At 44.0% G+C, this 56,912-nt stretch overlaps 2 protein-coding genes across 2 annotated transcripts; both read right to left on the reverse strand.

The window, feature by feature from the left end:
- Positions 1-18,254: 18,254 nt before the first annotated feature.
- On the reverse strand, positions 18,255-20,040 carry LOC136576648 (hemoglobin subunit alpha-4-like). Its single transcript, XM_066576131.1, has 3 exons — positions 19,887-20,040; positions 18,785-18,989; positions 18,255-18,429 (listed from the first exon to the last, which is right to left on the reverse strand). Exons 1-3 carry the CDS (start codon positions 19,979-19,981, stop codon positions 18,301-18,303), a joined length of 429 nt encoding a protein of 142 aa, XP_066432228.1. The 5' UTR covers positions 19,982-20,040; the 3' UTR covers positions 18,255-18,300.
- A 25,936-nt stretch (positions 20,041-45,976) lies between these two features.
- LOC136576647 (hemoglobin subunit alpha-3-like) lies at positions 45,977-47,764 on the reverse strand. The gene is made up of 3 exons (XM_066576130.1): positions 47,608-47,764; positions 46,522-46,726; positions 45,977-46,152 (listed from the first exon to the last, which is right to left on the reverse strand). Exons 1-3 carry the CDS (start codon positions 47,700-47,702, stop codon positions 46,024-46,026), a joined length of 429 nt encoding a protein of 142 aa, XP_066432227.1. The 5' UTR covers positions 47,703-47,764; the 3' UTR covers positions 45,977-46,023.
- Positions 47,765-56,912: the final 9,148 nt, after the last annotated feature.

Consider the following 56,912-nt stretch of genomic DNA (forward strand, 5'->3'; position numbering starts at 1 on the left):
TCCAGAACCTCGGTATCACCTGTCTAGTTGCCATTATAAAATATCTTAATAGGCCTTTTTTGAGACATGGGGCATCGCCTGAGGGGATGGACAAGAGCGCCAACTCAGATGTTAAGGTAAGTGGTTCTCTGCATACTGCCTCATATAGCTGTTCCATATCTTGCCATATGTGTGTCACCATAGGGCATTCCCACCAGATGTGGGGCATCGAGCACGCTCCCACCCAGCAGCGCCAGCATACGTTCGGGGATGAAGGGAAGAACGTGTGTAGTCTCTCAGGTGTCAAGTACCATCGCAATAAGATCTTCAAGTTTAACTCCTGGAGCCTGCTAGAGATACATTTTATGGGTAAGTTGGAACGCCCTGCTGCAGAGCTCCCCGGGGACCACCCTTCCCAAGGCCTCCTCCCAAGCTCTTATCCATCTGGGCTGGTGATTTTCCAGACGTTCCTCATATAGAGACGTTGATTATAAAGCAATGAGACTGTATGTCTGGGAGTTTCAGAGGCACAACATAGTCTCTCGAAGGGAGTATGACTCATGTTCCATCCCTGATTGGGTTTTATCTTTTTTAGATAGTTACGTATCTGCAAGTACTGCATCCATGAACCCGGGGGAGCCTCCTGTGCTCCTCCCAGGGACACCAGGTCCCGTATGCCTCCGGGCTCCACTAACTTTCCTAACCTGGCCTCTGTGCCCGTCGGTGTGAACCCTAGACTACGCGTCATCAGTGTTCCCGGAAGGTGTGGGTTCCCGACCAGTGGGGTGAGGGGCCCCGGAATAGTGATCTTACAACCTCCCTTACATGCCCCTATCAGTGTGCGCATCATGGTAGAAGCGTCTGCTTTCTCCCAATTAGTATTTCCGGGGATCCAAAACACCCCCCTTGTCTCGAGGATGTTGTTTCTGTTTTCTATTTGCACCCAGAATTTGTCTGTCCTATGGTGAAATAGGTCTAGCACAAAAGTACCTATGGTCTCTTTGTGGTATGCACGAAAGTCCGGGAGTCGCATCCCCCCCTTTTTTTTGGGTTTGATGAGGCTCTTATAGCTAAGTCTTTTGGATCCTCCCTTCCATATGAACTTGAGCAGTTGGCTTCGTAGTCTGTCAAAGAAGATACCCGGGGGATTACACGGTGCAGTCTGAAAAATATATAGTAGTCTCGGCAGAATGTCCCTTTTAATCGCGGTAATTCTGCCAAACCATGATAATGGGGCCCCCGACCATCTTTCCAAGTCTCCCTTCAGGGTTGATAAGATAGGTTTATAATTTAGTTCGTATATCTGGGTTAGATCTGCTGGGATGTGGACCCCTAGGTATTTGAATGACTTGTATTCCCAGAGAAATGGAAACCCCGCAGCTAGGTCGTCGGCTTCCTTTCTGGGGATCGAGATGTTGAGAATCACTGACTTCTGCGCATTAATTTTATAGTTGCTAAGTTTACCAAAGGTTGTGAATTCTTGCATGATGTTGGGGAGGCCTATTCGGGGTTCAGCTATATACACTAATAGGTCGTCAGCTAAGAGTGAAGTTTTATGTTCCTCTTTACCCACCCGTACTCCTTTAATCGAGGGGTTGCTTCTGATGGCATTAGCTAAAGTTTCCATCACTAGTATATATAGGGTAGGAGACAGGGGGCAGCCCTGTCGCGTACCGTTCCTGATCTCAAATGGGGCTGAAAGGCTACCATTGACCCTGACCTGTGCCAAAGGGTTTCTATATAGTGCCATGATCCATGCTAGTGCCCTAGGTCCCACTCTGACCTTCTGAAGAGTCGCCTCCAGGAATCTCCAACTTATTCTGTCAAACGCTTTTTCTGCGTCAACAGAGAGCAAGCAGAGTGGCTACCATTGTATTTTCACATCACTGTTCGACATTCCTCTTTCCTGTTCCATAATGGGAGCATAAAAACAGAATGTCGGATCAGTCCTAGGAGAAAATGAAAAACGTTTGGTATCTCGTTAGCAAGTAGAGCAAAATGTAAGAAACCAAGTAATCTTGTAGATATGATACCTTTTAATGGCTAACAAAAATACATGATGTTATAGCGAGCTTTCAAACCTACTCAGGGTTCTTCCTCAGGCCTAATGCCTGAGGAAGAACCCTGAGTACGTTGGAAAGCTCACTATATCATCATGTATTTTTGTTAGGGCTCCTGTCCATGGACGATAGTGCATTGCGCTACTCGTGGCGATAATCTGGCCGCGGATGACGCAGTGCACGCTTTCCATAGAGTTGCTATGAAAAATGCAGCCCCCTGTCCACAAGTGGAGAATCATAGTGAAACTCCGCTCACGGGACTCAGATCGCGGCATGCTGCGATTTGCCACAATTCTTCACTGTCAGCCTATCTGTCAGATAGGCTCACCACAGAGAACTGTCAGTTCTCCCCCTTGCTCCCCGGTGGCAGCGATATTCCGCCTCGCCCGTGGACAGGGGGCCTTAGCCATTAAAAGGTATCATATCTACAAGATTACGTGGTTTCTCTTGTTGAGAACAATTACATTTTAGTCCTAGGACAGAAAAAACATCACCAGACAGACCCCATTGATTAAAATGGAGTTTATCTGGCTTCCGTCTAGCCCTTCAGCATTCCTCTGGACAAAATAGTGCAGTATGCACAGATATTTGGACAGATTTGCGATGGAGGCTCCGCACGGAGGTTCTGGGGAACATGTGACCATAGTCTAAGGGCCCTTTCACATTGAATTATTATTGTTCAGTTTATTGCTAGATCTTGCAAAATTGAACACTAATCCTTCAGCGTAATCGGTCTGTCCACACAGGCAATCTTGCATCTATGGTCAACTGCCTGCTAACTGTAAATGGAGGTGGCCGATCAGAAGCGATCACCAGCCAGCTCTGCCTCCATTCACTGAACGGTTATTGCTCCTGCGTGAAAGTACAGAAGCGATAATCGTAAAAAGACTCTAAGAACGTGAGCAATTAGTACTTTCACAAAACACTTTGCTCTTCGTGGCTTTGACACTGGTGGCCTTGTGGAGAAAACCGTGGCCCCCATTTGAAATATGAAACGCACTACAAAGAACAAGTGTTACACTACGAACCGTGTTTTGTTTTTTTCCATGTTTCTTTTTAGTTTTTGTGTGATTTTTGCATCCCTTACTTTTTTTTGCAAATTACAACATGCTCTAGATATGACATTTTTTCTTGCCTTTTCTCATAGGCTTCTCTAGAGGGAAACAAACATTAGAAATAATACACGCCTTAGGCTGGGTTCTCACAGGGTGGAATCCCGACGGCAATCTTGCAGTTTGGCCGCAGCAAAAAAAGATTTCTGCCGGGAAAGCGCTGCTTCAAAACCTGACGCACTTAACCGCAGGCTTTGGAGCCGCTTGGCTGCATACTTTTCTGTTGCGGCCGGCGCTCCCATAGAGGAGAACGTGGCCGCAACGGAGAAAAAAAAAAATTGACATGCTGCGGCCGGGGAATCTGTGTCGCAACACCGGGTTCTGCTGGCTTTGCCGCCACGTGTAGATGAGATTTTTGACAAATCTTGTCCACATGGCTGGCTAACTCTGGGATTAGCGGCCGCATGTGGATTTGCTGCAGCGAAATTCCGGACAGAATGTGTGAATCTAGCCTAATGTGTGTAAAAAAAATGCCACACAGAAAATCCCTGTTAAAAAACTCATGCAAATCTTGGTGCTTTTTACATGCCTAAGGGCTTATTTACGCAAGCGTATATCGGCCTGTGTTCTCCTTAACCCGCTCAGAGCACCCGGCTGTATAACAGCCGGGTGCTCCGTGCAGAGAACAGCTGGATGCAGAAGACAAGCGAGGATACCCCGCTTGTCTTCTGCATCCTCTGCTCGGAGCGCCCGGCTGTAAAACATCCAGGCGCTCTGAGCTGGGAACAGCTGAATAGAGAACACAAGTGTGGACACCCCGCTTGTCTTCTGCATCCTCCGCTCGGAGCGCCCGGCTGTTATACAGGCGGCCGCTCCTAGCAGAGAACAGCTGGATGCAGAAGACAAGCAGGGACACCCCGCTTGTCTTCTGCATTCTCCGTTCGGAGCGCAAGGTGATCGCTCATTGTTTGAGCGATCACCTTGCGCTGTAAAAAGAACACAAGGATTATCGCTCAAAAATCACTCAAAAGATTTTTTGAGCGATAATCGTTGTGTCTAAACCAGCCTTAAGTCAGATTAACTGGCATGTGTAATAGCAGGAATCCAACCCGTCCATGTGCAGGTGGTCTAACTCAGCATCGACTGTGCTTTGTAACCTTGTATGGAAACAATTTTTGCCAGTTGATACATATATAAAGTGTACAGCATCTTTCTGTCACATATGGCACGTTCAGAGGTCCGGTACATACTAGCATATATGTGAAATTGTAGCGTTTTGAAGGATTTGTCAAATATTAAATTTCAATCTTGTGTCTCTTTAGCACCTCTGTCACTGCTTTGTGGTTACCCTGGCCATTCATTACCCAGAGGACCTCAATGCAGCTGCCCATTGTGCATGGGATAAGTTCCTGCTTTGCGTCTCTAATACTCTGTGCTCCAAGTACAGATGAAGAGGAAGATCACTCCGATAAATCTTTGAATGCAAATCAGCATAAAGGGTCTGATGTTATAATAAAAATCTGAATTACGACTGAGGCTTAACTTTATCATTGTCTTTTTTCAAAATGTAAAACAATTGTGCTAAAATACCATGAAGGATCCAATAGAAAATGTTTGGAAAAAAGAGTAAAATATGCTAATAGCTAATTAAAAGTTTTACATTACAGCTTCTCCCATATTATAACTGGAGGGAAGTGGTAATCTGAATGTCATTGCAACATGACTACTGCCAGGATCATGCTGATGGCTTTTAGTCACTTAGCAAATCCTATAGAGGGTGAGCTATCAGGAGTGAATATAGTAGCACTGGAAATATGATGTAATGTACAAACACTTTAAATATAATCTCATGTGATTATTAGATTAGTACAAATGAATACACCTACTTCAACATTATCGCTTGTAATTCTAATATTTTATATTGTTTTCTTTTCTTTTTTTATGTCCTCCAAACTAATATAAAATTCTGGATTTTACATATGGGGGGGGGGGCATAATGCCATATTGATAAACTTTGGGGCCTTGAAGAGACATATGATCTTGCAGGGATAGTTGCCCTCTCGGTAAAGCCTTGAGCTCCCTAGGGTGCATACACTACCATAAGGACAAACATTGATAGTAACAAAAACTTACTCACTGCCATCTCAATTACAGAAAAGGGTATATGCTATGAGTGCTGGATGCCAACTAGACCCTTACATCACTGCAAGCTTGTAAAGTTAAAGGGGTTGTCCCGCGCCGAAATGTTTTTTTGTTTTTTTTTAAACCCCCCCCCCCCCGTTCGGCGCGAGACAACCCCGATGCAGGGGTTAAAAAAACAAACCGGAGAGTGCTTACCTGAATCCCGGCGGTCCGGCGTCTTCATACTCACCTGCTGAAGATGGCCGCCGGGGTCTGCTCCCTCCGTGGACCGCAGCTCTTCTGTGCGGTCCATTGCCGATTCCAGCCTCCTGATTGGCTGGAATCGGCACGTGACGGGGCGGAGCTACACGGAGCCGGCATTCTGCACAAGCGGCCCCATTGAAGACAGCAGAAGACCCGGACTGCGCAAGCGCGGCTAATTTGGCCATCGGAGGCCGAAAATTAGTCGGCACCATGGAGACGAGGACGCCAGCAACGGAGCAGGTAAGTATAAAACTTTTGATAACTTCTGTATGGCTTATAATTAATGCACAATGTACATTACAAAGTGCATTAATATGGCCATACAGAAGTGTATAGACCCACTTGCTGCCGCGGGACAACCCCTTTAAAGGAGTCAGGATGGTTTCACATCTGTGCTCTGGTTTCCACTTGCCGCCCAGCTGCCCGGCTTCTGGACGTGCATGCAGCACTTTTTCTTCCGGTATTTGCAGCCGGACCTGTGATAGAACCTATGGCTGGAGGTTCCAACACAGATGTGATACCGGCCCTCCAAAAACACTTATCACCAATCCACAGGATAGATGATAAACGTATGATCGCTGGGTGCCATGAATGCATGTCCACTGCTCCATTCTTTGACTATAGAGATAGTGGAACAAAACACTCTGCTACATCCTCCCTAAGTCTTATAGAAGGGATTGGAGCTTGGTTAGTATGTGCAATGTGCACCCCTGCTGCATTCACCAACGGGACTCGGAGTGAACCGTTCCTGTGATCCCTGCGGTTCCCAGAGCTTGGACCCCAGAAATTATATATTTATCAGCTATCCTGCGAATAGGTGATAGACAATTTTGTAGGACAAGATAAACTCTTTAGGCTGGGTGCACACGGGGCTGATTTCCAGTGGAATGTTCGCAATGGGCATTCCGCTGCAGATCAGTCACGGAAAGCCTGCCTCCAAGCCCGCCATATTTGGTGCGGGTTTTATCACAAATTCCTGTCCAGAATTCACCCCCTCATTGAGAGGGGGGATATGCCACAGTGAAGGCGACGATAAAGTTGATATACTGTGTAACTGAATTCTGCGCCGCAAGTCAATTTCTTTATGGGTTTTGTGTGGGTCATTTCTGCAGCTTGTGGACAAGATTTTGAAAATCTCGTCACTTTGCTGCTGCTGTAAATGCAGCAGAATTTCCTTGCAGAGGGTCCGCATGGAAGTTCCGTGGCAACTACACTACGTGTGAACCCAAACTTAATGTTCAGTATTTGTCTGCGGTTGTGGGGGTGGAGGCAATACTTCTTCCTAGGAGAAAGAGAGTCTACTTAGACTTTTGCATTTGTAATTGAAGAACTTAGATCCTGAGCACAAGGGCAGTTATACGCCTAAATGTTTGCTATCAACAACACCTATGTATAGAAGTTGGGAAATCTAGGTATGGTATTACACTCAGTTATTAAGCCATATCATCTGGCATCACATTATAATACCGCACTGCAATTTTGCTTGATTACAATTAGGCTGTATTCACACATCCGTATGTGACTCCTACTATTGGGCTTATAACAACCAATCCTGCGTGACAAACCAATAAGAATCACCAGCATAATACCAAACACATAGCAAAAATGTGTATGACAGAATGTATCTTTATATTGTCTGAGCAGCAGGGGCACTGGACATTGCATGACCTACTCTTGTCTGATTTTTTTTTACTAGACCGTGGGTCTGTTAAAAAATTACCATGTCTGAAAAAGCCCCATTAAAGTCAATAGGTCTGTGTGTACCTCGTTGCAAACATAAACTGCACACAGACAAAATATCGGATGTGTGAATTAGCCCTAAAATGGGTTATCCACGTTTTAAAATCTCAATAACTAATTGGTGGTGATGCAACTCCCAGCACCCACTGATCAGCTGTTTAAAGGGGTCAATGTACATGCATTAGTGTTTTCATTGGCGTAAGCCGTTTGTACTCAGAACATCATATATTTCATAGTAGCTGTTCTGAGTATGGTAAGTGATTGGAACAAGGCTGCAATACTCAGTCGGCTGCTATGAAAAGTACAGAATTGCGAGTATGAAGTGACTGAACATCAACTATTATCTGAAAGTCAGGAAATGATATAACAGAAGAGGACTGTACTCAGGTCTTCGCACGCGATGGCAAACTTATCTCATTATGCAGTAATAGGTTGTAGGCTAGCAGGGTTGACTAGAGTCCCTTCGAGTTCTTGGATTGGTAGTTTACCATTTCTCTCTGGGAGCTGGAATAGAAGTGGTATAGTCAGAAACATTCACAGCGCTCTGAAATTCTCATCTATTATGATGATTTCGTTTCAAAGGATTTTATTACATTTTCAAACATAAAACAGGTTTCCAAATAACATGTCCCCACTGAAGAGGTGAAATTGTAATTGATATATCCCAACCGGAAGAGATAATTACATATCAGACAATGGTGGAAAATGCAAAGGGCGGATAGAGAAAGATAAATTAAATATCAACAGGTCATCAACCTGAAGAGATAATTACATATCAGACAATGGTGGAAAATGCGAATAACTTGAGGATACGGGGCCTGCCAGAAGAAGTAGAGAGCCAGCACCTAGATTCGTGGACGCCGTCCTTTTTCCGATAACTACTGAACCGCAAAGCAGAGGATCCCATCGAAATTGACCGAATACACAGGGCTCTTGGACCCAGAGCCACTGACCCTAACAGACCTAGGGACGTCATATGCAGAGTTCACTTTTTTAAAGATAAGGATGCGATCCTACGGAAGGCCAGAGAGAAAGGGGACTTAAATTATAAAGGCAGATTGATAATCCTCCTACAAGACCTGGCCCACCATACGCTACGATTAAGAGGAGCACTCAGACCCCTGATGACAATCCTGAAGGCCAAGGGGATCCCTTACAGATGGGGGTTCCCCTTTTCCCTAACAGCTAGTAAAGAAGGAAAGTCGGCGGTGTTTCGGTCGGCCGGCGACCTGCCAAACTTCCTGGGCACCCTCCAGCTGCCAATAGGGGCATTACCCGACTGGCCTACGACACCTACAGTCCTGGCCCCTACAGCCCAGGAACAATGGCAAACTATGCGCCCCAGAGCCCAGCGGGAGAAACAAACGACAACATCCCAAAACACTTGAAACCTCTTCGGCCCGACACAAGAAGGTTTTCGTGCTCCAGTGGCCAGCGACATTCGTCATGGAGAATACATGGAACATGGAACTTTCCATCTACAACTTTATTTCCAGACACGACCCCCCCCCCCCCCAGGGAGAGTAGTGGTTGGGGGACTGACTGACGGCGGTGTTCGGTCGGTCATGCCCTGCCAGTTTCATCCGAGCTGGGAGTCGCCCTAATTCCACCCTAGTACAAAAGGTAGACTTTATATTTCTTGTTTCATTGAACGGTGCCTCAAGAGCTTTAATCCAAAGCCCCAGAAAAGGGACGGTAGCAACCCGAGAGGGGTCATGTTGTGGGGGGGACGTGGGGGCTCCACGTCTGTCCTGACCGGTGCTTCCGCGTTCCTCACACGGGGCGACCAAACGCATTTCGTGCGAATACTGGTACTTGCTGACCAGTAGTTCTCCCCGATTGCAAACGCAGTTGCTGTACACTGCGTAAGGTCCATCCTATGGGCCTTCATCCTTCAACTCTCTCTCTCTTTCAGGGCAATGCCCTATCTCTGCATACACCTTATGCGCCCTGCCCCTTGCCCAACACTGACCTGCGTGCCTTGTCCTCACCTGCCGCAAACGTATGCTTTCCACCCGATATAACTTGATGGCTAACAATACTTTTTGTACCTTTAATGCCAGGGGGATGAATGGGCCCTCCAAGAGGGGACAGATCGTGGACCACCTACACCGCAAGGGGACCATGATAGTCTTCTTTCAGGAGACACACTTCCAAGACACGAAGATACCCAAATGTAAATACCGCCACTACACGACATGGTACCACAGCCTGCACCCAGACAGAAAAGCTGGCGGCACATCCATAGCGATCCATAAACGTCTACCTCACAAATTACTGGCAAATTTTAGACGAAAACGGGAGATACATATTCCTAAAAATTCAAGTAGATATTGAAATTATAACATTGGCAAATGTTTATTTCCCAAATCAGGAGCAGAAGCGTTTTGGGATTCGAGTACTGGGGGCTTTGGCGACTTTTGCAGGCGGATCTTCCATCATCCTTGGAGGGGACTTCAACCTAACCATGGATCTGACCAGGGACACCTCTGGGGGTAAGTCGGGGATCTCCCCATCAGCACTACACAGAATACAACTAGAATTAGCGAATCTCAGACTAGTGGATCTGTGGAGGATATTACACCCAGGAGAGAGGGACTTTAGTTTCCACTCCCTGGCTCATAATAGCTACCACAGATTGGACTACCTCTTTGTTTCCCACAAATTGTTAGACAGAGAACCTACATAATCTATAGGCTCTTTTATTTGGTCCGACCATGCTCCGGTCTGGGGGTCACTGACACGGGGACATATACTTGATACGAACTCCACCTGGAGACTTAACAACAACTTACTAGAGGACGAGGTCTGCCTACAGGACATACAACAGTCAATAGACACATTCATGGACGTCCACGATACAGAAACCACTTCTGCCCCCATGAAGTGGGAGGCCATTATATGTGTCCTCAGGGGAATTTTTATCTCCCATGGGGCACGTCTTAAAAAACTGAGGACAGCCAAACTAGAAGGGCTATTATCCCAACTAAACAGACTAGAGACAACCAATAAGAACTCACCTGCAGATGACACAGCAGCGGAAATCTCGGCAACTAGAATAAAGATACTACGTGTTCTAGATCAGGCATCGTTATGCCAAAGGGACAAATTTCAAGGATGGCACTACGAGTTCGGAGATAAAAGCGGTAAAGGTCTGGCCAGAGCTCTTAACCCCAGAGCACCCCGGACTTACGTGTTTGAGGCGCCCAAACCTGGGAAGGGGATAGTTCATAGTAGCACAGAGATCTTGAAGAGTTTCCAAGTGTATTATCAGGAACTATATAATCTCAAGAACTTGCCCGGGGACCCTGAGGGAAATCTAGGGGCAGATAGGAACGCATATGTGGCAGAGCATACGCACACTCACATTACAAGTGACGAGGCACACACACTAGATAAGGACTTTACTCTCCAAGAGTTGAAGGAAGCTATAAAATCTTTGAAAATAGGAAAGAGTCCAGGCCCTGATGGCTTCTCGCCTCGCTTCTATAAGATCTGCATGGACCGCCTGGCCCCTCTGATGCTAGAAGCATTTAATAAGATCTCCAGGACATGTCCCTTCCCGGCACAGGCTCTACAAGCAATCATCACAGTCCTCCCCAAACCTGGTAAAGACCCAGGCTGTTGCGGAAACTACCGGCCGATTTCATTACTTAACATTGACACTAAACTATTTTCCAAATTAATAGCTGGCTGGCTACAAACCCACATCCCAAACCTGATACACGAGGACCAGGTGGGCTTTGTGCCGGGGAGGGAAGCGGCAGATAATACCATAAGAACTATAGCCCTGGTCTCGAGGGCCCCTAAGCTAAACGATCCACTGTGCCTGCTGTCGGTCGACGCCGAAAAAGCGTTCGACAGAGTAGAATGGGGATTTATGGAAGCAAGGTTAAAACAGATCGGGCTAGGCCCAAGATTTTTAGCATGGATAATGGCATTATACAACAACCAGTCGGCGAGAATTCGAGTAAACAGCAGACTCTCATAGCAGGTGCAGATAGGAAATGGCACGAGACAAGGCTGTCCTCTGTCTCCCTTTCTATATATCTTAGTGATGGAGACACTGGCAAATGCCCTTAGGGCCAATGCTAGCATCAGAGAGGCACTGGTAGTCAAAAACGAACAGAAAATTGCATTATATGCAGATGACCTTTTAAAATACCTAACAAACCCAAGAGTGGGCCTCCCATGTGTGCTAGAAGAGTATCGGAAATTCGCCCGACTCTCCAATTTTAAAGTAAATTTAACTAAATCAGAAATCCTAAACGTTAGTGTCCCAGAGGCAGAGGAGAGGGCCCTGAGGGCGTCCTTTCCATTTAAATGGAAAAAAGAAGGGATCACTTATCTAGGCATAAACATCACACCGAAATTGCAGGATCTATTCCCAAAAAATTATCAACCACTTCTACTAAAATTAAAGAAAGACCTGGACAGGTGGCGAACAGCACCCCTCTCCTGGTTTGGTAGGATCAGTTCAGTAAAGATGAATGTGCTCCCCAGATTATTGTACGTGTTACAGACCCTGCCAATATCACTTCCCGGGAAATTCCTAAACAAGGTCAGGAAAATGGTAATGCGATTTATCTGGGGCACGGGGAGGCCTAGACGAAACTGGAGAGCTCTCACCGGACCTAAGAAAGGAGGCATGGGGGTGCCGAATATTTCATTATATTATAGAGCAACGCTAACCCGACGGATACTGGAACTGACTTGGGGTGGGTCTCAAAAAAGATGGGTAATCATGGAACAGGATGCAGTCCCCCATAGCATAACGGGCCTAATCTGGATCCCGGGAAACGGGAAATATAAAGACATTGGACTAGCCCCATTTACAGAAGGGATATTCACGGCGTGGATGGGATGGGCCACAGGGTTAGGACTGGTAAGGAGGCCTGGCCCACCGACACCGCTAGTGGGCAACAAGGACATCCGGCATTAATTAAGGGCCCCCCTTTGGTCAATATGCTAATGAAGGGTCAAACAGAAGATATCCCCAGGGCTAGAGATATGATCAAGGAAGACAGTCCTAAAACATTAAGGGAAATTCTAAAGGGAGAGGGGCCCATGACCGGAGCATGGTATCAATACCTCCAGCTATGCCACTACATAAGATCGCTAGGAGGAGCTCAACTAACAGGGGCAGAGCTTACCCCCTTTGAGAGCCAATACGCCCTCAACCCAACAACGAAGGGAAGCACGTCCAATCTATACCACTTTCTGGTGGGAATGGACACACAGAGATGCGGGATAGCCTTAGAGAGGGAATGGGCAGCGGAATTGGGCCACTCGCCCTCGGAGAAGGACTGGAGGAAGGCATTCATCCTCACTCATAAATTAAGTATCTCTAGTAGAATGCTGGAACTGAATTACAAGATACTAACCAGACAGTACAAAACGCCAGAGAGAATCGCCAGAATCTACCCCCAGTACTCGGATTCATGCTGGAGATGCCAATTAGAGAGAGGCACATATATCCATATGTGGTCGTCGTGTCCATTGATCTGTCCCCTACGGCAGGAAATAGGAGCTCTGTACACCTGGATTAGCGGGGTGACCATCCAGATGACGCCGGAAGTGGCACCACTGTCGATGTTCCCCGGGTCCCTGTCAAGGGCCAAAAAATCGCTGTTAAGATTTTTCATATTAGCGACACGTCAAATGATCCCAAGGAGATGGAGGACCCCACTGGCCCCCTCCAGACTAATGTGGTTAGTAACGCTAGATCGGATAGGTTATCTGGAGGAGCTATGTGCAAGAGATAAAATGCGACATAACAAACACCAGGCGGTGTGGAGCGCATGGACAGCACGGCGGGAATCAGCGGAGTTGTCCAATTGGGTGCTGACTGGCTCAATCCCCCCCCCCCCCTCCTTGCGGAATCATGCCACGCTAACATAGCTCGACGCGGATGGGGCGAACGAGATTCACAGGACCAGGCAGGTCGGTCCCCCCCCCCCCCTTCTTCCACATTCCCTAACTCAATCCTTACCAGCTATCTATTCTAAGTTCTCTCTTCTTTCTTTCCTTTACATCTTGTGTCCATTCTTTGTTAATTGTTAGAAACGTTTCGTAAGATATAAGTTAGTTTACGACAGAAGATGGAGTCCAAGAACCAAATGCAAAGAAGTGCTAATCAGTTTATTGTTTGCAATTTTAAAACAACACATTATTATAAGACGGCCTGGATTGTAGGCCTTTGTTGTTATATGCGTTATATACATGTATGCAAAACAAATAAACACATTTTGAACCATAATGGCTATTGCAAAAGGTTCGACACCAATGGTAAATAATAAGAGGGTAAGAGGGCAGCCCTGTCTAGTTTCTAGTGTGATAGGGACAGGTATTTCTTTGTTGGTTAAAAGCTTCAGCAAGGCAGAAGGAGCAGAATATAATGCAGTTAAAGGGGTTGTCCCGCGGCAGCAAGTGGGTCTATACACTTCTGTATGGCCATATTAATGCACTTTGTAATGTACATTGTGCATTAATTATGAGCCATACAGAAGTTATAAAAAGTTTTATACTTACCTGCTCCGTTGCTGGCGTCCTCGTTCCCATGGAGCCGACTAATTTTCGCCCTCCGATGGCCAAATTAGCCGCGCTTGCGCAGTCCGGGTCTTCTGCTCTCTTCAATGGAGCCGCTCGTGCAGAATGCCGGCTCCGTGTAGCTCCGCCCCGTCACGTGCCGATTCCAGCCAATCAGGAGGCTGGAATCGGCAATGGACCGCACAGAAGAGCTGCGGTCCACGGAGGGAGCAGACCCCAGCGGCCATCTTCAGCAGGTAAGTATGAAGACGCCGGACCGCCGGGATTCAGGTAAGCGCTGTGCTGTTTGTTTTTTTAACCCCTGCATTGGGGTTGTCTCGCGCCGAACGGGGGGGGGGGGGGTTAAAAAAAAAAAAAAAACCCGTTTCGGCGCGGGACAACCCCTTTAAGACTGACAAAAAGGGTCTGCTAAGGCTGGCTGCACAGGGGCATATTTGCATTGCAGAACCCTAAGTGGGTGTCTGCCTCCAGATTCCACAGCAAATACCTTCCGTAGCATGCTATGGAAAAGCATTTTTTCCTGCACACAAGCGGAAATCAATTGCAAATTTCCATCTGCGGAGGAAAAATCGCAGCATGCTCTATTTTTAAGCGGATTCCGCACAGACAGCTTCCATAGAAGTCAATGGAAGCCATCTGACTCGCGGCCCTTCTGCAATTGACAAAGATCTGTACTGCGCATGTCCGATGGCGAGCCGTGCGGACCGTTTGTAGTACAGAAGAGGCTGCCGAATAAGAGGTATGCTTGGATCCAGAAATTCCTGACCCTTTCATTAAAGTATGGAACATATTTGTAAGGGGTAGAACAAGTATTTCCTTGAACCTTCTATAATAAAAGGGCTGTAATACCGTCGGGACTACGCACCTTACCCGGCTTAAAGTTTTTAATGGCGCGTGCCATCTTGTCGAAGGTTGTCTCTTAGTGACGTGCTTTGGGATTGTGTAAGGGTGGGGATATAAGAAGAATCTAATTGAGAACCCAGAGCTGAAATATTGCTACTGTATTCCTTATGCAAGGTATCATAAAAAGGTAACAAAGGTTTTACAGATTAGATCAGGGTTGGCTGTTTTAACATTTTGAGGAGTATTCATTTTGAAAATCATATAAATCTTTTACCTATCTAGGAGTCCACCTGCCAGTAGATGGTCTGGCTTGTTGGCATATTTAAAATAAGTTGACTTAGTCCATTGGAGCATTCTTTTGACCCTATAGGATAAAAGAGCATTAATCTGTAGTTTAATATCCATTATTTTCTCAGCAGTTGCTAAGGAGGGATGTTGCTGATCAAGAGACTCTAGCAGAAGTAGTCTTCTCTAAAGTTGTGAGGGCTTGACAGCTATGATGATTTATTGAAGCATGTGATGAAGTTCAAGACTTATAAAATCAAGTTAGTAAGGTTGGTGTCAACAACCTGTTAGTGTTAGACGTTTTGGTTCACATGACCTTTCTCAGTAACGATGGATGAAACCAAAGGTCATTTCGATTGAAGTGTCTAACACTAACAATCTGTTGGACACATACTTTGCTAACCTTATGTTAAAAGCCTTGGACTTCATCACATACTTCAATAAATCCTCATAATTGCTGAGAATTTTAGAGCGCTGTGAATTTTTTTGATTTGATCAAGAATCGTTTCCAAGTCTTTCACATCTTGCACAGTGGAGAATGGGTTAAATTGTTTAATCACAAATGGTATAGGTGACAGCTACTCCTGCAGGGAGATCAGAGGTAGTTCATAGAAAGTTCCCAAACCCTCTCTCCCCAATCTTACATGGCAAATAGATGAAACATCAAATCACAATGATAATAGATTTTCAGTAGCTTTTGTTATGTTTAGTGGCATATAGAAAACCCCTATCAGGATTTTATTATTGTTTTCCCCCGCATTTATCTCTACCCATAAAGATTCCACAAGTTCATCTCCCTCACATATGACCTCCCATAGTGTGAGCTTTAAACAAGATATTACATAAAGACTAATCTTTCCCCTTTTCTGATTTTTATGATCTCTTCTGAACAAACTGGAATCCTGTAAATTCACTGCCCAGTCACAGCCTTTGTCCAGTTAGGTCTCAGTTATTCCCACTATGTTATAGTTTACCTCAGACATTGTTATTTCCAGTGTGTTATCTTATTGGTTAGACTTCTAGTATTAGTCACCTTTGAGTTTAGAAGGTTTTGGTTATTTTTTTTTTATTGTAAGTGTACCCTATAAACTATTCTGCCAGTTCTAACTGTAATAACTCCTCCCACCGCTCCAACCCTATTTTGATTACTTAATCCCAAATCACTGTCTATACCAGTAATTCTCAATTGGGGTACCGTGGCACCCTGGTGTGCTGCGAGAACCCACCAATGGTGTCGTGGCTCCCAGGCTGGGAATCACTCAGCCGACATTAATTTGAAGGGGTTATCCAGGCAGCGCTGACAGGGATACACAGGGATTGCAGTGGAAGCTGCTGCTCTCATACCTCTGTAGTGGCTGGTGCTCATAATTGCAAGCAAAACTCTCCTTGAAATCAATAGGAGCTGTGCTTGTAATTGCAGGCACAGCTTCCATTGATTTCAATGAGAGCTTTGCCTGCAGTTTCAAGCACCGACCACCACACAGGGGTCAGAGCAGCGCTTCCGTTCCAACCCCAGTGTATACCAATGGACGCTGCCTCTACTAACCCCACCTGCAGCTGTGGTCCGGCAGCACAGTGTAGAGCCTGTGACTGCTGACATCTGTGTCGAGGTAAGACGTCAGCAGTCACAGACTCGGCAGTGGCTGCTACTGCTGGACAGGCGGTGTGAGTGTAGACCATGTAGGAATGCTACCTGACCAGAGGTCCATAGAGGGATTAGCCGAGCAGCATTCCTGGGACTACTATTGTGGTCACTATTACTACTGAGACCATTATGGGGTCACTTTTACTACTGGGACCACTATTACTACTGAAGCCACTATGGGGGCACTGTTACTACTGGGGCCACTGTGGGGGTCAATGTTGCTACTGAGGCCACTATGGGGAAAAACGTTATTACTGGGGCCACTATGGGGGTCACTATCAATACTAGGACCCCCAAAGTGCCATTATGGAGTTGGGAACAATTTTTTTTCCTCCAAATGAGCAAAATTGGCATCTGCCTTGTTGGGCTTATTTTGCCTTCCTCTGGATCAACAAGGGGGGGGGTAGAAACAGACTTAATTAGATGGAAATTGTCTTCATTCAGCCTGACATACTATGTTACTATGTTAGGACCACTATGGGGGGTAACTATTACTACTAGGACCACTATGAGAATTACTATTACTACTGGAGATTCTGTTGGGGACACTTACTACTGAGGTCACTTTCACTACTGGACCCAGTATGGAGGTCACTGTTACTACTGTGGCCACTATGGGGGTCACTGGTAAGGCAGTTTTACACTGCGTATTTGTGTGACCAAAAATCGCTTACGTCCAGTGTGTTATATGTGTGTAAATACACTGCATATTTGCACACAAAGAAGAAAGCAAAAAAACCAATGAAATGGTGAACAAATATTCATTGAATATGCAGGCTTCCTGCGTATTCACTGTGTATTTGCGCCCACCCATTCATTTTAATGGTCTACTGGTGTCTGTAATACACGCCAAAATGGGTCATGATGAAGCATATTTTTTCATGCTATTACACATCTTTGATCTGTAACATTAATATAGACATACCTCTGCCTTTACTGTGGTGACAGGAGTCATTTCCTGAGGTGAAAACAGGCAAACTCCAATACCTAGGACGAGTAGGAGAGGCTAACCTAGGCAAAGTTTCCCCCTCCCACAAGGTTACCATACCCGTCATCCTGGCTATTCCAGGAACCCAATTCAAGCTTTCTTAGATTCTAGCACACCTGGCAACTTCTTTTCTCAGTCCTTGGTCTATCCGTACCAGATTTCTGTTACCCACTTCTATTGCTTCTGTGAATGGCAGAATTCTGCCTGAGTTCGGCACAAATCAGACCATCATATTTCTAAAGGACACACTTTTGGCATACGCTGGGTGCATGGGGGCCTATGGATAGTTAAGGTGTATGTACCTGGAGCTTTCCCGGACTATACCCTGGACATTTTCATATAACGCAGTGAGCTTTCAGAGCCTTACAAAGAAGAGGGGTGTTGTGATGTGATGACCCCTATTAGACATGTGTCTTTAGGCTGCCTTCACATCTGCGATGGAACCTTCACAGCACTTGCTCTTTCAGTATAATGCCAGGCAGCTGAGCGGAAACCAAGTGGACCCAATTATAATCAATGGATCCATTTGGTGCTGTTTGGTTCTGTCATAAGACAGATAGATCTGTTCAGCCACGAGATTCTCCTTTCCTGCTCCCCGAACAGAGAAGGAAAACAGAATCCCTGCTGCAGATGTGAAAGCAGCCTTATTATGTGAAATCCATTGGTGGCTTTTAATAATAAATGCTACATTTTATAAAGTCAACAATAAATACAAGGACAAATGTCAATTTCATTCAAAGCTTTTATTTAGAAGCACATTGTTTAGTGATCCATTTATCTGTACTTGGAGGTGAGAATGGCAGACACTACTGCAAGGTACTTGTCAAAAGCAGCATGGGTGCAGGCATCAAACTCAGCGGGGAAGTGACAGGCCAGGACGACCAGGATACAATGAGACAGCAGCTGTAACAGAAAGACAGTCATTACAATCTTACAACTTGTACAATTACTGTACTCGCATTACATTATAATAAAACACTGTTCACACTGGAAATGATTTATGATGGAATAGTCTTATAACAGATCCTACTGGATCCCGTTGACATTTAGTGGGTTTGTGAGGTCACAATTTCTGTTTACTGTACTTTACTTCAGGGGCAACCAAAATCTGACAGAATGAAACTGTGAACAGTGCCTAACATCCAGCCAAGAAATACTGAAAGGAAAGTGATTGCTCGGCAATAAAACCATTCATTAATAATACGATTCTTTGTATCTTCACCGCCATTCTTTGCATTTCATTGATCATGAGTCTTACTTTGAAGTTTCCTGGATCCACCATCAGGTTGTAGGCATGCAAGTCACTTAGTTGGGACAAGGTTCCCTCCATGTCGTCCAGATGTTTGGCAGCTTCTACAAGGGCACCCAAGACTTTGCCTCCATGTGTGCGGACATCAGCAGATCCGTGGCTCACGTCAATGTGATTGAAGTAAGTCTTGGTCTGGGGGAATCCCAGGAAGAGCCTAAAAAAGAAAGAAAATACAATGTAATACTAAAATAGGATTAAGCCATTTGAAATAAAAAGTAGAGATAGAAGACATCTATTTACTTTCACTGAATACAGGTCTCCCAAGCTTCACCATATGGTGGCCGCGTGCAACAATTTAAAGGCATTTCCTGTTTTATAATGTTATGATAAAAATCCTTTTTTTTTTGGAAAAGCCATTTTAAAAAGTTTAATTTTTCTGTGCAGTTTTTTGGAGATTTTTCTAAAAATATTGGGAGTTCATTTTCACAGCAGTACATTTCTCCAAATTTTTGGAAAGAAAATGAATGTATAATTAAAGGGGCCTAAGGCTCATTGAAGTGCTTTTTTTCCTCAGGCCATTTCTATTGCCATATGTGTCACTAGCATTAAGGTCCATGAAGAATATGACCAATCAATTTTGATCTGTATTCTAATGATGGCTAAAGTATCCCGTTGACTTATAACGGGTCCATTTTTTCGTACTCGCATAGCACTCTAAGGGACCCTTCACACAAGACAGAATATTCTGTAACAATGGTGCAGAATATGCCCTCCTTTGGGATATTCAGTACCAAAATCCATACTGCTATCGTGTAGAATTGGGTGCGGAATTCTTGGATGGCATATTCCGCAACACTGTTGCGGAAAATTCTGACCCGTGTGAAAGATCCCTGAGCTATTTTGCCTGTTCAAAAGCAGTGAAGACATGACAGAAGAAAGCCTTTCATTACATGAGCACATTCTTAGCATTCCTAAAGCTAGTCATCGACATAAGAGTTATAACAATCTCACTTTAAATGATCATTTTTTGTCTATGATACAAAAAACAATTAGTTCTGACATGGAAATTTGCCCAATTTGGAGCAAATTGAGTTGCAAAAATAAATATTACCTTTCCAAAGCTTCAGAACCATATCCACCAGGGTTTGCAGCGACTTTGCCGATCATGGACACAATGGCAGCCTTCTCAGCATCAGAGAAACTCATCTTGCTTGTGGATAGTTGCAACGAGCTGCGAGTTCAGATCCAGGAGGTTTGTGGTGTGTCTCAGTTCCCTTGGATTCTTATAGAGGAAGGGTCAGCAGAAATTGACACTTGTTGACAACTATTGGTCACTTAGGAGAAACACCCAAATGTATCTTGTGTCATCGCCTTCAGAAAACTGCTGCTTTCGGACAATTATTTGCAGTGGTAAGCATTAGATATTGGAAGGGCCTATTCTGCACTTCACCAATGTGACAATCATACCTGTAAGAATACATGGGCTGCTAATAGTTTATTCCTGTAAAAGAATGTATAGATCATTGCAGATCCAACTATAATTATGTCTACAGAGCATAAAATACAGTTTGACATTTTTATTCAATACATTTGGGCTTTGTTTAAAATCGGCTAAAATGGAAAGTGACTGCTATGAAATGTATTATTGAGACCAACCCGACAAACCAAGATCAACCGGAATAAACCTAAGCTGCTCATGCACAGTACAATGCTGCCAATGGATCTGGGTTGCCGATTTTGTTAAAAATAGGATTATTTTGCATGGTTCACACCATTATGGGCTGGAGGCCTAAGTTTCTTGGGGGGGGGGTTCTTTCCTTTTTTACATTTTTACATACCGGACCTGCGGATCCAAAATACTGAAAAGTTGATATTGCCATTCTGACATTTTTTATGCCCAAATTTTCCTATTTTCTGTCTATATATATATATATATATATATATATATATATATATATATATATATCTTTCAATAAAGGAAATGTATTGAAAAAGTTGTTTTAAAAAAATAGGATTATCTTGAAAGCGGTTGTTTGAGATTGTATAAATGAATGGTAATTAGGTGAAATATTAGCTACGAACCATGGAAAATAGTGGTGTTATTTTTGAAAAAAATAATAAAAACAAGTATTTTATATCACATAATTTTTTTCAATTTGATTAATAATGCTCTTAAAGGTAAACAATAACTCTTTCTTCTACCACAGTTTTGATGGGCATGCCATTTTAAATAAAATCATACAGTACGTGAGTGTATAATTGATTGAAAGAAATCACAGGTGCTCCACAATTTTAAGTGATATTTAACCATCAAAATTGTGGTACAAGAAAAAGTTTTCTTTACCTTTTAATTAGAGATGAGCGAACGTACTTGGTAAGGGCGATTTCGCAATCAAGCACCGTGATTTTCGAGTACTTCACTACTCGGGTGAAAAGTACTCGGGGCGCTGTGGGTGAGCGGGGGGTTGCATATTTTGACGGATCGGTGAGTAGCAAGCGGTTTAAAAACCGCTTTAAATTGCTATTTTATGCCAGGGGGGTGACAGGGGGAATGGGGTAAAGTAAAATTTTGATGTTTGCCGCGAGACAACCCCTTTAAGGCACAAACAGGCTTGGTCACTAGGGGTTAAGTTAAAGTATTTTATCTGACTGGATCAATAATGTATTAAAAGTAGAGATGAGCGAACGTACTCGGTAAGGGTGATTTCACAATCGAGCACCGCGATTTTCGAGAACTTCACTACTCGGGTGAAAAGTACTCGGGTGCGCTGTGGGGCGGGGGGTTGCAGAGGGGAGTGGGGGGTAGCAGCGGGGAACAGGGGGGAGCCCTCTCTCTCTCCCTCTCCCCGCTGCAACCCCCCGCTCACCCACAGCGCACCCAAGTACTTTTCACCCGAGTAGTGAAGTACTCGAAAATCGCGGTGCTCGATTGCGAAATCGCCCTTACCGAGTACGTTCGCTCATCTCTAGCCACATGTTGTACTTCATTTAGGTGGTAAAAAAAATAGACTGATGGAATTTGTGCATATTTATTAAACGTGCCAATATTAGGAAAAATTTAAAAAATTGTGATTTTTTTTCACATTTTCAACTGCAATATCTCAAATATGTACAAACATACTGTACAAATTTTGGTTAAGATATACATTTCCATCTGTTTACTTTATTCTGGATGCTCATTTGAAAAACTAGGTTTTTTTTAACCATTTAGGAGACATACAAATTTAACATTAACCCCTTAGTGACGGCCCCGTTGCCTTTTTATGTCCTAGCTAAGTGGGCTTTAATCCTAGAGGACGTAAAAACATGCATCCTTTTTGGATTAAAGCCCTCTTGGCTGAGGACATGACAGCTCCATGCTGTCAGTGCCCGCATGTAGCCGACAGCATGGAGCTGTCATCCTGGGCTGCGGCCAGTCCCCCCCAGCAATGCGATCGGCGCTATCCAATGGATAGCGCCAATCACAATAAAGTTAAAAAAAGTTTAAGAAGTTAAAGATTCAGCTGCCCTGATGGATTGGATCCATCAGAGCAGCTGAGATTACTCACCCACCTTGTCCGTGGTGTCCTGCAGTAAAGGGGTCACTCTTCTGCGTATGCGCCCCAGACGAATGACGTCACATGCATGCGCAGAAGGCCGGGAGCCCCGGTCAATTTAAAATCTCCTGGCTCCCGACTCCTGAAGGCAGCCGGGAACCAGGACATGTCACCGGGGACCGTGGTGACCGGTCCTCGGGCCCGTGATGGCCGCTATCCAGTCTAAAAAAGTTTTTAAAAAGTTAGTTTTTACCTCCCCTCATGGATTGGATCCGTGAGGGGACGTGAAACTACTCACCCCTGGTCCTCCGTGATGTCATGATCTTTCGGGACCTGAATTCTCCTTCCGCGCATGTGCTCCCAACATCAATCATCGGGTGTGCGCACAGAGGGGCTCAGGCCCCGGGAAATTTAAAATCCCTCTGCTCCTGGCTACCATGTGTAGCTAGGAGCAGAGAGATGTCATCAGAGACGTGATCACTGTTATCCAATGGAGTTAAAAAAAAGGTGTAAAAAAGTTTAAAAAAGTAAGAAAAAAGTTTAAAAAGCTTGCAGATGAAATTACGTACCTGAGGCCCCTGGATTTATCCTTGGACCTTACCCAGCTTCTGCGCATGCGCCCGTCGCCCAAAAGGCAGACGCATGCGCAAAAGCCATGGATTGCCAGGTTAATTTAAAATCTCCCTGCTCTTGGCTACAAAACTTAGCCGAGAGCTTGGAGCTTTCACAGGCAGCCACGTTGAGCGATTCCTGGTCACGTGTTCACCGTTATCCAATGGATTATGGTGATCATGTAAAAGTTTAAAAAAAGTTGAAGTTTCATTTCCCCTCACCTATGCGATCGGTGAGAGGAGATAAAACTTTTTACCGGAGGCCTCTGTATTTGAACCCCGACGCGTTCCTCCTCTGTGCACCATCCCAAAATTCTGCGCATGCGAATGCCAGCAAAATGCTGGACACATGCGCAGGAGTCAGGGAGCCCAGGAAACTTAAAATCTCCTTGCTCCCGGCGACCAACAGTCGCCAAGAGCCTGGAGCAGTGACTGGTGGCCTGAGTGGTCCCTGGTCACATGATAAAAAGATAGTGATCTACCTTAAGCCGGTCTCCCATGACCAGATAGGAACTACGGATCCCGCATGCATCTGATCTGCGGTAATACGCAGATCAATCGCATTGGGTTACACATTTCCCCTCACATTAGCGGGTTGGAATTACGTAATCCAATCACAGAAAACAGAACGCAGCATGTTCTATTTTACCGCAGATATCCGCAGCATAGAGCCCGTTGTGCTCCATGGTCACAGATATACCCTGGTACCCGTGACATCACTAAGCGACGGCGCAGGAAATACAAACAAAAAAAAGGTGTACTGCGCATGACCGCTTGTGTGAGTAGGCAGTTATGTGCAGTACATTACGCGTCCATACGCAGGGCCACGGCTGGGCTCACAGGAGGGATCCGCTGCAGGCATCCGCAAGCAGATTCCACGTATGGCCCTGTGAACTCGGTGTTATTCAGATCACTACTTGTAATCCGTAATTTACAAGAAGCCCCGGGAACGCTCGCCTTCATGCAGTTCCAGAAGCAGTTTGTTGAGTGCCTTCTGTGTGAGACTGCATCACCTCAGCAAGCTTACAGAGACTCACAGAGCGCCACTTTTTACACCCCATACCTGCCGCTGAGGTCACGAAATACCCCCCAAAAAGGGTGAGAGATGGGGGGATACCAGATTTTATTGCCCCATGTACCCATCCCAACCAGGCCCCCATAATTACCCGTCTTTGAAAAAAAACACACAGTTTACATTATTACTTTTATCTAAGATTTGGGGAAGGCCAAAAAGTGAGCGGAGTGTGAAGGAAGGGGGGGTATTATTGTTAGTGAGTCAATTTTTTTACCCCACAAGTTAGCAATGGGGCCTGGAATTTATTCAGTTGTGCCCTGCAATCCAACGGGTGCTCTTTCCATTATAGGCCTTGCCATGGGCCCGGTAAGTAGATTAGGGCCACAACGGGAATGTTTCTGAACACAGGACAAATGGGGGTATCCATTTTGGGGTGAACGTTCTCATTCCTATGTACACTGTACAAAAAAACCCCATTTTTACATTGACACAATTACCAAAAAAATGAAAATCCTAATTTTTTCCTTCTGCTTTGCTTAGATTCACTCAAATACTGAGGGGTCAAAATATGCAGTACACCCCTGGATAAATTTGTTAAGGGGTCTAGTTTTCAAAGTGGGGTCATTTGTGGCTTTTTTTTATCGTTTTGGCCGCTCAATGGCTCTACAATTGGGCAATGGGGCCTGGAATTAATTCAGTTGTACCTGAAATCCAACGGGTTTTTTTCCATTACAGGCCTTGCCATGTGTCCTGTAAGTAGATTAGGGCCACAATGGGTATGTTTCTGAACACGGGACAAACAGGGCTATACCTTTTGGGGTGAACGTCTTCATTCCTATGTACACTGTACAAAAAAAAACTGTTTTTAAATTGACACAATTGCCAAACGAAGGAAAATTGTAATTTTTTCCTTCTGCTTTGCTTAAAATCATTTAAATACTGTGGGGTCAAAATATGCAGTACACCCCTATCTGAATTCTTTAGGGAGTCTAGTTTTCAAAGTGGGGTCATTTGTGGGGGTTCTTTATCGTTTTGGCCGCTCAATTGTACCCTGAAATCCAACAGGTGTTCCTTTCATTATAGGCCTAGCCATGTGTCCTGTAAGTAGATTAGGGCCACAAGGGGTATGTTTCTGAACACGGGACAAACAGGGGCGTCCATTTTGGAGTGAAAGTCTTCATTCATATGTGTGCTGTACAGAAAAACTGTTTTTAAATTGACACAATTGCCAAAAGAAATTTTTCTACTGCTTTGCATAGATTTATTCAAAACTTGTAGGATAAGAATTCTTGAATGCGTTAAGGGGTCTAGTTTTTAAAATGGGATCATTTGTTGGGGTTCTCCATCATTTTGGCCGCTCAAGGGCTCTACAAGTGTGCTATGGGGCCTAAATCACCTTAATGCAAAATTTCTTTTCTGAAAGCCACTGACTATTCCTTTCGTTTTGGGCCTCATTATGCATCCAGACATAAGATTTGGACCACAGTGGGTATGTCTCTAAACACAGGAGAAACAGGGGGATTCATTTTGGGGTGCAAGTCTTCATTCATGTGTGTGTTGTAAAAAAAAGCAGTTTTAAAAATGACAGAATTGCCAAAAAAAAACGAAACTCATAGTTTTTTTCCTTTTGCTTTGCTTAAATTTATTCACAAACTGTGGGGTCAAATGGGCAGTACAACCCTAGATAAATTCGATATGGGGTCTAGTTTTTAAAATGGGGTCATTTGTGGAGGTTTTCTATGGTTTTGGCCGCTCAAGAGCTCTACAAGTTGTCTATGGGGGATAAAAGACCTTCAAGTAAAATTTCTGTTCTGAAAGCCACCGACTACTCCTTTTATTTTGGGCCCCTTTGTGCATCCACACATAAGATTAGGGCCACAATGGGTATGTCTCTGAGCACAGGACAAACAGGGGTATCCATTTTATGGTGCAAGGCTTCATTCATGTGTGTGCTGTACAAAAAAAGCTGTTTTTAAAATGACAGAATTGCCAAAAAAACTAAACTCAATTTTTCCCCTTGCTTTGCTTTAATTCAATCAAAAAATGTGGGGTCAAAATGGGCAGTACACCCCTAGATAAATTCGTAAAGGGGCCTAGTTTTTAAAATGGGCTCATTTGTTGGGGTTCTCTATGGTTTTTGGCCACTCAAGGGCTCTACATGTGTGCTATGGAGCATAAAAGGCCTTCAAGCAAAATTTCTGTTTTGAAAGCCACCGAATCCTCCTTTCATTTTGGGCCCCATTGTGCATCCAGACATAAGATTAGGGCCACAATGGGTATATTTCTGAACACAGGACAAACAGGGGTATCTATTTTGGGGTGTCAATCCTCATTTTCATGTGTACTATAGAAAAAAATATGTCTTTAAAATGACATCTTTGCAAAAATATGAAATTTTATTTTTTCTCCTCTAAATTGCATGAATTCCTGAAAACAATAAGGGGGTTCAAAATACTCCTGACACCACTCAGTGAATATATTAAGGGGTGTAGTTTTTAAAATGTGGTCATTTGTTGGGTTATCTATCATTCTGACACCTATCAGCCTTTGTAATTTTGGCTTGATGTAGGAAAACAAAATGTTCCTCAAAATGCTGAAAAGTAATGTTAAATTTGTACGTCTCCTAAATGGTTAAAAATAAACCGAAAGTTTTTTAAACATGCACCCAGAATAAAGCAAACAGATGGAAATATATATCTTAGCACAGGTTTGTACCTTTTGTTTGCACATATTTGAGATATTGCAGTTAAAAATATGAAAAAATGACAATTTTTTCAACATTTTCCCAATATCAAAACTTTTATTAAATAAACACAAATTCTATGGGTCTATTTTTACCACCTAAATGAAGTACAATATGTGGCGAAAAAACAATGTCAAAATCACTTGGATATACAAAACCTTTACAGAGTTATAATATGTTAAGTGACACATGTCAGATTTCCAAAATTTAGCTCCGTCACTAAGTCGCAAACAGGCTTGGTCACTAAGGGGTTAATTATCAATATTTTGGGGAACATTTTTTTTCCCTACACCAAGCCAAGATTGCGAAGACTCATAGGTGTCAGAATGATAGATACCCCCGCGAATGACACCACTTTAAAAACGACACTTCTTAATGTATTCACTGAGGGGGGTCAGGAGTATTTTGACCCCACAGTTTTTTTTTTCAGGAGTTAATGCAGTTTAGAGGAGAAAAAATAAATTTTCATATTTTTTGCAAATATCTCATTTTAAAGAAATATATTTTTCTTGTAGTGCACATGAAAACGAGGATTTACAGCCCAGACTGGATACCCCTTTTTGTCATGTGTTCAGAAACATACCCATTGTTGCCTTAATGTTATGTCCGTATACACAACGAGCCCAAACTGAAAGGAGCATTAAACTTCAACTGTTTTTTAACTTTTACGTGATCGCCATTATCCATTGGATAATGGCAATCACATGACCAGGGACCGCTCATCTTTAATAGCCAGGAGCAAGGAGATTTTAATAGGGATGCGCAAATGCGTGCACAATACGGTAGGAGATACGTGTAACACTGCATAATTGTGCAGGAAAAAAGATCACATCTTGAAGTCATTAGACTAATTAGCCATTTCAGGTTTGGGAGCATTGATGCATATTTTTCTGCACATGCAATTGCACCTGACTCGCACTTACAAATAGTGCAGTAAAATACACCAATGCAAAGCGCAAAAAGGAAGGTTCATTCCGCAAATACGCGGCACTCATGTGCACAAAAATATGCATATGCTCATGTAAAGCCAGCCGAAAGCAGGCATGGCAAGCTTCTCCTTATCTCTGACACCTCTATAAAGCATTACAGCAAGAAAGTGTCGGGGAAACAGTGGTGCTACCAAAACCTGATCAAAGTTGGTGTAAATGAAGAGGCTTTTGTCGCACACTCGTTTTGGCGCATGTATTGTTTTTTTTTCTTAATTTTGCCCCCTTTTTTGTTTTATCATCATTTTGACTAGTATTGAATAATTATTTAATATTAGTAGATTATGCAAAATAAAATTTTCGGAGCAAAATATTTCTGCATGCAAACTGGTGCAACTTGCAACTTTAGTGCACAATGTAGTGTTATGCGGAAGTTGGCACATTTTGTGGTCCAAAATAAACTACATGGATCGGGTAGTTTTTCATGTTTCTGCATCATTTTATGCGTTAGACTATTTTTTTTAGTACATAAGCAGAATTTAATTTGTGGTGCAAAATATATATCAAAATACATATTGGCACATTTTTGGCATTGCTGCACTGCTATGTTTTTTGGTGCAGTTTATTTTTGGTGCAGTTTATTTTTGGTGTAGCATATATTGTGCCAAATTTAAGCCTGTGCGCCACTTTTGTAAACTTGGCAAAATTTAAGATGGTGAGTTCTAAAAAAAATTGACACAATCTACGTGAATATTCAAAAATAAGGGTCTATATCTCTCATTAGTAGTTTCCTGTCAGTGGTGACATACCAGTGAGTAGGGACAGGTACCTGCCAGATGGTATGAGTTGTTGAGGCATTTACTAGATGGGCTGCTGCTTATCTCTCAAACACATTTGCATGTTATCCTGTAGCTTGACAGCTTCATCAGGTTGCAGCACTTTGTAGCGTAGCAGGGCTTACGAGTGTTGAGGAATACTGTTTTTCTTGAGTTGTTGCATAAGTTGAGATAATGTGTCACCTGATCAGGGTTTCAGTATATTCAATGAAAATTACTGAAATATTGTATTGTCATCAATACCGAATATGTATGCAAAGAGAATCGGTTTGGCAGAAGTGAGAGAAAAGTTAGTCGCAAGACCTAACCCAGAGTGAAGAAGTGAAATGAAGGCATCTAATAAAAAGCACATATTCCTGCCTCTCAATCCAACAATTGAAACAGAGGATGCAGGCAAGCTTCCAGTTGCTCATCTCTACTGTTGGTAACTTGGACCCGCCACTTACCCTCACACATGTGAGCCACACACTGTCACATAGTAACATAGTTTGTAAGGCCGAATGAAGACAATGTCCATCTAGTCCAGCCTGTCTACCCTCCTGTGTTGTTGATCCAGAGGAAGGCAAAAACCCCAAGAGGCAGGAGCCAATTAGCCCATTTGGGGGAAAATTCCTTCCCGACTCCCTAATGGCAATCAGACTATCGCTGGATCAACCCCTAATAGTTCCTACCTGCCTGTATACCCGGATTAACAATTAACCTAAGATTTATATCCTGTAATATCCTTCCTCTCCAGAAAGACATCAAGTCCCCTTTTAAACTCCTCTATAGATTTTGCCATCACTACATCAGGAATTAGGCCGGCTGCACACGGCCGTGACGGGCTCCGCCGCGGAATATTCTTTGACGAAGCCGGCACGGCGCCCCCAGAGACCCCATACTTACCAGCGGATCCCGCATGACGCATCCTCGCCCACCGCCGCCGCGTCATATGACACGTCGGCCACGTCACATGACACGTCCACCGCATCATATGACGCGGCGGCGGTAAGCAGGGAAGCGTTTTCACGCTATCTTCCGCTGTGCTACAGCGGGAGATAGCGTGAATGGACGGCTTCCATTGACTGCAATGGAAGCCGTCTGCGCATACACCCGCGGCAAATAGAGCATGCCGCGGGTGAGGACGGGAGATTTCACGGTGTGCGGAATTCCGCACCGTGTGCCCTGAGCTATTAGGTTCAATAGGACCTAATAGCTGCAGGCAACGCAGCGGATTTTCGCCGCGAATTACGCGGCGGAAATCCATTCGTGGGAAGGAGGCCTTAATGAGGAATTTATTTGGTTTTTACGTTTTTTTAATTATTTGATATTACATTACTCACAAAATGTCATCTACACAATTAGTATAGGCGTATCACATAATGACATCCGAATAAAAAGAGAAGTCTATCTAGCTTACATATATACTAAACAGCAAAGTGTCCAGTATGTGAGATCCTAATTATCACACCCATATGTGCTCGTTGGACATTTCATTAGTATGGTTGGTGTCCACCCTTTTACCTCTTTGGATGCTTTAGTTGTTTTTCTCCGCCCATGTGACTTTTATGTTCAGCCACAAGAGCAATAGTAGGTTCAGGTGGTGCAGCAGTAAGGCTTCACCGAGGGCCGCAACAGCCTGAGGGCTTCTGCAGACAACCATGTTTGTATGCGTTTTTGTGAAATATACGCCCGCAGAGAATAGAACCTATTGATGTTAATGGGTTTGTTCTTATTAACGTGTTTTGTGCACGCATCTCTTGTGCACACATAAAAATAGGTCCTGCGTGCACAAAAAGTTCAGTACTATGTGCCGATACACACGCAAATATACCTCACGCACAGTGCAAATGCGTTGCACTAAAGCATACGCAGTTGCTCATACAGTTGTCTGAAGAGGCCCGTAATCTGCCTTCACATGGGTGTATTTGCCCGTGCATAATTTGTCTGCGTAATACGCAGAGAATACTACCTATTGGTATCAATAGGCTTATCCACATTTCCGTATTTTGCGTGAGCATTTTGGTTGCACACCAAAGAACAGGCTCTATTTTTCTGCGTATTTGCGCACCAAAGGTCCCCATAGAAGTCAATGGGGGGTGCACAAATGTACGTGCAATACGCAAGGTGATTCGTGAAACACTGCGTAATTCTGCTGGAAAACGAACACATCTAGAACTAATTAGCGATTTTAATTTGCGCTTCTTTGCTTGCCGCGCGCAAATGAGCATTTCAATGAGCCTGCCTGCATTCCTTTTTGGGCGTGGAATTATGCTGTGTATTTGCGCACATAAAAACTTGCTGGAGAGGCCAAAAAATGTGGGCGCAAACAATTTTTTGGTGTCGTATATACACAGTGTAATTGCATGACCGAAGTGCGGTAAAGCCCATGTGAAGGAGTCCTCATAGTTACCCCATAGTGACCCTAAGGCCTAAACAGATGGGTGTGTATTAGTACCATTATGCAGCCGTGAAAATCATGTCTGCATATGGGATGAAACGGAACCATTGATTTCAATGGTTTCGTTTCCACTACTGGGATTCTTGCATGTTAATACTATGTGCGAGAAAATATAGGATTTGCCCTATCTTTCTCGTATGTAGTTTATACTACAAGCGAGAAAGGTCGGGCAGGACCTATCTTTCAGATTTTTTTTTCAATCTTGCATGCATTAGCACAGTTTGAATAGTCAATTGTATTTGCACTAGCATGAGCACATCATTTTTGCAAAACAAATGTTGCTTTTTTGCACGTGCATTGACGTATTTTACTGTACTTTTTGCACACTCAAGTCATGCGCATCTGCGTGTACAAAATATGTACTGATGCTCCCAGTCATAATTAGTCTAATGACTTCAAGATGTCTTCTTTTTCCTGTGCAATTACGCAATGTTTCACGCATATTGCATGCACAATTTTTTTGCGTAACTGAAATGCGCAAGTGATGGGACCCATTGAAACCAATAGGCTTTATTTGCTGAGTATTGCTTGCGCAAATTTTGTGTGTGCAAAAAAGCCCATGTGAATTCAGCATAAAGGTACCTTTACATGGCGCGATTATCACCCAAATTCTCGAAGGAAACAGTGAATTCAGGCATAAAACCTCTTGTGCTTATGTTATTTGGGCTGCTTTCACATCTACGTTTGGGGATTCAGTTTTCTCCTCCGTTAGGGGAGCAGGAAAGGGGAATCCCCTGGCTGAACAGATCCGTCTTATCACAGAACCGAACAGGATCTCATTTATTTTAATGGTGTCCATTTGGTCTCCATTCAGCTGTCTTGCATTTTTCCGTATGAAAAAGTCCTTCATACAGAACATTTTCCTCCGACATTTTGTGCCTGATCTGCGACAGAACCCCTGAACAGAGGTTCCTAATGCCGATGTGAAAGCAGCCTTCCTCAGCTAGTTTGAAACTTTGTAGTGACTTTTGCAACTGAGGAAAAATGTAATGTGCTATGTATGCATTTCAGCAATCTGCGGTCTCTTTCTATGGGCTTGTGTGGGGCCAGATGGCTAACCTGATGCTGCCAAGAGACCAGCACGAAGGCTGATAAGATCCCAGTGACACAGCAGAATCTGTAGTGGTACGTCTATACGATATGTCCAAGCGCTCTTGTCTTCTTTCAGACTGTTTAGATTTAAAACAATTAATGCAAATGTTTTGGGGTGAGGTAATGAGGCATCAGAGAAGACATAGATATGGAATTTCTAATTTGATAATATTGTATAGAACAGCTACACTGACGGGAATATGTATGTCAAATAAATACTATGAGCCACAAATTGCTGTGCATTAATAGTACTTTAGAAAATAATTAGGGTGAATTTGCGCACGGTATGCATTTTTAAAGCGTTTTCAGACAAGCATATATAGGCTCTATATTTGTTCCATGTTTTGCATATCCCCTTTTAATGGTTGCCAGCACAAAACTACTCTCCTGTGCGGTCTGCTACAACTATGCCTGCCTCTCTGTGCTGGGCTACTGGTCTAACCAGTAACACAGCTCTAATATTTTTTTTGTGTGCCTGCAGGCACCAAAATCTTCCTGGTTTAATCCATAGGAGGAGAGCCTTAGCCCTCACACTTTCCCTATCACAAGGGGCTGCTCTTCTGGGTGGTGACGTGCTATTCGCATCACCACTGCGCCTCCTTCAGCCTCACATGAGGCTTCTCCAATGTGGCGCTATTCTAGGTACCTGCTCCCTGACACTGGTCTGCTTGACAGGGGAGTGGGGCCTGTCCTGAGTGCCTCTCCTGCTTATCTCTCCCTGATTGCCCTGATAGGGATGGCCCCACATCTTCAACCTCGGTTACCTTGAACCTAGCTTGTCCCTAGAAGAAGATTAGGGAAGAAAAAATAATAGATGGAGACATTAACAGAGCTAGGCAAAGGTAGATAGCAGACAGAAGTCCACTGCCACACTAAACACCACCGACAGCACATGGTTCAAGCGTCCTGCAACCATTCGGACAAAGGGAACAAACTAGAGAGGAAAAAAGCATCTGACAACTTTGGAGGGGAAAGACAGGACATGACACAGGCATCCAACCACCATCAGGTGAATGGAACAAACAGAACTAGAATCAGGCATCTGACCACTACCAGGTGGAACAAACAAGAGAGGACTTAGGCATCCGATTACCAGGGCTCAGCGCATGTAGCTGGGTCTTCTCCCTGCACTGCTTTAAAATTCTTTCATCAGGCGGGGATTTAAAATCCCCACCTGCTGAAAGAGCTGTATCTGATTGGCTAAGCACTCAACCAATCATAGGCAGCGCTCAGCCATTCAATGAATGATAGCTGGACTGCTGTGTTCTTCATACTCCGGCTGTGTTGACGAAATGGGATACCAGCAAAACAATAGTATAAGGGGTATCCCACTGTGAACTCAGCACACGGTCCTGATTAGGCTGACCGTTCTCTTTCAGCATGCTGAAAAAAAAAGATCAGCGACTCGTTAATGAAAACTGCTCAATGTCCATGCAGTTAGACCCAACGTTTCTCGCTCAAAGACGGCTTTGAGCAATTTTTGAGTGAGAATCATTGTGTCTAAACCAGCCTTATCTGGTGGTCTTGGTCTCCCAAAGAGCAGGGATTACCACACTACAGTACTATTAGATCAAGCTAGACACTGGTAAGTGGAGAGGCCAGAGAAGCAGTGACTATATACTGCAAAATGTTTGGTGGCAGTTGTGAGTTTGAGAGTTTAATTAATCTTTACAAATTAGTCAACCAAAATTAAAGCCATTGTACTAGCTTTATTTATGAATGACTTATTGATTTATTAATGACCTGCTAGGAGCATTTGCAGTTAAACAGCAGCATTTGCAGATGATACAAAACTATGTAAATTAATTAACTGATGAGAGGGTAGAATGTGGTTGCAAATGGATCTGGATAAGCTGGAGGCTTGGACAGAAAAGTGGCAAATGAGGTTTAACACTGATAAATGTAAGGTTATGCACATGGGCAGAGGAAATACACGTCACCATTACATACCAAATGGGAAATCATTGGGCAAAACCAAGAATTTGGGGATTTTAGTTAACTGTAAGTGCAGCATCCGAGAAGCGGGCCCACAGTCGAGGAGATAGTGGGGTATATAGAAGGCCTTGTCACAAGGCTCTACCATCTCCTCCCCTGGTGGTAGCACGGGACCCGACCAAGTTACTGCTGGGGGAGTTTCACAGGGAAAATCCAGTCCGCAGTTTACCTTAAAGTCCTTGTCACTCGTGACGCCTCCGTCACGAGTGACAAGGACTTTAAGGTGAACATACTCTGTGGTGAATCCAGAAGTTGGAATAAATAGTCCACATGCACAGCGATAACTTTCTGAGCAAACCCGGAAACACTCGGTAGAGCTCGTTTACTTGAATAAATTTGAATACAGTCCAAACTTTACAACATCAGGCTGACACATGTGCAACAAGAGATTATTGTGTGGCAAGGAGGATACTCAGGATGTCAGAAGAAGCCACAGTCCCAGTTATCTGTGGGGTTCTGTTCCCGGTGACTCAATTCTCTTTTTCACTCTCTTTTTCTCTCTACTGGTCTACACTCACGATTAGCGTTGCACTCTGTGGTACCCGGTGGTTCCTCTTTCTCTCTCTTCTCTCTCTTAGTACTCCATACTAGCACCAAGGGGGCCTGGGTGAATTGAGCCCAGGGCAGACATCAGGCCATCACTCAGCCTCTTCCATCTTGGGGATCCTAGTAAGATGAGGCACACTTTCTCCTACTCAGTGAAAGCTTTTCGTCTCCCAAGACTCCTCTCAGACTAACTCCAAACTCTCCTGGACTGCTTTTGGCAAGTAAGACCTTTGCTAACTAACCACTTGCATAGACTCTCCCACATAGCATCCTTGCAAACACACACACACACATATATATGTATATATATATATATATATATATATATATATATAAACATGGTCACATGACATACAACAATATACACTGTATTCACATACAAGGCAGCATCATACAGTGCATATTCAAAAGAGTAAAATACCTTTATTCTCCGTAGTCATCTCAGCAACATTTTAACTCTCAATGGGTCTTTGTCAAGCAAAGACCCATTCAGGGTTGAAACGTTGCTCAGATGACCACAGGAAAAAAAGTTCTTTCACTCTTTTGAATATGCACTGTATGATGCTGCCTTGTATGTGAATACATTGGACTGATTTTGGAGACCAAGGATCCGGTCTCAGCTGGGCGTGCATCCCATACAAATCCATTCCACCAGACTGGTCATATTGGTGAGTGCTGTTGGTTTCTACCTATTACAACAAAATACACTTCCCAGACATAACCCAGATGTTAACCTATTCAGTGCTGCAGAGGTGCAATACACATCACAAATGCATACACATAGAAGACACTGACAATACAATTGCACAAGACAAACACATTCACACTTATGGAGGGGTCACATTAACTCTGGGCAACTAAGTGAGCTTAACTGGAACAACCAATGTCAAGCAGCTGCTGCCAAGGCAAATAGAATGATGGGGTGCATCACAAGAAGTTTACCAACACATGACGTTTACCGGCACATGACGCAAGAAGTTTACCGGCACATGACAAGAACATTGTTCTTCCTCTTTACAAATCACTGGTCAGACTACACATAGAATATTGTGTACAGTTTTGGGCACCAGTACTCAAAAAGGACATATCAGAGCTTGAGGTGGTATAAAAGCAGGCAACTAAAGTAATAAATGAAATGGGAGGACTACAATACCCAGAGAGATCTCTCCCATCATCTGTTTATACCAAAGACTATGACTGTAACAAGGGGCGCCCTCTACGTCCAAAGGAAAGAAGGTTTTGGAATTGCCAACCTTCCAGACCATTTATCCTGAACGATTCTCATGTATCAAATGAGTCACTACTAAAATTAATCTATTCGAGAGAAGCTTCGCCAAGATTTTAATATCAGTTGTCAACAGAGATACTGGGTAATAGGAGTCAGGAAGAGACAAATCCTTTTCCAGTTTAGATATTGAGACAATAGCATTTCTCATTAATGGTGAACACCGTCAATAAATATGCAGGACGCATATCCTCGTTGCGCTTAAAAAATTAATTTGGGTGACCATCTAACTCAAGCGGCTTTTCATTAGGAAGTGCTGCTACTGCATCCTTTACCTCATTCAATGTTAAAGGAACCTCTAATATCACAATCTGATTATCATACAAAGTTGGCAATTGCACCCGAGCCAAATATTCATAAAAGTCTTCACAATCCAGACTTAGCTTAGAAGCATACAGGTTTTTAAAATAGAGAAAAAATGTCCCTAAAATCTCCTCCTCCTTTATAACCAGAGAATTATCAGGCCTTCTCAATGCTGCAACATAAGAGGATGATTCCTGCACATTAGGAGTCAAAAAATGACCCCTTCTTCTCCTATCTCACAGATCTTCTGATACATAAAGATGCTTATTTTTTGCAACACCTCTTAGATGATCTGCAAGTTGGGAGAATATATATATATATATATATATATATATGTATTAGAGATGAGCGAACGTACTCGTCCGAGCTTGATGCTCGCTCGAGTATTAGGGTACTCGAGATGCTCGTTACTCGAGACGAGCACCACACGGTACTCGAGTCAATTCCATTTCCTTCCCTGCATGTTTTGCGCAATTTTTTGGCCAATAGACATGCGAGGAAGGCATTACCACTTCCTCCTGTGATGTTCCAGCCCTATCCCACCCCCCTGCAGTGAGTGGCTGGTGAGATCAAGTGACCGCTGAGTATTTAAAGCGGCCCCGCCCACTGCTTGCCTCAGACACACGCTGGCAGAGATTAGGGAGAGTGCTGCTGCTGCTATAGGGAGAGTGTTAGCGTTGTCAAGAACCCCAACGGTTCTTCTTAGGGCCACATCTGGCCATGTGCATTACTGTTGTGGCTCCTGGGAGCAGTTTTGCACAATTTTTTGGTTTTCATCTTGCTATGCAGACTATTGCGCTCTCAGTCTGCAGCCAATTATACAGAGTATAGGGGCAGTACTGGTCAGGCAGGGACAGTGGTAGTGTTGAATCCTGTCAACAAGTACCCCAAAAAAGTTCCTCCTTAGGGCTACCTGTGAGCGTGTGCATTACTGTTATAGTGGCTCACTATTAGCCAGCTAGGCCTTTCTGCAGCCCAGCGTATAATTTTTTCGGCCTACAGTGTGCGTTACATAACCACTGTGATCCTCCAAGTGCAGGCCAATAATTGCCTAATTTTTTACACCACTCTGTGCGTCCCATCAACTTCATGCGCAGCATTCGCCCACAGCCGCTGATAGAGGAAAAGACATATACACGCTATCTAGGCTGTTTACTTTTTCAAAAAAATTGGAAAAAAAGCTCCTTCTTAGGGCTACCTGTGACCGTGTGCATTTTACTGCGTGACCGCTGGGAGTTGTAGTGGCTCACTATTACCCAGCTACGCCTTTTTCCAGCCTAGCGTATAATTTTTTGTGGACTGCAGTGTGCGTAACATAACCGCTGTCAGCCTCCAACTGCACGCCACTAATTGCATAATTATTCAGACCGCTCTGTGTCTGCTCTATTGGTAATACACCATGCTGAGGGGTAGGGGTAGGCCTAGAGGACATGGCCGTGGACGCGGGCGAGGACGCGGAGGTTCAAGTGAGGGTGTGGGCACAGGCCGAGTCCCGGGTCCAGGAGAATCACAGCCGGCTGATGCAGGATTAGGAGAGAGGCAAGTTTCTGGGTTCCCCAGCTTCATATCACAATTTTTGGGTCCACGTGGTAGACCTTTATTACAAAATGAGCACTGTGAGCAGGTCCTGTCGTAGATGGCAGAAAATGCATCCAGCAATGTATCGACCAGTCTTCTACGCCGTCCACTGCTGCAACTCTGAATCCTCTGGCTGTTGCTCCTCCTTCCTCCCAGCCTCCTCACTCCATGAAAATGACACATTCTGATTGGGAAAAAATGGTTCCTCTCCCACCTGAGGAGTTTGTTGTGACTGATGCCCAACCTTTGGAAAGTTCCTGAGGTCCGGGTGATGAGACTGGGGACTTCCGGCAACTGTCTCAAGAGCTTGCAGTGGGTGAGGAGGTCGATGATGATTAGACACAGTTGTCTATCTGTGAGGTAGTAGTAAGGGCAGTAAGTCCGGGGGAGGAACACACAAAGGATTCGGAGGAAGAGCAGCTGGACGATGAGGTGACTGACCCCACCTGGTTCGCTAAGCCAACTGAGGAGAGGTCTTCAGAGGGGGAGGCAAGTGCAGCAGCAGAACAGGTTGGAAAAGGCAGTGGGGTGGGCAGGGGTAGAGGCAGGGCCAGAGCAAAGACTCCCCCAACTGTTTCCCAAAGCAGCCCCTCACGCCAAGCCACCCTGCAGAGGCCTAGGTCTTCAAAGGTGTGGATGTTTTTCAGTGAGAGCGCGGACGACCGAGGAACAGTGGTGTGCAACCTGAGTCGCGCCAAGATCAGCCGGGGAGCCACCAGTACCTGCCTCACCACCACCAGCACATGCAGGCATATGAGGAGCAAGCACCCCACGAGGTGGGACAAAGGCCAATCACCGCCTCCAGGTCGCACCACTGCCTCTCCCCCTGTGCCCCAACCTGCCACTCAGATCCAACCCCCCTCTCAGGGCACAGGCACGAGCGCCTCCCGGCCTGCACCTACACCCTCACCTCCGCTGCCCTTGGCCCCATCCAGCAATTTCAGCGCAGCATCCAGCTGTCGCTAGCGCAAGCCTTGGAGCGCAAAAGCAAATACGCCTCCACGCACCTGCACGCTCAAGCTCTAAACGTGCACATTGCGAAATTGATCAGCCTGGAGATGCTGCTGTACAGGCTTGTGGAAACGGAGGCTTTCAAAAACATGATGGCGGCGGCGGTCCCACGCTACTTGGTCCCCAGTCGCCACTATTTTTCCTGGTGTGCCGTCCCAGCCCTACACCAGCACGTCTTCCGCAACATAAATCGTACCCTCACCAACGCGGTTACTGGTAAGGTCCACTTAACCACGGATATGTGGACAAGTACTGGTGGGCAGGGCCACTATATCTCCCTGACGGCACATTGGGTGAATTTGGTGGAGGCTGGGACCGCACACGTCGTACCCACACCCAGAATTGTGGGTACTTCCTCGGTTCTGGTATCTGCGGCGGTCTATGCCACCTCCTCTAAACCCTCGCCCTCCTCCTACGCAACCTTTACCTCTCAATTAAGAAATGTGAGCAGCATGTCGCCAGCAGTCGGTGTGGCGCGGCGCGGCAGCACAGCGGTGGGCAAGCGTCAGCAGGCCGTGCTGAAAGTACTCAGCCTAGGTGACAAGAGGCACACGGCCTCCGAGCTGTTGCAGGGTCTGACTGAGCAGACAGACATCTGGCTTTCGCCGCTGAGCCTCCAACCGAGAATGGTCGTGTGTGACAACGGCCATAACCTGGTGGCAGCCTCACACGTCCCATGCCTGTCCCACGTCTTCAATCTGGTGGTTCAGCGGTTTCAGATAAACTACCCGCACTTGTCAGACCTGCTCGGCAAGGTGCGCCGCGCCTGCGCACATTTCCGCAAGTCCACCACGGACGCTGCCACCCTGTGGACCCTGCAACATCGGTTTAATCTGCCAGAGCACTGGCTGCTGTGCGACGTGCCCACACGGTGGAATTCTACGCTCCACATGTTGGCCAGGCTCTATGAGCAGCATAGAGCAATAGTGGAATACCAACTCCAACATGGGCGGTGTAGTGGGAGTCAGCCTCCCCAATTCTTTACCGAGGAGTGGGCCTGGATGGCAGACATCTGCCAGATCCTCGGAAACTTTGAGGAGTCTACCCAGATGGGTAGCGATGCTGCAATCATTAGCGTCACCATTCCTCTGCTATGCCTGCTGAGAAGTTCGCTGCAAAGCATAAAGGCTGACACTTTGTGGTCGGAACAGGAGACGGGGGAAGAGACAGCTGGGACCACTGCAGAGGGTAGCCATGCTGCTTGCCTCCCATCTGTTCATCGTGTATGGCCTGTGGACGAGGAGGAGGAGGAGGATCCTGAAAGTGATCTTCCTAGTGAGGACAGCCATGTCTTGCGTACTGGCACCCTGGCACACATGGCTGACTTCATGTTATGCTTCCTTTCTCGTGACCCTCGCGTTAGACGCATTCTGGCGACTACGGATTACTGGGTGTTAGAGATGAGCGAACGTGCTCGGCCACGCCCCTTTTTCGCCCGAATACCACGATTTCCGAGTACTTCACTACTCGGGTGAAAAGTACTTGGGTGCGCCGGGGGGCAGGGAGAGGCGTGGCGGCATGGGGGGTAGCAGCGGGGAACAGGGGGGAGCCCTCTCTCTCTCCCTCTCCCCCCCACTCCCCGCTGCAACCCCCCGCGCCGCCACGGCGACCCCCGAATTTTTTCGCCCGAGTATGGAAGTACTCGAAAATCGTGGTATTCGGGCGAAAAAGGGGCGTGGCCGAGCACGTTCGCTCATCTCTACTGGGTGTACACCCTTCTCGACCCCCGGTATAAGGAGAACCTTTCCACTCTCATTCCCGAAGAGGAAAGGGGTTCGAGAGTGGTGCAATACCACAGGTCCCTGGTGGACAAACTGATGGTAAACTTCCCATCTGACAGCGCTAGCGGCAGAAGGCGCAGTTCCGAGGGCCAAGTAGCAGGGGAGGCGCGGAGATCAGGCAGCATGTACAGCGCAGGCAGGGGAACACTCTCCAAGGCCTTTGCCAGCTTTATGGCTCCCCAGCAAGACTGCGTCACCACTCCCCAGTCAAGGCTGAGTTGGAGGGAGCACTGTAAAAGATGGTGAGGGAGTACGTAGCCGATCGTACCACCGTCCTCCGTGATGCCTCAGCTCCATACAACTATTGGGTGTCAAAGATGGACACGTGGCACGAACTTGCGCTGTATGCCGTGGAGCTGCTGGCTTTCCCTGCCGCTAGCGTCTTGTCAGAGAGGGTGTTTAGTGCAGGTGGGGGAATCATCACGGACAAGCGTACCTGTCAACTGCCAATGCTGACATGCTTACACTCATAAAGACGAACAAAGCCTGGATTTCCCCAGACTTCTCTTCTCCACCGGCGGAGAGCAGCGGAACTTAAAGATTCTTTTCGCTGCAACTGCAGATAAAACCACTCCTCTCTATCACCGGGAAAACGGGCATTTATCTTTGTCAATCTGTCTCTGACATTAGTCCTCCTCCTGCTACTCCTCCTCCAGAAACAACATGTCATCGCGCTGAACTGCCAATTTTTCTGCGGCCCAAAAGGCTGATCTACATCTACCAATGTTTTTACAATGTTTCTACGTTTCAAAAGTATTGAGACTGTTACATGAACCAATTTTTTAAACAGCGCTGCCTCCAGGCTCAGTTACAAATTAAGGAACAGTGAGCTGTATCTTTAAAAAAATGTTTATGGGTTTCACCTGCCCTCTCGGTTGATAAATTTTTCAGAGGTACACTTGTACTCTTGGTACACTAATTTTTCGGGCCCACTCCTACACTCTTATCCAGCTAATTTTTCCGGCCTTCGCCTACGCTCATGGTATCCCAATGTTTCAGAGGTTGGCCTATACTATTACTACAGAAATTTTACTGGGGTCTGCCTGCCTGCCTATACTTCTGCTACAAGAAAGTTACAGGAGTCTGCCTATACTGCTGCCACTTACATGTTACACTGGTCTGCCTATACCGCTGCCACTTGAATGTTACAGGGGTCTGCCTATACTTCTGCTACAGAAATGTTACTGGGATCTGTCTATAGTGTTACTACTGAAATGATACAGGAGTCTGCGTATACTTCTGCTACAAAAATGTTACTGGGGTCTGCCTATACTTCAACAACAGAAATGATACTGGGATCTGCCTATACTGCTGCTACATAACTGTTACTGGGGTCTGCCTATACTTCTGCCACATAAATGCTACAGGGGTCTGCCTATACTGCTGCTACAGAAATGATACTGGGGTCTGCCGATACTGCTGCTACATAAATGTTACAGGGGTCTGCCTATACTGCTGCCACTTAAATGTCACAGGAGTCTGCCTATACTTCTGCCACGTAAATGTTACAGGGGGTCTGCGTATACTTCTGCTACAAAAATGGTACTGGGGTCTGTCTATACTTCTACTACAGACATGTTTCAGGGGTCTGACTATGCTTCTTCTATATAAATGTTTTAGGGGTCTGCTTATACTGCTGCTACAGAAAGGCTACAGGGTTCTGCCTATACTGCTGCTACATAACTGTTACTGGGGTCTGCCTATACTGCTGCTACATAACTGTTACTGGGGTCTGTCTATACTTCTGCCACATAAATGTTACTGGGGTCTGCCTATACTGCTGCCACTTAAATGTCACAGGAGTCTGCCTATACTTCTGCTACAAGAATGTTACAAGAATGTTACTGGGGTCTGCCTATACTTCTGCCACGTAAATGTTACAGGGGTCTGCGTATACTTCTGCTACAAAAATGGTACTGCGGTCTGCCTATGCTTCTGCTACAGAAATGTTACAGGGGTCTGCTTATACTGCGGTGACAGAAATGTTACTGGGGTCTGCCTTTACTTCTACAGAAATGGTACTGGGGTCTGCCTATACTGCTGCTACAAAAATGTTACAGGGGTCTGCCTATGCTTCTGCTACATTAATGTTTCTGGGGTCTGCTTATACTGCTGCTACATAAATGTTACAGGGGTCTGCCCATACTGCTGCTACAGAAACGTTACTGGGATCTGCCTATACTGTTACTACAAAAATGTTACTCGGCTCTGTCTATGCTGTTATAACAGAAATGTTACTGGGGTCTGTCTATACTGTTACTACTGAAATGTTACAAATACTGGGCTCTGCCTGTACTGCTGCTACTGAAATGTTACAGGGGTCTGCATATACTGCTGCTACTGAAATGTTACAGGGGTCTGCCTATACTTCTGTTAATGAAATGTTACTGGGGTCTGTCTATACTGTTACTACAGAAAAGTTACTGGGGTCTCCCTAGACTCGGCTCTGTCTATACTGTTACAACAGAAATGTTACAGGGGTCTGCCTATACTTCTGTTAATGAAATGTTACTGGGGTCTGTCTATACTGTTACTACAGAAATGTTACTTGGGTCTCCCTAGACGTCTGCAACATAACTGTTACTAGGGTCAGCTTATACCTTTGCTACTGGAATATTACAGGGGTCTGTGTATACTAGGGGTGCACTAAGTCTTCCCATCGCGGTGTTCTATCTATCTGGCCCGAATAAAAAAAAAAAAAACAGACGGCGTGTGGGCCACAGCCAACATGTATTTTCTCTCATGTTATCTCAGCTATCCGGGGCACTGCAATGGGATTTCTTTCTGTACCGTCTGTGTGTTCCTGCTAGCCACCCATGCTGCGGGTGCACACAGACTTGCCATAGCGGAGTTGTACCTGCCTGGCACTTTAAAAAAAAAACAGAATGTTTAGGGCATGGCGTGTGGGCCTCAGCCAACATGTTTTTCTTCTCTCACGTAACCTCAGCTATCCGGGGCACTGCAATGGGATTTCTTTCTGTACCGTCTGTGTGTTCCTGCTAGCCACCCATGCTGCAGGTGCACACAGACTTGCCATAGCGGAGTTGTACCTGCCTGGCAGTTTTAAAAAAAACCAGAATGTCTAGGGCATGGCATGTGGGCCGCAGCCAACATGTATTCCCTCTCACCTAACCTCAGCTATCCGGGGCACTGCAATGGGATTTCTCTATGTACCGTCTGTGTGTTCCTGATAGCCACCCATGCTGTGGGTGCACACAGACTTGCCATAGCGAAGTTGTACCTGTCTGTCCCCAAAACACTGACAGACTTGGGTAGGGTGCAGAGTGCAGATGGTTTACCCCTTGCGTTGTCGATGAGGTATCCGACACCCAAACAGAATGAATAGTGTGTGGACACATGGAGTCCCCATTGGACGCAGCGTTGTGCAGGGGGTTGGGCAGCATGTGACCCGGGAGAAGAGGCAGCGGTGTGTCCCGCAGGCAGTGATTGTGCTTGGTTGGAGGTAGTGTGATGCTTAGCTAAGGTGTGCCTTGCTAATCAGGGTTTATCCGAAGTAAAAATTTTTGAGGGGGGGGGGCTACTCTTGCCGCTATTGTGGCTTAATAGTGGGACCTGGGAACCTGAGATGCAGCCCTGCATGTTGCCCCTCGCCTGCCCTATCCGTATCTGTGTCGTTTCCATCACTTTCGTAGGTTTTGCAGATTTGCACAAATGAAAACCTTAGCGAGCATCGGTCATATACAAAAATGCTCAAGTCGACCATTGACTTCAATGGGGTTCGTTACTCGAAACGAACTCTTGAGCATCGTGGAAAGCTCGACTTGAGCAACGAGCACCCGAGCATTTTGGTGCTCGCTCATCTCTAATATATATATATATATATATATGTTTGCTCTGCATCTAAAGCTTGTTACTGAAGGGCCCTAATGACATCCTGACATTTAGACTTATGTAAGCTAATCTTCTGTATATAATGCCTTCATAGCATCCCACAGTACAGTCACTGAGGAAGAGCTAATACTAATCTGAAAAAATTCTAATGGAGCCTCCTCCGTTCTAGCATTACCAATATGCAGGTTCAACCAAAAGGGGTTTAACTTCCAAACTCTACCCAAACCAAATCCCCATTCCTAATCAACAACAAATAGAGAGGAGAGAGATTAGACACAGTTCGTAGTAGATATTTCACTCTACGAACATAAGATGGAGTACCTATCGAGAGATCTATTTTAGAAAGTGTATTATGTGAACTGAAAAACCTGCCTCATAGATCACGTAGCAACTGGTTGGTCTGCCTTTCTTGCAGGTATGCCATTTATTGAGGGAACAGACCCAAGTGTCAAGCCACATACTGCTCCTTTAAAGGGAACCTGTTACTATAAAAATGCAGTCTACTCTAGAACACCTGAGCAGATTGATATATAGTTTTATGGGGAAAGATTCAGTACAACTTGTATTTTATTCATTTAATCCTCTACTCATTCTGAGCTTAGAGGTCCAGTGGGCGGTCCTATGAGTGACGGACAGCTATTTCTGTATTAAAAGTTATACACAGATAGCTGTCAATCACTGACTGGACCGCCCACTGGACCTCTAAACTCAGAATAAGCAGAGGCTGACATTAAAAAATGACAAGTTATACTGAATCTTTTCCAATACAACTATAGATCAACCTGCTCAGCTCTTCCTGCTCTATAGCAGTTTGGACAGCAGTTTCAAGCTGACAGTCTACCTTTAATGATTATTTAATTCTTATTTTGCTATTGTGCACTTCTATGTAAACTCATGGACTAAGTTCTTGAATGCATTGTTCTCAATAATAAATAATCCTAAGAATTAATAAAATAATACAAATACAGAACTTAATTTGAGTTGGTTTCACTTAGTTTCAATAGTAAAGTGTATTAGTGATCCATTTATTTGTTTTGTAGGTGAGAATGCAAGACACCACTGCTAGGTCTCTCCGTACAAGATTTCTCTTACCCAGCTAGAGAAATCACTTTCTATTGCTTCTGTGAATGGCAGAGTTCTGCACAAACCAGCCCATCATATTTCTAAAGGACACACTTTTGGCATACACTCGTTGCATGGGGGCCTATGGATAGTTTAGGTGTATGTACCAGGAGCTTTCCCGGACTATACTCTGGATATTTTCACATAACGAAGTAAGCTTTCAGAGCCTTACAAAGAAGGATGGTGTTGTGATGTGATGACCCCTATTAGACATGTGTCTTTTAGGCTGCCTTCCCATCTGCAATGGAACCCCAGCAGCACCTTGTCTTCCAAGTATAATGCCGGGCAGCTGAGCAGAAACCGAACGGACCCCATTTTAGTCAATGGTGTCCATTTGGTGCTGTTCGTTTCTGTCATAAGACGGATCCGTTCAGCCAGGAGATTTCCCTTTCTTGCTCCCCGAATGGAGCAGTAAAACAGAACCCTCTCCACAGATGTGAAAACAGCCTAATTAAAAATCCATTGGTGGCTTTTAATAATAAATGCTACATTTTATAAAGTCAACAATAAATACAAGGCCAAATATCAATTTTCATTCAAAGATTTTATTTAGAAGCACATTGTTTAGTGATCCATTTATCTGTACTTGGAGGTGAGAATGGCAGAGACTACTGCAAGGTACTTGTCAAAAGCAGCATGGGTGCAGGCATCAAACTCAGCGGGGAAGTGACAGGCCAGGACGACTTGGATGCAATGAGACAGCAGCTGTAACAGAAAGACAGCACAATCAGCATTACTGATATTTTGCTATACTTATATGCATACCCCCCACTCCCACGCACTTATTTACCTATTTTACTACTTCCACTGCTAAGGTGCATAATCATTTATACTAGTATAGCTGAACCTTGAGCAAGAATAAACTAGAAATAAATAGTGAAATATGGAATCTTTGCTTCAGATCACATATAGCTAATATAGTATCTGCCAACTTGGCTATAAAACATTTCGGGCAGGTCAGTAAAACATCTTCAGACATCTCTAGAGTAGAGTAGTAGAGCAGACCATTGTCTAAATCAGACTGTTCATAAGCATGATAGCATTCTAAAATTGTAGAAGTTGTTTGAGCCTTACTTTGAAGTTTCCTGGGTCAACTCTCAGGTTGTAGGCATGCAGGTCACTCAGTTGGGACAAGTATCCCTCCAAGTTGTCCAGATGTTTGGCAGCTTCTGTAAGGACACCCAAGACCTTGCCTCCGTGTGTGCGCATATCATTAGATCCAGAGCTCAGGTCAAAGTGGCTGAAGTAAGTCTTGGTCTGGGGGAATCCCAGGAACAGCCTAAGATTACAGAGAAATCAAATCAAATCAAACTACACATTTTTTATTAGTTGTAAGTAGTGTTGAGTGAACCAAATGAGTAGATCCCTGCTTTGGGCAAAGTTTGCTAAAAGTTCAGTTTGGCACAAAGCCAAACCGAGTTTTTGACATAGTTCTAGCTAAAATAGAGTTTTACTGGTTCAGCTCTTCAGTATTAGCCCTGAGCACTGGCGAATAGCATGGTCTACAAGCCAAAAAAAGCACTATATAAGGCTGTGTTACACTGGGCTTTAATGGCTATTAGACAGTGTTATACACCAGTTTTAGGTGTTATAGTGAACTTCTATTCATGTCTTGCAAAAGTTCAGCGAACTGGCCAAACTGAACTTTTCAAATGTTCGTTCATTGCTAGTTATAAGCATAGCCAATACTATTATTTGATTCTTAGAACTACATAATTTTGTGAACTGTAAGCTTAAATATTTCTACTTGTTATTGCTATGCTAATTTTTGAAGGTAAATTACATTTCATATATATTTAAAGCTAAATCAAAAATTCTCTTAGTTCCTGTTACAAGAGATCAGTGCATTGTGGGAACTGAACTAAATCACTGTCTATTTTAAGGGTAACCAGCAAAATATTATGAAAGCAGTTATATCTACGGATGCAGAAAACGACATGAACTAACTTAAAATTTGCCTTAAAACAGGAAAGCAAATTAGTTATATTTAATTAATTTTTTTATGTAGATTTAAATTGGTAATTGCTATTGAAAGCAGAACTACCCTCTAAAGCACTGCAATTATAAGTGTGCACTAGGCATAGCAGATTACAGTAATGCATTTATGTAATTAATTTTAGGATAAACTATTTACAATTAGAAAAATAATATCATCATTACCTTTCCAAAGCTTCACCACCACAAACGTTCACATTTTTGGAGAGCTTGCCCAAGATGCCCACAAGAGCAGCCTTCTCAGCATCAGAGAACGTCATCTTGCCTGTGTATAGTTGCAGTGAGGTGCAATTTAAGACCTGGGAGGTTTGTGCTTTGTCTCAGTTTACTTGGATTTTATAGAGGAAGAGTCAGCATACATGGACACTTGTCAATGACCATTGGTTGTCTTGGACCTACACCCAAACACATATGTTTTGCATATCTTTTTCAGAAAACTGCTGCTTATGTATAATTAAGTGCAAGGTCTGTAGTTTGTTCATTAGATGTACTATGAAATGTGTATATACATACTTTAGTTATGTCTGAGCTATAGCTAAAGAGCCTTTCCTCTTGACATAAAGAAAATAACTTTGAGTTCGTTGTCTTCTTCTATCAAGCTGCTTTAAGCTGTATATTCTTTGTTCCTATTCTATTACAACTCTATTGTGGATGACATCCAAATTTCCATTGCTTAGAGTATGTGGACTGCTGTGGTGGCCTAAAGTTCCCCAATAGCCGTTGGCCAACAGATATTTCTCTCGAATACTCCATACATATGAACAGTTGGTTCAGCATTTTACGTGGGCATAGTGGAAAAAGCCGCAGCTAAACGGCTCTGGCATAGGCTTGTCTCCAAGAGGGACAAAGGGAAAAAAATTCAATGTGCTCAATCTTTCTTTCTCTCAGCATCATTTATTGGGGGTAAGTCGGAAAGCTTCCATGCACATTTGGCCAAAATTGGCAGGTTTGGGCAATTGTTGTCTAGTGTGAATGAGTGTCTTAAGTTAGTATGGAGTATATTAGTTTATACAGTTGAAATCTAAAATGTAAGTTCCTTCCTATGCTCTAAAAAAAGTCATTTAGATTATAGCACAATATTTGGGTGTCTGTAGTTTGGCTTTTAAACACGAAAAATTCAGATACCCATATCTATCCTCTACTAATGACCAATACCTCTAAATACAAAAACATAAAACTACGGTATGAACTATTCAATTACCTGGGAATATTTCCTAGCATTTTTTTTACAGCAGACCATGGTATCCAAATTTGTATAAATCGTTCACAATTAGCGGCATTATCACATAAACCCCCTCAGAAATAATATATATGTCGCTCTTTTCAAATCCACAGCATTTATAACTAGCTCCAGTTTTTGAAAATTCTTTTGAAAGTTTCCGATTGTAATATTGTTTGTAATACCCAAAAGACACCTAAAAGAGTCCCTTAACCCCTAAAGGACCGGGGTGTTTCAGTCCTAAAGGACCAGACATTTTTTTAGGGGTTTTACCCATGTGGTGGTTTTACTACCCAATTTTTTCTTCTTCAGCTACCAAAATTATTTTTGCGTTTTTTTCCTGTTACATATTTTTATATATATATTTTATTTACCATAGGTAAAAAGCTAAAAAAAAGGGTGTTTTTTTATTTATCGTTGTGTATTTTTAAAATTTGCATATTTATGCTAAAATAAAGTACAGAAATGGGTGTCCTTACTTTTGTAAGCATTTGTTTTAACATCTATGTTCCCCATGACATCATATAAGACCTTTGGGGGCCATTCACATTTTTTTTTTCAATTTCAAATTTCATAGTAGCCCCAATTACAGGGGAAAACATCCCTTGTAGTGACAGTAGTCTGACAGAGCTGATTTGGATCTGCTAGGACTTTGCTGCTCTGCAGTGGCAGGGGGCACCTGGTGGTTACGTGGTCACCCCGTCAAATAGCGGCAGTAATACTTCCGCTTCCTCCCTTCACTACATAGCGCTCATTGAGCACTATGTAGCCTGGAAAAGAGAAGGCAGAAGCAGTTAAAAATCACTTCTGCTTACTCCTCCGGATCCTCTCCTCTGCATAATAGGCAAATACTGAGGGCTCAGTCACACGGGCGCATCGGCGCCTGTGTACGGGTGCCGATGCGCCCGTGTGACTGAGCCCTCAAACTGCTCTTACTATATTGCAAGAGCAGGAGCTTTAATCCCACGCTGTATTTTTAACTATTGACCAGGATTAAAACCCAGGACCAAGCGCCGTGAATTTACAGTGCTTGGTCCTTAAGAGGTGATTAAAGACATTTACACCACTTGCTATGGAGCCTATGGTGCAGATGTGAACAGAGCCTAGAATGTTCTCTCTTGATTAATTCGCCCACCTAACCCTCTTCCAGGGAGCTTGAGGGGACATTATTATTATAGTTTTCCCTTTTCACAATCACAAGTTAATGCTGGATTGTTGTACTGACATCTTCATTAGACTTATGCGTATTTTCATTTCTCATCATTGTAATATCTGTTTGTTTCCGGCACGTGCATTGTTCCCCGTTATTACATTCAGTATTTGGGATGCTATTGTTCCTTTATTAAAATTTTATAAAACAGACAGTGTAAAAGAAACAAAATGTGATACTGGATGCACATCTAGTTGTGGTTTGCAAGAGACTGCCCCGTGATATGATATTAACCCCTTAAGGACTGTACCAATTTTGAGCTTAAGGACGCATTGATTTTTGGTGGATTTTCATCTCCATTTTTCAAAAGCCATAACTCTTTTATTTCTCCATCAACGCGGCCGTATAAGGGCTTGTTTTTTGCGTGGTGAACTGTAATTTTAATGGTGCCATTTTTGGGTACATTGACTATATTGTAAAACTTTTCAAATTTTTTTACGATAGCAGGGAGAGAAACGCATCAATTCTGCCATGGATTTTTGTGTTTTTTCACAGCATTAATCATGCAGCATAAATGATACAATACATTTTTTTTTCTGCAGGTCGGTATAATTACAACGATACCAAAATTCTTATATTTTTTTAGGTTTTTCCACTTTTCTGCAAGAAAACTCTTTTTTTTGGAAATCATTTTTTTTTCTAAATCGCTGCATTCAAAGTCCTGTAACTTTTTTTTATTTTTCTATGTACGGAGCTCTGTGAGGGCTTATTTTTTGCAACACGAGCTGTAGTTTTTATTGGTTCAAATTTTAGGTACATACAACTTTTTAAAATCACTTTTATTGCATTTTTTGGGAGGCAAAATTCTAATTTTTTTACGTGTTTTGTCGTGCAGGATAAAAAGCATGTTCAACTTATTGAACGCATTGTTACGAATACGATGATCCCAAATATGCGGGATTTTGATTTTTTAAAACTTTTTTTTACATTATTTTTATCTTTTTTTTTTTACACATTTTACACATGTTTCTGTAAGGGACTTGCACCATAGTACCTATGATCGCTATGATAAGACATTGCAGAACTTCTTATCGCTTGTTACAGAGATCATAGGCACTGGTAATACAGGACATCTCGCATCCTGTTGCCATGGTAACCTGCGGGCTCTCCGCGATTATATCCCAAGAGTCCGATGATGTTACAGAGGGAGCGTGCTACCTCTGTGAAACCTTCACATGCCGCGACTTACATAGATCGCGGCAGGGGAGGGGTTAACAGCGGGGTTTGCTGCTCCGAAGCACCCCCACTGTTGCAGGGGGAGCACGGCTATCGGTGACAGTCATCTTCCTCAGGGCAGTTACGCCCTGTTGTGCTAAGTACCTCCCTACCAGGACGTACAGTTGCGCCCTGTGGCGGGAAGGGGTTAACGTGGTTATGCCATGTTTGAAAGTTAAAGAGTTTCCTAATCAGAGAGTTTTCCTAATATAACCCGCATCACAGACAAAATGCAACACCATGAAGATTTTGTCACAGAATTATGCAATTTTCAGGGTATGTTCGGACAATATAAAGCTCAATCGATAAAGATTAAAGAGCGGAGAGGCCACTGAGATTCTGTAAAGAGCTACTTTATCAAACAGATAAGTTTACTAAATGTTTCATCATAGGGCTATGTACAGCCAGTTGGTCTTTGCATCGTATTGTGGAAGCAACTCACCGAATGCCATAACCATGGGTTGAATTTTGAAATGTCGGTCAGCTAGTTACATTATGTGGAGTGTACAAACAGATTTAGATGTTCCAATTTCAACAATGACAGTTTATCATTGATTGGCTAAGGCGGGTTACCCCAGGAGAGTATTTGAGCACTCACTGAGTTGATGCTACGTCTAATGACTGTATTGCCCAACCTGGTGGCCCTACTACTAACTGATCATCCTCACATTGGGCCACAAGAGATATGTAATTGTTTGCAACTAAAACTGATTGTTTAGAACATAATTCTCCATCTGTGTGTTGAGTTTCATGTCATTCCGAGCATTTCTTCATCATGTGGCATTTTTTCTGTCAGGCAGTGTAATTAAGAAGGCTGCAGTGCTCATTTTGTAGTATTATTTATTCATTCATTCATTCATTCATTCAGTCATTGTTCAAATCAGTCACTATTAGAGATGAGCGAACGTGCTCGGCCCCGCCCCTTTTTCACCCGAATACCGCGATTTTCGAGTACTTCCGTACTCGGGCGAAAAAATTCGGGGGGCGCCGTGGCGGCGCGGGGGGTTGCGGCGGGGAGTGGGGGGGAGAGGGAGAGAGAGAGGGCTCCCCCCTGTTCCCCGCTGCTACCCCCCGCACCGCCGCGCCTCTCCCCGCCCCCCGGCGCCCCCCGAATCTTTACGCGCGAGTACTGAAGTACTCGAAAATGGCGGTACTCGGGTGCGTAAGTACTCATTACAAGTACGTTCGCTCATCTCTAGTCCCTATACGTAATTGGCCTTCACAAAATAATTTTGCTATCTCACACTCAGACAAATTTCATAGAAAACCAATTAACCAGTATGTTTTATTAGTGTAGGAGGAACCTGGAGTACTGGGAGAGAACCAATGCAAACACATGTAAAACATGCAAGACCTTCATTCATAGATAGATTAAAAGCAATCTAACAACAGAGAGAATGAAGAAAACAAGAGTAAGCAATTTGTCTAGATGTCGGTGTAGTACAGATAACAAGATTCAGTACTACAGCTCCATGCACATGATAAGCTTGGAGATATGAGGTCTAGGGTGGAGATGTGTGCCTCAGACCTGTTTATTGAACGTCAGCATTAGTGGAACAATGTGTATATGTGCACATTTACTACATGTATAATATGGCATATGTCTATTTGTAGAATATTTGTTGTCTGCTAGTAAATTTTTACTTTGGAAAATACGTATTTTTTGTGAATTTACCCATAGCAAGAGCTTGATCATCCTATATGCAGAGCTGCTGCCACTGGTTGCATTTATACTGACAGCAACATCCGCATGGAGTTTGTATGTTCTCTCCATGTTTGCATGGGTTTCCTCAGAATATTGCAGTTTCCTCCCAAATATATAGTAATAAATGGACTCAGACTGTGAGCCCCAATGGGGACAATATCAAGGGATATGCAGCGCTGCAGAATATGTATGTGCTATGTAAGTATGTGTAGAATACAAAAAATAAATAAATAGATTCCCCTATAGCGGTTGTGCAAAATCTGTGGAAGAGCCCAAACTCTTATCTGAGTGTCCCAGGACATCACCCTTCTTTCCTGGTTTAGGCCAGGCGCATGTTGGTATAGCGTATTCAGCGCGCGTATTTTTCCTGTGGAATATGCTATCCTAATCCCCCATAGGCGGCCATGTTACCGCTCCCTCTAATTGCACAAAATATGCACAGAGGAAAAATCACAGCATGTCCTGTCTTATGCACTCAATCACACCAAGATAGTACATAGCGATGGGCGGCCTGCAACCCGTAAGCAATGTCATTGTGTGCCGCGCACATATATCTCGCAGCCCACACGCTACGAGATACGGTTGTGTGAGCTCTGGCTTAAAAGGACAAAATGGCTTGAAAAAAGGAGAAAAAGAACACTGCATAAAGTGGGTATGTTAGCAACATACAATAAAACCAAGCAGCAGGTAGGGATCACCTCAATGTGCTCTGCTGAGTAATTAGGCACAGCAATAATGAAGTATATGCATAGATGATATAACAAGAATCCAGCCAATGGAACTGGATCCTTTCAGCACTGGCAGCCGGCCGGGCACGTGGATGATAGGAGAACGTCGGGCACAGACTTCCAAAGCTAGAGGTACAGTATAATGCATTTAGAAAGTCTCCTATATAAAGCAATCCAGGGAACTGTTCTCAACTAAAAGAGGAGACAGCTAGACACGCACATATAACAATGGTATAATGGTCTTTTTTTTAATTAACTTTTTGTAATATTAATAGGATAACAATTTGTATCCATAATTAGGAAACGGAGAACCAAAGATCCATAATAATCAAGCGAGACGATCTCCTTTGTCAAATAAGACATTATAAAATGGTAATGGGAATAATATACTAGGCCTAATCCAAATTAGAGCAGTTCTAGCTGTGCTGTATCCTACTGGGGAAAGGTTGGGGAGAGGAAAACAGTAAAAAGGGCGTTAAAGGGGGATATACGAGAAATATGGGCCTCACAAATAGTCCCTTTAGTCAAACTTTAACCCCTTAAGGGCACCCCGTTTTTTCCTCCCTACTTTCAAAAAATCATAATCTTTTATTTATTCATCGATGCAGCTGAATGAGGGCTTGTTTTTTGCGGGATGAGTTGTTATTTTCAATGGTACTATTTATTGTACCATATAATGTACTGGAAAACTTTTACAAAGTGGTATGAAACAGAAAAAAAAACAAATTCCGCCATCTTTGGGAGTCTTGTGTTTATGGTGTACACACTGAGGCACAAATTACATCAGAACTGTATTCTATGGGTCAGTGCAATTAAGACAATACAAAATGTATATAGCTTTTTTTCTTGCTATACTAAATTTATTATTTTTTGCCACCATCCTCTGACCGCCATAACTTTTTTATTTTTCTGTCAACATAGTTGTGTGAGGACTAGAGATGAGCGAGTATACTTGCTAAGGCACATTACTCGAGCGAGTAGTGCCTTAGCCGAGTATCTCCCCGCTCGTCTCTAAAGATTCGGGGGCCGGTTGGGAGCGGGGGGCGTCGGGGGAGAGTGGGATAGGAACGGAGGGGAGATCTCACTCTCCCTCCCTCCCCCCCCGCTCCCTGCCACAACTCACCTGTCACCCGCGCCGGCCCCCGACGAGCGGGGAGATACTCGGCTAAGGCACTACTCGCTCGAGTAATGTGCCTTAGCAAGTATACTCGCTCATTTCTAGTGAGGGCTCATCCTGTAGTTTCTATTTTTATTTATGTTGTGTATTTCTTTTACCTGACAATGTTCACTGTACGGGATAAATAATGTGTTAGTCTGGCTACCCTGCGTACCTGCATTTTCATTTATTGCCATTTGTCATGCACAGTACAGTTTTTTTTAATTGGGTATGGCCTGCGGGTTGAACAGCCTTAATTGGCTTCAAAAATACATGCCAGATACAAAAATCATGCCAGATACAAAAATCATGCCAGATACAAAAATCATGCCAGAAGATATACATCAATTATATGTGTAGCTGTCATGGAACCACACGAGATGCTCTGAAATGAACTTTGAGAGCATATGTGCTTGACAAAGGGAAAGAGTGGAAGAAGAAGACTTGTCAACCAAAGGGCCAGCGCATGCTCCATATATAAGAGGTACTTATGGAAGCAAGGAACAGCAAATGCTTGCCAACCATAAGATGTGCATAATTATACCCGCGATTGGCAAGAGTAATAGATAACTATTTTTTATACATATGTCTCTAGAAGTGAAATGCTTAATAAAAAAAAATAATGTATAAAAAATGACTTGATTGTTTGCTACAACACAATAGTCAAGTCACAGAGTGAACTTTAGCAAAGCCCTTTATGAACTATCAGCAGTATCTGACCAGTTCCAGAAATAGTGTGGAGGAGAAAAACTGAGTGAAAAAACCCTGAATTGGGGCCTAGAAATTATAGATGGTTTGATGTCCATGATTGGAAAATAGAGGTGACCTTTGAATGGAGGTGCTGCCAACCAGGTGAACGCCTTGCCCTAAGGGATGGGAGTTAGAAATTGCATACAGCAATCATAAAAAGCCTGATACACGGCACAACCATTCAATGAAAATACTCTTGATCAGTAGATAAAGATTCATGATGGGAAAATAGAAGTTAACTACCTGATCTGTCCACACTAGCCCGAACTATAATAGTCACATGCGCTATAATTGGTGCCAGACCCACTATCTTCAGTTTACTGATGTACTAAACTGCAGTTTATATTGTCTGTTTCCCAGCCGACTGAGGAAGAGGCCTTTTGGCCTAGAAACACATGATGGTTTATATAATAAAGTTGTTGATCTTAACCTACTGATCAAGAATATCTTCATTGGATTGATGAGCTATGCACCAGGCTTTTTACGGTTGTTCTATGTGGTCCCAGGAAGGCTCAGAGCTCCATCACTTTATTGGGCAGGGGTTGCTGCTGCATCACCGGTACTTTCGTGGCCATGGGCCGTGTTCCGTCTCTGGTCACTACATGCTTCAGGTACTTTATGCTTTCTTTGAACAGGTGACATTTGCTGGGCTTCAGCTTCAACCCATGTAGCTCCAATTGGTTCAACACGAAGGCCAACTTCTGAAGGTTTTCGGAGAAGGTGGCTGAAAACATGATGATGTCGTTGAGGTAGATCATCAGGCATTCAAAGATCAGCTTTCCCAAGTATAATTCCATAAGTGTCTGAAAATTTGCTGGGAGGATTTGTAAGACCGAAAAGGCATTTGGATATCCCCATTAGTGGGATAAAAGACGTCTTCTCCCTATCTTTTTCCCCTATAGACACTTGCCAGCATCAAGTGGGCAAATCCAGGGTGGAGAAGAATTTGGAGAGACAATCTACATACTTGTGTAGTGTAGTATGCTGTACCTATACTCTACTTAAAGAGGACCTGTCACCATTCCTGACCGGCCTGTTTCAGTAAGTATGTTTAGTCGACATGATGTAACAATTCTGGAGCATCTCTTCTTAAAACACTTTGTTGTGCCATTCCTTCTGAAAATGTATAAATAAAGTGACAACCCGGTGTTACCATTCCCCTTGTCAAAGGTGTGAGTCGCTACATAGTTTGGTACAGTCAGCACTGATTGGACAATGTCAGAGTGTGTTGGGACCTAACTCTGGTAATATCCAGTTGTCAATGTATTCACATATTCCTTGGAGAAATAACAGAGGAACTGCACAACACACACTCATCAGAAAACATGCTCCAGAATTGTTCTTTCATGACTACAAGGTACTGAAACATACATGTAGGGAGAGCCAACAGGTCCTCTTTAAATTACCCTACAGGCAGTCTAACACTTAAAGGGGTTGTCCCGCGCCGAAACGGGTTTTGTTTTTTTTCAAACCCCCCCCCCCCCCCC

This window comes from Eleutherodactylus coqui, chromosome 8 (assembly GCF_035609145.1).
Source record: "Eleutherodactylus coqui strain aEleCoq1 chromosome 8, aEleCoq1.hap1, whole genome shotgun sequence".
In the NCBI taxonomy this organism is placed as follows: domain Eukaryota; kingdom Metazoa; phylum Chordata; class Amphibia; order Anura; family Eleutherodactylidae; genus Eleutherodactylus; species Eleutherodactylus coqui.

Excerpts from the sequence above, each read along its gene's own strand:
- LOC136576648 (XM_066576131.1), bottom strand. The coding sequence starts at position 19,981 with ATGAGTTTCTCTGATGCTGAGAAGGCTGCCATTGTGTCCATGATCGGC. Across the intron at positions 18,990-19,886 it reads GGTTCTGAAGCTTTGGAAAG|GCTCTTCCTGGGATTCCCCC; the intron begins GTAATATTTATT and ends TTTCTTTTTTAG. Across the intron at positions 18,430-18,784 it reads TGGATCCAGGAAACTTCAAA|CTGCTGTCTCATTGTATCCT; the intron begins GTAAGACTCATG and ends TTTCTGTTACAG.
- LOC136576647 (XM_066576130.1), bottom strand. The coding sequence starts at position 47,702 with ATGACGTTCTCTGATGCTGAGAAGGCTGCTCTTGTGGGCATCTTGGGC. Across the intron at positions 46,727-47,607 it reads GGTGGTGAAGCTTTGGAAAG|GCTGTTCCTGGGATTCCCCC; the intron begins GTAATGATGATA and ends CTGTAATCTTAG. Across the intron at positions 46,153-46,521 it reads TTGACCCAGGAAACTTCAAA|CTGCTGTCTCATTGCATCCA; the intron begins GTAAGGCTCAAA and ends TTTCTGTTACAG.